This window comes from Ochotona princeps, chromosome 9 (genome assembly GCF_030435755.1).
Source record: "Ochotona princeps isolate mOchPri1 chromosome 9, mOchPri1.hap1, whole genome shotgun sequence".
Classification (NCBI taxonomy): Eukaryota; Metazoa; Chordata; class Mammalia; order Lagomorpha; family Ochotonidae; genus Ochotona; species Ochotona princeps.
The window spans coordinates 59,418,758-59,490,846 of NC_080840.1; the positions used below are offsets into that span (position 1 = coordinate 59,418,758).

The 72,089-nt window shown below is 36.5% G+C and overlaps 1 non-coding gene and 1 pseudogene across 1 annotated transcript; both read left to right on the forward strand.

Moving 5' to 3' along the window:
• Positions 1-17,194: 17,194 nt before the first annotated feature.
• Positions 17,195-18,374, forward strand: LOC101518799 (THAP domain-containing protein 5-like; annotated as a pseudogene).
• Positions 18,375-27,039: 8,665 nt separating this feature from the next.
• LOC118757554 (U6 spliceosomal RNA) lies at positions 27,040-27,144 on the forward strand. Its single transcript, XR_004995260.1, has one exon. It is a non-coding gene; the product is annotated as a U6 spliceosomal RNA (small nuclear RNA).
• Positions 27,145-72,089: the final 44,945 nt, after the last annotated feature.

A 72,089-nucleotide genomic window follows, 5' to 3' on the forward strand; every position in this document is an offset into this window, starting at 1 on the left:
ACAGTTAATGAAGAAGTCACACAATGTTCTGCTGGATCCTAGCCTTTAAGCTTCTCTTTGGAATTTTCAAGAGTTCAGATGCATGGTCTCAAAGCATCCTGACCATCTGTTTCCCTGCTTTGGTTCATGCTCTAAAATGTGGTGCTCATAAAACATGTTTCTTACGGATGTCATTATGTTTGAGAATGCTTCAAGCAGCCACTTAAGATAAAAGATACCAAGAGCAGAGATTGAGGTGGACATACTTAATTGAAATGGTGGTGTGAGGTCATTATCATTTATTCAGGACCAATCATGGAACTGAGTACTGACCTAAGCACCTACTTCATTCCAACCCCAACTGTATGTGTATGGTAATTTATTTGTGGAGTCAGTCACATAGAACAGGTGCAGAATTTACAAGATTGTGGCTATTTCCCAACAAGGCTATTCTTATTTCAGATACCAATGACACCATGAGAGTTCCCATGCCAGCTGCACTTTGCATAACTGATTATAAATGTCAGTTTTGCCAGAATCAGTCAAGCTCAATAATTTACTGGAATGACTCACAGAAACCATGAAAAGGCTGTCCTTATAAGTTCAGATTCATTAAAAAGAATACAAATCAGAAATAATGGCTAACCAGATACACAATGAACACTGGGATGGAGAGCAAAGTCTTGTGTTGTCTCAGGGAATCAAGGCACATTTTGCTAGCACACTAATGTGCTAATCAATCAGGAAGTCCCATTAAAATCCTCTGTTCTGAATTTTTATTGGGGTTTCATTACATAGGCATGATCTATGCTAACACTGGCTACATTATTAAGCTCAATCTCCAGTCCTGTTTTTATCTGGGAGTAAGATAGCTACTGTTGCAGGGTGTGTGCGAGAAAATGTGGAGTGGGAGTGAGATCATGCCAGACAAGTCTAGGTTTTATTAAGGAGTCTTTATAACCAAACTTGGTGATAGCATGGCCCACCAGAAATCATGAGTCTACCTTTCTGAGGAATCTGTCAAAAGTTCAATTTGATATAGCATCCACACCGTAGTAACACAAAGAATAAATTAGATGCTGGAAGTTGTGGTTTAAGTATCTATTCCTCTATTGTCAGAGCCTGTTGACTTAGTTAAAACCCAACAATGCAGAAAAGCCTTACTCTGGTTTCATTTTTTCAGCATGGTGAAGTAGCCAGAGCTCATGAAACCAACTTTACTCAGTAAGATCCAATAAAGTGTAATTCTGCCTCTACCCTTTTCATCTGTGCAATGCTCTGAAACATTTGTAAAAGTTTTTTTCTAGTATGAAGATTTCCAATACCTTAAAATTTCACTAATTTTCTTGCTTAAAAATGCTTACTACTGATTATCCTGATGCATTTCATGAATCCAGGGTAACACAGAAAAAGAAAAGATCAAGACCACAATTAAAATTTCCTTGTGTCTTCTTCAATTAGTTTCTCTAGATCTACATAGATTCGTGTGAATATGTATCACATGTTGAAACATGCATGAAATCTGATTGAGATTTTGATAAATCTAAAGTTATACATATCAGAAAAAGCTGCACAGATTTGAAGATTTTCTGAGCTAAAAAATTCAATTTTCTTTCATTTCCATGAGTATGCTTACACATACATTACACTTATTTAAATATTTTACTTTTAAAAAATCTGTCTTTTCCATTTCCTCTCTAAAAACATCATTTCAGATGTGTTGCTTTGACAGCAATTCAGCACCAGTACTCTTTTTGTCTAAAGTCATTTTACAATGCGGTTTTCTGGCATTGTAAGTCTGGCCATGAGCGACCAGGATTCCTTGCGAATACCATATAGGGAAAGCTGTGTTAGGAGGGAAGTTAATGGTAGTAAAGTTCCTGTAAACCTGCTCTCATTATACCAATCTCACTGGGAGACCCCACTCCTGGTATCCTGCTCTTCTCATCTTTGACTTACCATCCACATCTCTGGGACCAACAGGAGTATGGCTTTCCTCATTTGGCTATTTGGTAGCATCCTGTGGCTTTTTTTTTTCAATTGGAAAGGCAGATATACAGAGAGGAGGAGAGACAGAGAGGAAGATCTTCCATCCAATGGTTCACTGCCGAAGCGACTGCAATGGCTGTAGCTGAGCCAATCCAAAGCCAGGAGCCAGGAGTCACTTCCAGGTCTCCCACATGGGTGCAGGATCCCAAAGCTTTGGGCCGTCCTCCACTGCATTCCCAGGCCACAGGCAGGGAGCTGGATGGGAAGCGGGCTGCCGGGAATAGAACTGGTGCCTGTATGGGATCCTGGGCGCGCTCAAGGCGAGGACTTTAACTGCTACATAATCGCGCCGGGCCCTGTTATGTTTTGATTCAACAACTGGAGGTGTGTAAGTGGCATCTAAAAGGTGGGGACTAAATGCTGAACATTCTGTAACAGCCACCTTGGGAAACTGATGAACAAGCATGTTCATTATCCCAGGCTAGAAACTCATCTTATTAATCTTAGATCTTATGAATGATTACAATAATTTTAATAATTTATGCAATACATGTACTAAATTTTATATACATTCTGTAATCAAATTCATTCTCTTCATTATCCTTAGAAACGTCATGAGGGACAGACTCCTATTTTGTCCATCTGGTGAATAAGGCAAACCTACAGCTCAGGCATGTTAAGTAATTTGTCCAAAATGATATAGCTAGGATACTTAAACACCAGAATTCAAAACCAGAGATTGTGTTCATAATTACTGCATTTTATGTCACTTTACTCTTTATCCTTCAGCCACTTCCCAACCTCAGACATTCACAATCACTCTTTATATCACACTACCTACTAACTGTTTCACCTGACTCAAATTTTGAAGGGCAATTCCATTTCTGCCATCTAATAGATACCTACAGGAATATACAGGTCCAAGCTCTCTTTGATCTTAGGTCTCACTACATCAATGCAAAATCAAGATCTTGTGAGATACTTAGGGCGCCAAGGCCTTCACTCTGATTCCTCATTAACATTTTATTCTTTATCTGTTTTCTCTGTGAACACAGATTTTTTTTTCCAGATCTCTTCTGGAGTCAGCTTTAGACTCAATGCTACTCTATTCCTAACTAATTTGAGATCTATCACCTAACCACAGCACAATAAGTGGGAACAACTGAACTGCTGGACTCAAAACTCATTTCATAATGTTTTCTCTCAGATTTTCTTTACTCCTTAGGAAGCACATAATCTAGTACTTCACTTCATAGCCAGAAAAAAATCTGCCTAGGACTTAATTTCCTGTGGGTAGTTAAGACAACCTAAGCTATATGAGTGAATAAATGACTTAGAGAATAAACTGGTAACTCCCTACAATCTAGGGAACAACCAAAAGCATCAAAACCATTAAAGTAGAAAAAAAACTCATTTGGTAAATGTATCTTCTAAGTTTTATTTCATCCCCATTTCTGAAATTATGGCCAAAAACATGATTTAACCGTTGTAGGCTTAAGGCATTTTAAAGTGACTAAGGTATTCAATTATAAACATATTTTAGCATGTAAGTATATTGTAAATAATTACCATTTGAAAAATTCAGTGTTGTTGGGTTAGCTGAGAGTACTATTAATCTATCACCAATATCAAAATCTAAAAATCCATTATATAAATGGCATGAAAATCAGATGATTCATGAACATTTTAATGGAATTTTAATGGCCTCTAACTAGCTTTGTAGAATGGCTTCTTTCTTGGTCCTGGAAAAAATGTTCAGAATGTGTAACTGAACAGTGTCTCATGCTCAGATGGTATTCATTCTTTGATGGATAAATCAAAAGAAAAAGCTGTTCTTTTGGTACACAATGCAATTCTATTATTCTTATTTGTACAGACTGCTGAAAAGAGCAAGAAAAGATCACTTGGGTTTGCTTTAAGAATTAGACATGTGAGTCTGACACAATGGCTCAGTTGGCTAAGTTCTACCCTCACAAGCCCTGGGATCCCAAATGGGCATTGGTTCAAGTCCTGGCCATTCTACTTCGCATCCAGCTTCCTGTTCATAGCCTGAGAAAGCAGTAGAGGATGGTCCAAAGCTTTGAGACCCTGAACCATTGTGGGAGACCTGGAAGAAGCTCCTGGCTACTGTCTTTGGATTGCTCAACTCTGGCTGTTGCGATCATCTGCGGGGATGGACTAGTGGATGAAAGACTTTCCTGTTTCCTTCTCTCCATAAATCTGATCTGCCTTTCCAATAAAAATGAATACATCTTTTATTCTACCAGCTCTAACTTCAGACCAGAAATGGTCTCCCCAAGAAACTGTTCAACCCATCTGGACAATAAGTAGCTGGACTCTATGCTTGGTATACGTTTGCAAGGAAAGAATCTTGATTGAATTTGAACTGTAATACTGCATCAAGGTGGAGGAATCCACCAGGGGGGAGGGGGGTGGGGAGGGAAGGGGGGATTCCCAGAGCCTATGAAACTGTCACATAATGCAAAATAGCTAATAAAAAAAGAATACATCTTTAAGAATTAGCATGCACAAAGAAGATCACATCATTCTTTATCTTCCATGACAGGATAGCGTAAGTGTAGGGATTCTCCCCCGACTCCTCTTCTTCCCTTCCCAATCTCTACCCCTACATTGTTTTCCCCCATATTATTATAATTGTATAATACTTCAACAATACTCACAAGTATAATATTCTGATATTTAAGAGTATCATGGGATTTTTGGTATAGACAATGGTAGAAAATCTAGTATCATATTACCAATGTACATTTAACAGTTTCATTGGGAATTCTCCTTTTATTCATGAGTAAAGACACATACTGAAATTTATCTTCTAAAAACGTCCAGAACATGTACAACAGGACAGGGTCTAAAGATGGAGAAGCAAAAAAACAAATGTCTGTACAATGAAAGGTAAGTGAGAGTGCAAGGGTTTCTTGCGTGCAGGTAAGAATTTCAGAAATGCTTTGAGAACAGACTTGACTCTCTTTGATAACAGATCATCTCTTGCAAGACTCACCTTGCTCTTCACTGATAGGTATCTGGCTTTTCTAGGTCTGTGACTTTTCTATGCCATTAACATCAATATGATTGTCACCAAAATGATGTAAATATGCATAGCACAATTTATGCAGTTATTTGTAATCTGTGAGTGCCGTTTTGTCACTTTTTCCTAATATTAATACGACTTAAGAAGTATTTATGAAGCATTTATCATGATCCACAAATAGTACTATTTTCTATTAACTCATACTCTTTAGGGTGATTCAATAGATGGTTAATCTCAATTTCCTTATTTGATAGAGGAAGCAACTAAAAATGAAATAGGTTAATCAATTTTTCAGTGTTATATAACAATTGATTTGCAGAACAGAGAAGCAAACCAATTTTATTCTGCTTTATTACTTGTTTGCCAAATTGAATAAAATGTAAATTTTAATGTATTGCACTATTTATGTATAATTAGATGCATTCTGGGCAATAGTTTATTCAACTCAATACTGATTGAATATCACCATCTATTATGAAGGACTACACTCTGAGAAAGAAATGCAGAGATCAGCAATCTGTGTTTCGGAGAAAGAAATCTCTCTTCAATGACACTGCCCTCAACATGATGCAAAACGGAAAAATAAGTATGGAAAAGGCTTTCCATCAAACAATTTAAAGCAATTTAAGAGCAGGTTAAACCTTGGTGCCTAAAGTAAGTATTAGATGTCCAAGTTCTTATGGACAAAACACACGGAGAAAGAACATTTTGTTTAATTAAATGTATTTCATTTGAAAAGCAAAGACAGAAAAGCAGATGAAGATAGTTCCACCTACTAGTTCACTCCCCTAACACCTGTAAGAGCCAAAGGTGGATCAGACTGAAGGTATTATCCCTGAAATTTACCCTGGTTTCCTACATGGGTGCAGCGTCACAAGCACCTGACCCACTATATACTGTTTCACAGAGGGTTTGTTATCAGGAAACTGGATCAAAAGTAGAAGAGCCAGGCATCCTGATTTGCGATGAAGATGTTCCAAGCAGTATCTTTACTGCTGTGTCAAGTGCCCACCCCAAGAACACTGGAATTTATTAAGAGTTCTTACAGTTTCTACAAAAGTAAACTCAAAATAGATCCAGAGGGCCTGGCATGATGGCCTAGTGGCTAAAGTGCTTGCCTTGAACATGTTAGGATCCCACATGGGAGCCGGTTCTAATCCCAGCTGCTCCACTTCCCATCCAGCTCCCTGCTTGTGGCCTGGGAAAGTGGTCAATGACAGCCCACGGTCTTAGGATCCTGCACCCACATGGAAGACCTGGAGGAAGTTCCTGGTTCCTGGCTTCAGATTGGTACAGCACCAGCCGTTGCAGTCATTTAGTGAGTAAATCATCAAAAGGAAGATCTTCCTCTCTGTCTCTGCTCCTCTCTGCGTATCTGACTTTGCAATAAAAATAAATCTTAGAAAAAAATAATTCCATAGTGTAAATCTAGGATCTGGCACCATGAAATTATTAAAGGAAAATATTTTGGAAACTCTGAAAACTATTGGCATATACAAAGACTTCTCAAAAACATTCCAGAAACACAGGCAATAAAAGGAAAAATAGGCACATGGGTTTACATCCAGCGAAGAAGCATTTGCACAGCAAAGGAAACCTTTAATAAAGAGGCAGAGTAGGAGAAAATATTTGCAAGCCACGCATCTGACCAAAGAATGAGAAGGTCTTCTGTTTACAAATGGCTACAATAGCCAGGGTTCAGCTGATCTGAAGTGGGGAATCAGGCGGCTTCTCTGAGTCTCTCGCATGGTTGCAGCAACCCGAGGACTTGAGCCATCCTCCACTGCTTTCCCGGGGTATAGGGAGAGAGCTGCATCAGAAGTGGAGAAGCTAGGAAATTAACAAGTACCCGTATGAGATGCCAGCATCACAGGGTAGAGGATTAGCCTGTTAAGCCATGGCACCAGCCCTGATGAATTAATTCTAATGGCTGGTGGCTTAGATGCAGATGTGATCTAATTATGGTGGAAAACCAGTAGACCTACCAGGGAATCCTTAGACTCTTGGCAGTTTAGTCTTAAAGGAAAGTTCTCAAAAGAAAATTGATTATTTCAGCTTTCAGTCTAGCCTCCTCCACTACTTCCTAACTCACCATCATGTGATCTTTCCTCTGTACACACTCTGTGAAGGTCAGTCTTCATTAGATACCAAACTAATAGGGCCACCCTATTTTTTCCATTGTGAATCTACGAAATGTGAGCTAAAAGAGCCTTTTCCTTTCCAAAGAATCTTCTCCTGTGATTCTGGCTGATGGAAAAATTGGCTAACTTAACGCTTGATTTCAATTTCCCTAGTATCTATTTATTGCTCTTTTCCTATTTCAGAATGCTATCCAAAACCCTACATTATATCCAACTGTCGTAAGTTCTCTTGTCTGTGAAAATTTTCTGAGCAGTTTCTGGCCAGTTAGTTTTTAGAATGCCTTCCTATTGGATTTTGCATATCTCATGATTATACTGGAAGTAAGATGTATTACGTTGCAAGAGCATAGAGATAACATGCCATTTTCATCAGGTCATACCAAGAGCTCATTCTGGCAGCAGATGATGTGGTACAGTGAGTTAAGATGCTGCTTGGGGTGTCTGCAACTGATATCAGAGGGCCTGGCTTGAGTGCCAATCCAAATTTCTATTAATGCACTTTCTGAGACACAGCAGATAATAAGGAAAGTATTTGTGTCTCTGGATGGAGTTTCAAGTTCCTCACTTCAGCCTGACACAGGCATAGCTGTTGTGGGCATTTAGGGGATGAACCAGCAGAGAGAAAAATCTTTGTCACTTAAGAAGATGAAAATAAACTTCCTAAAAAATAATAGATGCTCAGAGTATCATCAGAACATCATTTTTGATGATTTTGATGCTGGTTGAAGAAGTATGTTAATTGTTTTGTTTGTTTGTTTTTACCATTGTATAGTAACTTACAAAAAAAAAATCCTTAGTTTGAAAGGCAGAGCAAGTGAGTAGGCAAGAGAGAGAAAGAAAGCTCCTAGATCTTCCATCTGCTGATTCACTCCTCAAAGAGCTCAGCAATTAAGGCTGGCTCAGGCCAATCAGAAGCCAGGAACTCCATCTGGGTCTCCAAAAGACTGTGAGGTATCCAAGTGCTTGGAACACCTTCCATTGCATTCACAGTGGAGCATACAAGGCTCAAACTGGTTCTCTGATTAGGGATGCCAGTGTTTCGGGCAGCAGCTCAATGTGCCATGTTACAAAGTTTGCCCTGTTTTATTCTTTTCTTCATCTGTCTAATTTTTGGAAGGAAATCATAATTGACTGGTGGAAGAGTTACATTCCCTCTTCTTGAAGGAAGAATATGCATGTAAATCATCTGGCATTCCATTATTATTAATAGATCTTTATTTATATCCAGATGGCCTAAAGGTATTTATTTAACATTTAGTTATAACCCAATTTATTTTAAAAATTGTGTTTAAATTGTTACAACTTGGGCCATTAAGTGATCTTTCAGTTGACTTTTCTTTCTGTTTGAGATATGCCTATTAATGTAAACAGAATTCTAAAAGTTCACAGAAAATAAATTAAAAGGTAAGTTTATGGGAGCTAATTCTTATCCTGGCTGCTCCACTTCTGATCCAGGTCTCTGTTTATAGTCTGAGGAAGCAGTAGAAGAAGGCCCAAGTCTTTGGGTCCCTGCACTAATGTGGAACACTTGAAAGAAGCTCCTGGTCTCAGTTTCAGAGCAGCTCAGTTCCGGTCATTTTGAGGACTGAACCAACGAATGAAGGACATCTCTATCTCTCCTTGCTCTGTAAAATCTGCCTTTCAAATAGAAACAAATAAACTTTTTTAAAATGGCAGCTTTACTTCACAGTAAAAATATAAATATTTATTATGCTTCTGAGATGCACGCTTTCCATGTACTTTTTGAAGATTCTTAGGGTTCTAACGACTAATTTGTAAAAAGTAAGTTAAAAAACCTTTTGACATTAAAAATGCTTCAGACTCATATTGTATACTTTTAGCCATTGTCCCAGAATCTGTCAATACTATAAGTACTCCTTATTCCTTCTTATTACAGAGGGATTTGGAAATCAAGCTCTGTGTGCTAGGAGCCAGATGTAGTGGTTCAATGGTTTAAGCTGCCATTTGAAACTATGGCATGTCATACAGGTTGTTTTATTTATCTCCCAGCTACTGATTCGGCTTCCTGATTAAGACATGGCCTTGAAGAAGCAGTGAAAAATGGTCAGCTTACTTCGGCCCTTGCTACTCTTACGAGAGACCCAGTTAAAGCTCCTGGATCCTGCCTTTAACTTGGCTCAACTTTGGCCATGTGGTCATCTAGGGAAAATAAACAGGCAAGTGGAAGATTCATCTCTCTGTCTCTCCACACACACACACCCCTCTCTGTAATTTTGACTTAACATAAATAAATCAGTCTTTATCAGATAAATCTAGGTTAACTTTATCAAATATATTCATTAAAACTAGCATCTGATCTAAATGCACAGAGCACAGAAAAGCAGCGCTATCTAAATAGAATGTAGGCAAATGATATAACATAAATGTCATGAATCTGTCTACTCTATTCTCCATGATTACATGTTAAGTGCTAGTAGGAGAACTCTGTGGACAGGGACTAGTGTTATTCTTACTGTGATTCAAGGATTTTAATTACAGGCCAAAGACTATATTTGGTGGAATTTCTTTTCTTTATTATTATTATTATTATTATTATTATTATTATTATTATTATTATTTTATGATGCAGTTCCATAGGCTCCTGGCATTTCCATAATCCTAGCCACAATTCCGACCCCCCCCCAGTTCCTGTATATCATTACAAAAGTATAGTTCTTCATACACAGGCATATGTCCATCACTGCAGGCATGGACAGTGGCAGAGAGTCCAGAATAGTTTCATTGTAAGTCCATCTTTGTCTGGGAGTAGAAACGCTTGTTACACTGCATCCTCACATCTGGATATGTTAGTCTCCACTTCACAGCTACTGTACATCCCCTCAAATGTAAAGTCATAATACAACATCAGCAATGGAAAAATTGAAATTTACAATGCCATGAAGTTAAATAACATGTTACTAGATATGCAGTCTCTATTACACAGCTACTATATATCCCCTTAAATGAAAAGCCACAAAACAAAATCGACATTAGGAAGAAAAAAGAAATTAACAACACCATGAATTTAAATAACATGCTACTAAACGACTAATGTGTAGTTGAAGAAATGAAAATCAAGAATCTTTTTGCTGAAAATTATGCTACTGTATGATCTATAAGTCATCGAATGATTTAATCAGAAGAAAGAGTTTTTGAAGAGATGAAACTAACAGAAAACATCACAACCCATGCAATATAGCTTCCACTGATTTTTGTTGGTGAAATTTGTCTCTTCTAGACAACAAATAGGTGGGTTTTGTTTTTTAGTCCAGTCTTCTAATCTATGATGTTTGATTGAACTTACGCCATTTACATTCAGGGTTAATATGTAAGGGTGGTAATTTAGTCCTGTCATTTTAGGAATGGGTTGTTCATTGGTTTAGTCTTCTGTTGGCATTTTACTGGGATGTTCTTCACATTTGTCTTTGGGTTTTTTGGGTGCTATTCCTCTTCTCTGTCAAGAGAACATCTTGAAGTATCATTTGTAGGGCAGGTTTGGAAGAGGTAAATTCTTTGATATTTTCTTGACTGTGGAAGAATTTTATTTCATTTTCAAAGACAAAAGAAAGCTTTGCTGGGTATGTTATCCTAGGCTGACAATTTTTTTTTCTTTTAGGATCTGGAATATGCCGCTTCATTCTCTTCTTGCCTGTAGAGTTTCCTGTGAGAGATCTGCTGTGAGTTTAACTGGCATTCCTTTATATGTCAATTAATTTTTTTTCACGTGCACATTTAAGGATTTTTTCCTTATGTTCAATTGAAGAGAGCTTGATGACCATGTGTCGTGGTGAAGATCACTTTTGACCAAGCCTGTTGGGAGTTCTGTGCACCTCCTGGATCTTGCTTCCCAATTATTTCTTTAGATTAGGGAAATTTTCCTTTATTATATCATTAAATATACTTGTAAAACCAGTTTCTCTTTCTGCACCTTCTGGGGCTTCCATAACTCTTATATTAGGCCTCTTAATAGTGTCTTCCAATTCTTGAATTATTTTTTTTTTTGGCCTGATCCAGCTCTGCTTCCAGCTTTTTGTTTGCTTCTCCTTGATGACAGAAAATATCTTCCAATTTTGAGATTCTTTCTTCTGCTTGCTTCATTCTATTTTGGAGACTCTCCATTGTACTTTTAATTTGCTCTACTGTGTTCTTAATTTCTGATATATCAGCCTTGATTTGCTTTATTGCTGCTATTGCTTGTGTAAAATAGTCCTTAAATTCTTTGAACTCTTGCATGTGCTTCTCATTGTTGTTCAGAAGTTTTAAAATTAGTTGTCTGAATTCTGTGTCCCCATTGTCTCGATGTCTTCCTCAGTGAACTCTGAGGTCAAATCAAACGGACCAGCAGGATGGACAGTTCTTTGTCTAGATTCACCTCCCAAGCCCAGTGAAAGTCCCTTCCCACCTGGTTGCTGGTGGAGTTCCGGATGCTGGTGGAGTTCAGATCGCTGTTAGCTGAATGCTGCTGGAGTATCCGTCACTGGCACACCACACCGTTGTGTCTGAGGCTTTCCTGTGTCTGTCAATCTCCAGGTACCCCTCTGCCGTTGTTCTGTCCTCTCCTATTTCATGTATCCTCTCTGCTTCATCCTGACTTAATGTTTTTCTGCCCATTTAAATGTGTTCTTACCCTATTCCACCATCTTGATTCACCCCCAAAGACTAAATTTGGTGGAATTTCCATGGATGTTTACCACAACATTAATACATGATGAGAAATATGACCTATGTAAGAAAAAGTTGTACAGAAAATCAAGGGCGCAATCCACAGAAGGTTGTTCACAAAAAGAATGAGTAAACTGATATTGCAAAATGAAATCTTAGGGTATGAAAATAAATACCAGAATTAAAAGTAAATACAATTGGCGAATGAGAGATTAGAAGAACAAATGAAAAATGAAGGGATCAGATGTTAGAATAAGTACAAAAGGGCACAATTGAAGACATGTTGAAAAATCTATAGGGGAGAGAGTCTAAAATTAGAAACAAACAAAATAATACACGATCTCCTGTATATTTAGGTTAACTTATTGATGTGAGATATGAATAAAGAAAATCAGGACTGCAGTTGGGGGTACGGAGAACCTATAATTCTCCTATCTGTGGGTAAGATTACTGCATTGTTTGTGGACAAATTATGCTTCTTGGACCTAATGATATTTGAAAAAAATCCTCAAAACTGAAGTTAACATTTTAATAGGAGTCTGTCTCCTTTGGATTTAGATAATAGCACTATAATTTCCTTTACTAAAATACATCTTATTCAATGCTTTATTGTACATATTCAGTATATATACACAGGATAATTACTGAGGCTTACCAAGCCTGCTGATTCTTTTTCATAATAAATAAACTCAGTTACAGAGATTATATTTCAAATCTAGCAACGTGGAAGGCTGGTCTTCAACACCGTGCTTTAAATCCTATGTTCTTAAGTGATGATATTTTGTTTGAAAAAAAAATTGTCATTGGCAGGTATATCACATGCTTTTGTTGAACTTTGGTTTCTGCTCATTATCAGGGTTTTTTGTTTTTCTGAATGGCAATATTTTATAAATGGCAGCTCTTACACTCAATTCATTTGAAAATTTTATACCATTTTTCAACTTTGAGAGCTATTTTGCAGATTTGTAATATTTCTCAATTTGAGGGAAATGGCTTACATGTAAGGATAGCATTCGTTGCCAACTAAGAACTAGGCTCAGGCTTTCATTTTTCTTTTAATATGGGCCATTAGATGTAAAGATGTTGGTTGACCAAGACTAGACAAATTACCTAGAGCTGTCAGGGCTGTATTCCTACATAGAGTTGAAGGTTCTGGACTATTCCACTTCTGGAGTCTTGCCTAGGGTTTGCTTGGTTTGCAGTTGGGTGTGTTTTCTCATATGTCCTATGGCAAAAGGCATTGCTCTGCAATGCCATAAAACTTAAGAGCTCCTCTAACTCCCAATTTATGGTCTTCCACAGCATATGACATCATAACCTATTTTTGACATGAAGGTTGTGTGCCAATTTTTCTCACATGACACATATTAAGTTTAGACTTAAAAGCATTTCAAGAAAAAAATGAAGTGACAAACAGTACCTTTCAGAAAGACGACTTAAAATTTAGTTACGTTTTACATAAAAAGGGTGAAAATAAATATTTACATGTCTGACATTCTTGATGATATGAGGAATTAGATACTTTGACTTAGGGGCTGGCATTGTGCCATTGTGGCATCATAAGTGCAAATCAGCACCTGAGATGCCAGCACCAATTTGGATCTCGGTGTCCATGTCCTGGCTATTCTGCTTCTGATCAGGTTCCCTGTTGACGGCCACAGCCACACTCATGGGAGACCTGGGGGGGAGCTGCCGGCTGCTAGTTTCATCCCAGCCCAGCACACTACTGAATCCATCTTGGAAGTGAATCAGTGGATAAGCTCTCTCTATCTCTGTCTCTTCCTCCCTGCCTATAATTCTGCTTACAAAATAAATAAGCACTTTTTAATAAAAGAAACTTTCGTTGAATAATTACAACAAAATAATTATTATTGCTTTGTTTGTGTTGTGACTGCTAGGCAGTAGGCTGGTAATAATAAAACAATTATACTATAGTACCCAGAAGGGTCATGAAAAAATGATATAGTTCATCTTTCTGAAAATGAATAAGACAACATGATGCCATTTTTATTTGTCTTCTTTTACTAGTAAGTGAAGCCTTAATGACAATGATAAAAAAAATAGCTAACATAGCAATAGACAACATTTACTTAAAATTTACTATGTTGACGCACTACACTGAGTTCTAAACCTAGATCACATTACTTAACCCTTTCAACATTTTTGGTATATGCGATATTATGTTGGAAGTACAAGTTTCAGTATCCTGTCAAAGATTTTATAGCTAAATGCCTAATAGACTTTGTGATTCATGAAAATCTTTAACAGACTGAATTAAATATCATCGGTATTAATCTGCTTGTAATTACTTTAAATAAACTACCTGAGAAGAGTTTCTTTTGGAAAGAGTTTTATTCCTGTTAATAATTGGCGCTATCCTTGTCTGGCATGTGTGGATGCTGCACATGGTGGATACAGAGGTATGGAAAGATGACGATCTAGACACCAGAGAAAGAACCAAGATGGAGCTTGAACTCAAAATAACCAACTTTGAAGAGGACTCCTCTGTGGCTATGCCGCCAAAGAACTAAAGACCTTGTCTCCAGCCCACCTCTCCATCCCACCATTAGCCCAAGCCTTCAATCTTAATACATAAACCATTAGGATATCAGAGTTGAAATATCCATACCAGTTTTGAGGAGACAAATCCAATTCATTCCATAACATCTTCTAATTCAGTGTGAATGTAGTTTTTAAAATTATATGGATGATAGTAGAACTAGGGACCAGGATACTTATTTTTTTTTAAAGATTTATTATTATTGGAAAGCCAGATATACAGAGAGGAGGAGAGACAGAGAGGAAGATCTTCCATCCGATGTTTCACTCCCCAAGTGAGCTGCAACGGGCCGGTGCTGCGCCAATCCGATGCTGGGAACCTGAAACCTCCTCCAGGTCTCCCACGCGGGTGCAGGGTCCCAATGCATTGGGCCGTCCTCGACTGCTTTCCCAGGCCACGAGCAGGGAGCTGGATGGGAAGTGGAGCTGCCGGGATTAGAACCGGCGCCCATATGGGATCCCAGGGCGTTCAAAGCGAGGACTTTAGCCGCTAGGCCACGCCGCTGGGCCCCCAGGATACTTATTACATTAAATTTTTACATTTGAAGGAAGCATAAACAGAACTTTTCTGTTTTGTTTAAAGATTTAATACTGGATACTTCCTCATCTTTCATATGAGAAAGTTAAGGGGAAAACAAAACCACAGTAACAAAATTTCTTACCTTATATCCAGGTCAGAAAAATAAATTGCTGGATTATAGGACATAAAGTATGCCCAAATTAACCACTTTTCCCATGAGCATCACCAATACACACTATTTATGTTTAAACAAATGATTTGTTTATCTTAATAAAACCATACAGTTTACTTTAAGATTTGAACCTGGGCTTTTGTTATTGTTTATTCCCTTCACAAATCAGTTTTTCCTGTCCAGCCAAAGCTTCCTTAATTACTTATCGAAGGGCTAACAAGTGGAAACAAATAACAAATGTAGTACAGTTGTGTAAATTGCAATGCATACATCAGCAAACAGCTTTTAAGTGGAACTCTCCAAAGTAAATTTGATAGTTTTGCCAACTACTTATAAGTACTTCAAGTAATCCATTGTATAAAATGCCAAAATTCATTGAAGTGGATCACCAGGTAATCTGACCTTTCGTGCACGAGTAGACCTACCTACTCACTTGCCATCAAAAATAACTTTATGTCGCTTGAGAACAGAAACTGTATGATACTGGCACTTGATTTTGTTCATTATCCTATATAAGCAACTGAAGCAGTATTTGTATATTTGTTGAACGAATGAGTGAGATGAAGAAAATAAGCTGTGATCAATAACTTTCTTCTGTTCTCTATGTTGCTGTATAGTTGATTCAGTTATTCATTAATTTAGCAAATATTTGCTGAATTTCTTTTGTGAATAGGCTACACACACACACACACACACACACACACACACACACATAGCTAATGTCCTTTACCTCCTGCAGCTTGTATTGTGATCTTGTTTTTCACCTAAGAGAGCTCAATTTTTATTTCTGGCTCACATTATTATATTGAGTTTTAAGATGAATTTAAGGTCTTATTGAATATCTCAAGAGGAAAGTCTGCATCATGGAATTTCTTCAATTAAAAGTCCTGGTTATGCAGCAGAGGTTGAGGCAAGTTCCTGGCCCCTGCCACCTGTATGAGAAAGCAGTCTGGAGTTCCCGGCTCCTGCTGCAGCCAGTCTCAGCCCTAATTATTGCCAACACCTGAGGAGCAACCCAGCAGATGAAATCTCTCTTTCTCTCCCTGTCTCTACCTCTATCACTGCTTTCACATAAATAAATGATTTTTTTAAGTTACTAATTTTACAAATAGAGACTCTCTCAACAAAATTCCTGTTTAAAGAATGAAATATCTCTACTTTTGTTTTTTTAAGTAAGTAATACGGTTAGGATGGAGCAATTATAAATTACAGATGAACTAAAACAAAGCAATTTTATAAAAATAAAAAACACCTACAAAGCTATGCTCCTATTAATCATCAGGAGCAGCTTGGCCTAGAAAAAAACCAAAGCAGATGCAGATATACGGTAAATCCTGAATTTAATCCCTTCTCTTCTGTTTCTATGCTTTTGGCAGGATCCAGAAATCCTGGCTGGTTTTCATATTGGAAGGGTCATTCAAGATTTTAAAGCTGAAAGTGTTTCAGAATTTCAGCCAGAAAAAGGCATGTCTTCATGGCATACTTGTAGACCAATTACCATATTTGTTTTGTTTTGTTTTGTTTTTCATAGAATTCTACTTGGAGTTGCGTGCCATGATTTCAGGTGTGTCGCTTTTAAAGTAAAAATGTAACTCATTCTTTATACTGAGTCCTTTCAATATCATTATTTTTTTATTTTTCATTTTAAATTTTTTTTCATTTTAAAGTTGTAATGATACAATCCCATAGGCCCAGGATTTTCCCCGTCACCTCTTCCCCATTCTCACTTCCTCCACCCTCCCACTGATAGCCCCCATATTACTACAATAGTTAAATATATGTATATACATGCTTACCTATATATCTATTGATCTTGTATTTTGCATGAACATTGCCTTATATCAGAAAATTATTTTCATCTAATTTAGAACAAAAGCAGACATATGATAGGTTTGTTGAAAAGTAGAATTAGAAACTGGAGCTTCTGACTGCAAATCTTTCCCCCATTAAACTAAGATATCAAATATTATTTTCAATTAAGCCTTCTGGTATTACATATCTTCACAAAATATTGTTCATCTTTTAATATGCCTTCACCGATCATTTCCAACAAATTATACTAATATGTTAGGGAATAGAAGAAACATGAATTGCTAAAATTAATGTTGGTACTCAGCTAAGACATGCCCCACTACTGCACAGCGATTTTCTGCAAGAATCGCAAGGATGAAACCATAAAGACAGAAAGCTGAGTTTTTCCCCGTTTCCTTTATGTGACAAAAACAGACTTGAAAAGTGGTTAAAGAATATGGAATGAGATTAATGGGTATCCAGGACACACCAGTTCCTGTGTGGTGACCATTTTACCTCAGATTCTCTTGACATCAGAGGGGGAAGCTGATATGCGAAACAGACTGTAATTCCAATGATATTTTCACTGCCTGAAGACAACGAGGGATAAGATCTTTAAAACAAAGCAAAGCAAAACAAAACAAAACAAAACCTCAGAAGAAAAAAATTAGAAGAGCAGGAAGTTTGCCTGAAAGCCGGCTCAGAAGAATCATTTGCATCACAAGTGACAAAACAAGAACATGGACAAAAGTGTGCCACCTGAACACGCACAATCGCTGAATTCATTTGCCTTGGTCACACGACCAGCTCCAAAAACAGAAAGCATATAAAATAATGTATTAACAACTCATAATCTAGTTAAACAAGACACTGAAAAAACAGACTTAATCTCAGAAACATCTGTTAACCAAGATATTGATCTACGTAGTTTTCACATACCTTTTGAGAATCTGAATTTTGTAACTATTACTTTGACAAGTTCAGATTCTGAAGATATTCAGCAGTCTTTGGAAACTCAAGAGCTTCTTGAAATAACAACCAATCATCTTGCTAAACTAACCCTTACAAAATCCATGGAAATTAAATCACAGGAAAATCCGTTCTTGCTCAGTATAATTAACTGAACAGTTGAAGAATTAAACACACATAATTTGTTATTGTCAGTTTTGTACCTACAGACAATTCTAAACCGGCAGTTAATTATTTCACACCTGCCCCAAAAGAAATCACAGAAATGGAAGACACAAACATGGAAGACTCCTTATGCAAAGATACAGACTTTATGACAGAAGTTTTACAAATTGAACATTCTTACTACAGAAAAGGCCTTCGGCAGAAGTTCTGTAAGCTACTTTCAAAGGTAACTTTTCTTGAGCTACAAGGGCAACAAACTTTAGGAAGCTTTAACTTTTTAGAAGCTGTTACAAGGCAGCTAAAAGAAACTGGCTCTCTGAAGAAAATGTCAAGATTACAGAAAACCATTTCACAACATATGAAGTCACCATGATATAAAGAGACTTAAAAGCTTTGACTCATTACATATGCTCTTTCTAGCAAAATCAGAAATGATATGTAAAGTGAACTTTTTCCTGTATAAAGTTCTCATATTGTTAAAGTTATGAAAGTCCTATAATGTTGCAAATGGCATTCTTTTAATAATGCTTATTTTTTGAGAAAAAGAAAGTTGCTGAGCTGGACAAAAGTTTTGACTACTAGATGGTTAACTAAATTAAAGTTAAAATATAATGAATAAATATAATAGTCATAAAGTGAGAGAATAGTCCAAAATAGAAGTAGGGAAGAGAAATTAGTCCCAATTCTACATTAGTATATAATGTGAGTAAACTTCTTATCAAGCTTACACATCAGTCCCTAGACTATCTCCTAACAGTCTGTTGAAGAGTTTCTTCCCTCACTATCTTTAAAGACAGATAATGTTATCAGATAATACTATTTTAAAAGATAGTATGGAGAATTTCATAAGGTAAAAATATGTTTTGAAGGTAGGTGCTCAATAAATATTGTCTCTGAATAGCAAACACTATCCTAATTGTTTTCTAAATGTATGATTTTTTTTTGTCTACTAGATTTAACTTGATTTCTCCAAGCCAATAACATCAATTGGTATTATATGAAAGTTTATTAGATAATTTCAAAAAGATTAGAAATCTCTACTTCTAATGGGGAGAATAGAATTTTTAACATAAGTTATGTGTGGATAATTAATAGAATTAATACAGTGTTATTTGTTCAGTATTGCCTTCTCATTTTGCCAACTTAAATAATACAGATGAAAGTAGCCAGGACACAATAAAGTAGTGACATGTTATTTTAACAGTATGTATAATAATTTTCTGTTTGTTCATACATTCCATGGGAAGGTATCTCTGTATCTAGTGGTTCTTTAATCTTAATAAATTACAAGTATTTAAAAAATAAAAATAATAAAATAATTTTGGGACTGCTTTTGAAAATTTCATTAGCTGAGAGGATTATTATATAGAATTTAAGGATAAACTACAAAATTACTACTCAGAGCACTGAGAAATAGTATTCAACATATACAGTAATGATTTTTATTGCCCTGATATTCCATACCCTGTTGGTAAAACTGGTAATGATCATTTTTTCCTTAGTCATATATCAAAAATTCATTTTTATTAAGGAAGAAAAATTTTAGATATTTCTTAAATCTTTGTTGTGGCAATGAATTCATTCCAACATGCTTCCCCTCCTTTTGGTGGCATCTGCTCAAATCTTAACTTAGTTTCTTACTGTATTTGATCTAGTCATTGTCAAATGTATTTGCTCTGCCAATGCAAATAGGTCTGAGGCGAGTCTGTTGAGCACATAAGACATTTTTTGCCAATACATTTGACCAATTAAGTAGTAAAGTACACTAGTACTATTTTGTTTCCTAGGCAACCTTTGAATACATTGTGTGCTTCAGATGTTGCTCCACTGTCTTGAAATTCATTTGTACAATTACTGTGATTACTTCTAGCCTGGACTAAGAAAGAAAATATATCCCCACATGAGTTCATTTTCCAGGAGCTGATGAAATTTTGCAGACTATAGAAGCATCTATTTTATAGAAGCATCTATCTAGCTTTAAAGAAGCTACTCCTTTAAATTCATGGAAATAAATCCCACTAGAATCAGAATCTATGTCGTTAGGAACTAACATTGTATTTGATCTCCTCTTAATGGAAAATGTTTTTGAAATATAAATACACTTATACGGTTGTTGCCCCAGATCAGGAAAGAGCAGGTTAAAAAATCGCTTTTGTGTTAAATGAAGCTCATTTTTCTGCTATGCAAGTTACTACTAGTTGAATTTTTTTCTTTTAAACCTTTTTGTCTCTCCAAGAAATACCTCATATCAGACAAATTAAGATGAATATTTTTCCATTTAATTTCCCTCCATTGTTATATCTAAATTTTTATAGCGGGATGTGGATAGATTAGCTTTGACAGATTTTTTTCAGCAATTTAAATGCATATATATGTAAATATATATTCTGTATTCTATATATATTCTATATATTCCATGTAATAGAATATATATAATTGGTCTGCTTTAATAGAAGCTCTTAAGCAGAAATTAACCATTCCAATTCAATGAAACACTGTACTGGCAAATCCTAATTGACCTACCTAGCTGTTGACAACCCAGGAAAGCTAATGGAGCACAAGCAATTGTGTAGCCAAGCAACAATTACTCATAATTCTAAGGTTTTATTCTGAAAACTTTGTTTTAGTATGGAAGATAAGTATTGAAAAAGCATAGTACACTACAGTATTAAATTCCACATTTTAGTTGTTAAGAAATAATGCTTTTTTACACTTAGCAATGTTCAGAACTGCAAATTACTATATGTAAGTTTGGTACCACATTATAAAATTAAATGAAGGCTAGAATCAAAAAAGAAATGGGGGCAATGCTATGGCACAGTAGGTTAAACCACCATCTGAGATGTGAGCACTTCATACATACTTCAAGTCCCTCCTGGCTGTTCCACCTCTGATCCAGCTTTCATCTGATGTAACTGGTAAAACAGTGGATAGTGGCTCCTACACGAAGATGTGCATACTTGGATGCAATTCCTGCTTCCTGGCATCAACCTGGCCCAGCTCCAACTATAGTGGCCTCTTGGAGGAATGAACCAGCTGTTGAGGATTATTAATTGTGGATATTTGTCCCTGACCCAGACCATCAAATGTCCCAGGATCCCGAATCTCAGAGGTTCTCGGCAGACTGAGAATTACGCAGGAAGCAAACCTTCTGCTTGGATTGCAGATCACCTTGTTGACACAGTGTGCCTGGGGAGGTGTGAGGCATCTTCACTATCATTTCTTTAGCGATTATGGCCTGAATATATCTAAGTACAAAGTTCTTGCAGATTCTTTTCCTAGTTAGGTTGGTTTACTGGTATTGGTTCCTGTAACTCATATTTACTTATCCTGTTGCCTGAGACCTGGTGATTGTTCCCCAGATCTCTTGTGATCTATCACTGGAGTAGGTTGTATGCTATTGTTCAGTTAACTAGTAACTTTTATCGACCTGTTTAGCCTACAAGAAAATTGGTTTAAGTTGTCCCAGAAAATTTCAATAAAATGTGCACTGGTTCTTCTTGCCTTCGCATCCTGTGTGACCCAAATTTCTTCTCAGCGCAGACGTCACACCTCGAGTCCCGGTCCACATTAGAGAGACCCCTGACAACCAGCAGACACAGATTCATATTTTTTTGTTCTCTTGCTCTCTCTTTCCTTCCCTCTCCCTCTCTTTCTCCCTCATCCTCTCTGTGACACCAACTCTTAAATAAAATAAAAATCTGAAAAATGATGAACTGATGGATAAATCAACAAAGTAACAGATGAAAGTGGTGAGTTGCCAATTTGGAATGAGAGCTGTCACAACACAGTGACAACTTGTATGAGGTTTGGCAGGAGAAAGGCAGCAAAGGTAAAAAGCCCTAATGTGACACTGCTACTCAGCTTTTTCACTTCATAACTTTTCAAAATAAAAGGAAAGTTTTAACAAGAGAAAATTTATAATTATGAGATACATTTTTCTATAATGCAAGTACATTTTGAAGGATCACCATGGGATACATGCTAGTAATTATAAAACTTGAACAGCCTCCAAAAAGTTGGAGGAAACTGTGAATGAATTGTATGTTATTTAAAACTGCATGAATTTAAATAATTTTTACATGAAAAGAAACTTTTCATTCATTTTTTCCATGAATTTTTTGTAAGATCCTAGTTTTGTGAAAATCTTGGAGATCAAATATGTTAACTTGGCCATGGGGTGTGTGTTGTTCATAAATAATCCCTAGAGTCTTTCAATTGTATTTTTCAGATAACTGAATCAGAAACTCAAGTGCATTAAGCACTGGATAGATAGTAATATCAAATCATATTAATGATTTTTATATTCAAAACAAACCTGTTTATTATATGCCAAATGCTATGAAATAATGTGTATGTATTATTTCTTTTTAATTTTTCTTCACACAAAACTACGGTGTGATTTCTTGCAACATGACTAGTATGGAAGAGGCCCTAAGATATCAGCGTTGAGATTTGAATGAGATCCTATATTGTTTTCTCCGGATAACAGAAACAGACATAAGTGAGTCTAACTTACAAGTAAAGAATTCTGCCTTGACTTAGAATTCACCTCAACTTCCTAACAAACATGTGGCTTCTGATGTTACTGAATAAGAAGGTTGCATCTTCCCGCTTGCTGAGAAAAGTTAATAAAACTTTTATTGATATTTGGTGAATGCAATGCTGAAAGATTGTATTTCTAAACACAGAGAGTTTGAAAACTGATATCAAATAAGAGATCAAAGTAAGTCACTTAGCATTGTGAGAAAAATAAAATTCGTGATAACCTATTAGATAGTATACGAACCAACAGAAGAAAGAAGCCCTAAGCCTTCAATCACAAGATTATGTCAAAAAGGGAAAATATTGAGTACTATGTTTCCTCAGTACATACTGTATATACATAGTGAAACATCACTCTGGTGTCCAGACACAGATTCATATTATGACATATGATTCTTATTAGCAAAAAAATTAAAAAGATTATTCCTAAAATATTGTTGTCATTCCAAATGTATATTAGAATAACCTGTGTCTCAGTGAGGCTGAATACCATGGCATCAGGCAAAAGTTGTCATAGGGTGAATAATGGACCAGGAGCTGAACTATGCATGGGAACCAATCAGATGTCTTAGAGTGCAACAGAAATCTATGTCAGCATAGATAACTGGTTGTGCAATTATGAACTCATGAAATGGTCAAACCAAAACTCCTTGTTTCCTATCACTTCTATCCAGTGTGGCAAATGTCTTTTTTTGTTGCTGTTGTTCCTGTATGAAAGTTTCAGAACGTCTATGTCTTTCCTGCTGAAATTTAAGCAACAGATAGTTATTTGGACTTATAAAACCACAAACATTATCTTGATTCAGAAGTCAAAAGACCAGCTTCAAACAAAGAGTTAACCAAACCACAAACATCATAACAATTTCTCTTTCCTAGTGTCACCCTGATCAGTTTTGCAGAGGCTCATTGGGAGCAGAAGTCTTACCCATGTCCTACCCTGGCCTTCTTGACCTTCTGTTACTCTCTATTTTGTAGTCACATCCCCCCCCCCCACTATATTATAAGCAAAGAGAGAGAAAAAAAATAAAGAGATGGTGGTACAAAAAATGTGCTTCCTGCAACCTAGATTTGGGAAAGGGATGCCTTTCAGTTCTGCGATATTTTGGGCATGCCCAAGTTTCCCTGCTGAGCAGCTCAGCTTCAGTTTCTTTGTTGTGAGAGGTCATTTGCAGTTTTACTGGACAGACTCTAACCTGTAATCATCTATCCTCTTCTGATTGAGCTCTTTCCTCTCCAAAAGACTGAAGAGGCCCTCTCATGTGTGTTCATTACTTGCTCAGAGTTAAGCATTCATTTATTCTATTCTTTTACAAATGGCAATGGATGCCATTCCCCAAACACCTGAAATCATCATTTTTGTCACCAGCCCATTTTCTCTACCATCTTGGGGTTCACTGGGGCCCTGACTTCGGGATTCACATAGAACATTCTCAGTTGTGGCTGTGAAGACCATTCAGCAGTCTTAAACTGAGAAAACAACTTTTACTTCCATCACTCTTGGGCTATGATGAAGATACACATTGAGTTACTGGCTGCTCTCTCTAAATTCTCATTGTTCTCAGTGCTCATATTCTGTAACTCTGTCCAGAACACCAAATGAGTGAATATAGAACCATTGCTGTTCTGGGAAATACGGGGTTAGGTTCGTGAATCTCTCACTACAATATTTTCATTAATCCATCAAAACACAATTTTGTTTTATGCATGTTTGTATTTTGAAAGACACCTTAGGGAACAAATACGGTTTTGTTATCAGCAATGAATTTATGATCAATAGCACTGCAGCTTGTCCTGAATAAAGCTTATCTAATACATGTGACTTCTCTATAAGGCAAACCACAGTCTTCTTTTACTTAGCACAATAGATGTCATGATAGCATTATGCTTTGGAGTGTTTTAACAGTGAAATCACCAGCAAAAGACAGGAAACTAAGAAAATATGTCTCTAAACTTTGAAAATGGCCCTTGCTTACAATATGAACTAAAACAAGAAGGCAGGATGTCACCTTGTTCAATCCTAGCTGGCAAGATGCAAATAAGATGACTTTTTTCTTTTTATACTGTTCTGTGCATGTCCTATGTAAAGGTGCAGTAAAAATTGATTTGGGAGTTTGAGGTTACAAAAATTTTAGGGAATATCCAAATTTTAAAATTAATATTTTCAATCATATCTTAACAATAACCTATAACCTATTTTTTAAAAAGAGAATTTATTTGAAAGGAAGAGTTACCAAGAGAAAGAGAGGGACATACAGATATTCTGCCTGCAGGTTCTCTTCACAGATGTCCAGAAAAAAATATGGATGGACCAAGTTGAATCCAGGAGCCTGGAATCCCATGCAGGTTTCCCAAGTAGGTGACAGGGGCCCAAGTACTTGATTTCCCAAAATCATTAGCAGGAAGCATGCTTGAAAGTGGAGCACCTGGTATGTGGGTATGGATGAGCCATGGCTGGGCTGAAACATCCAACAGTAAGAACCAGATTGGGTTGAAGGCCAGTCAGGAAAAGCCACTGTTCCTGCTAGGACAGGAGGTGAACTGAGTAGGGCTGGCTCATGGACTCCCTGGTATGCACAAAATCTGGCACTGGGAGAGGTTCTGATGGAGGAGTCTGGCAACTCCTCTGGCAGGACAAAGACCCGGCAGGAGAGCACAAGAAGCATGATAGGAAACATCCCAGAACAGGTCACGGAAAGTTTCCCACTGGCATACATTTGGCATGGGTCGGGGGCAGACCAGGCTGAATCAGTTCATGTCATCCACTGGTGAATCTGAGCACCAGAACAGAGTGTGGGTTGAGCCGGGTTTGGTCGCAACAAAAACCAGTGCACATTACGGAATGCCATGGTAAGGTTACCTGTACCGGATGTGACCACAGAGCCCAACAGCACACATGAGAACAAGGGAGGGAGGGGTGGAGCCGGCAGGGGGAATATGAGGCGGTTTCCCTTCGCCGGACAGCTACTCCCACTGGAGAGTGCGAGCTGGGATGGGGACAGACCAGACTAGGCAGGGCTACAACACCAGTGGGCCTCATATAGACTAGATCAGGGAAAAGTTCCTATTGGTGCAAACTACAATTAGAGTGGATGAGGGTTGTTTGGACTTAGCCGCAGCATCAGCTGGCAGAAGCTGGCACTGGGGGCTAATTCTGTCAAGTTAAACCACAGAACCTCCTGGAGAGTGCATAATCTGGGAGTGGGAGAGGCCTGGGAAGGAAATAGTGGGCTCCTCCTTCTTGGGTTACCATTCCCATGGGAGGGCATGAAAACTAGGACGGGAGCTGGGGTGGCTAGACAGAAAGGCACCCAACAACATCTGTTTGGGCTGGATAGTCGGGCTGGTTGGGCTGAACTAGGCTTCAATGCCCATTGACATGTATGAGAGCTGAAAGGGATGTGGGACAGACTGGACTAGTCTGCCACACATACTGGCAAACCAGGGTAGAGGGCGGGCCTGGTGGGGGTTATTGCGGGTCGCTCCAACTAGGCTGCAGCTCCCACTGGTTTATATGAGGGTCGAGTATGTGCTGGGCAGAACCACCTGGATTGCAACATCCATTGGTTCCAGTGGAAGGCAGGGCTGGAAACAGAAGGAACCCAGCAATTGCAACCACCAGCTGATTGGGGCGATGGCCTATGCCAGGCCCTGAACTTGTTAGTACATACAAGATTCTGGTCTGGGAACACAGACAAAGTTTCTTTGGGGATCTCCCCAATCAAACTGCCAGACTCAGAACCCTAACCATGAAAAGACAGAGGACAGAACAAGTCAATCAACCACCTCAGCTATATGTTGGCAGTGAAAAACTGGGCAAACGGAGAATCTATGATGGACTATGTCAATCAGTGGATTCTTCAACGACCTCATCGTGCTTGGAGTGGCAAGACTGGCAGTAATTCATAACTGCTGAGCTATCAAAACCACTTGAGCGAGACCCTTGGAGCATACCCACATCTGGGACTTGGGGTGGGTGGGACTCTGGGTGGGGCTTCTCCCTTAAAATCCCCCTTTACCTCAGATATATGAAGGAAACAATATGGAAATAGTCTTACCAATTTTCCTGTAGCCCTTGAACCTTTTTACCCTAATTAACTATGTAAAGATTGTCAAAAATATAATAAAAAATGGAAAAAGTTTAAAAACCAAAAAAGAAAGCGGAACAGCTGAAAGTTGAACTGGAATTCATATGGGACAACAGTGTTGCAGGCAGTGGCTTAACTCATAGTACCACAATGTTATTCCCCTCCTTTCTTTGTTTTATTTACACATTCTTGATCTGGCCTTGTTATCCAGACCTGGGAATGAGGTATTGGGGCCATACACTTTACAAACTTGTCTGTGTTGTTTAGGAGCTGGAATTTGCCATCTGCTGTCTCTCAAACCCTCACTGATATGTGGATCTGAATATTGTTAGACACATACTTAAGAGTGTACCAGTCAGGGTTTATCTTTACAAGGAACAGAAACTAAAGATGAATTTATTAAAACCTTATTGGTGCTTGCTTGAGGCAGCACATGCACCAACACTGGAATAAGACAGAGAAGACTAATATGGACCCTGTGTAATAACACACATATTTGTGAAATATTCCATACTTTTCCAGTTTTATTTAAAAATAATTTTCCTGTGTCCTATACTAAATACCTGACAATAAATTCAATTCCACATTAAAAAATGAATACTGAATTTGTCTATGTGCCTGTCTATATAAAAATAGACCACAGAATGCTATCATGTTGTGTTTAGTATTTCATTTTCAAACATGATTTCTAGCAGTTCAACTGGTACCCATTGGAACTAATTACTGTATACTGAATGCCATTTTATATTCTGTTAATGATGTAATATCTAGGTAATATGCAGTAAGGATTTAAGAAAATAATAAATCACAAAAATTTTTAAAAGTTGAAAAATATAGAATTTAGGAGAAAATTGAACGACCTGGGTTACAAAACAGGCAGGAGCAAGGAAGTCTGGGCTACAGCCAGGAACAGAGAGTAAAAGGGACTACCAACAAACCAGTACTCCTGCTCATGGTTTATTATTTCTGGATCTAACAGAACCACTTGCTCCCAAAAGGGATTCTCCTTTTGCCTCAGTAGCTCACAAAACAATGTCCAGAACATGTACCTCTGACAAACTGATCTGAGATGATAAATTTTGTGTCTTCCATATACAAGTGGCTATAAAAACAAGAACTTGGCATTTACAGTTTCTGGAGAAGGAGGAAGGCTCTGTCTTCTTCCAAGACTCATAAAGTGAGACATTTATGATATGTAGGAATGTTTGCATGTTTGGTGTCCAGAAAAACAAAAGAACAAAATTCATGTTTATAGACTTTCATGACTGGCAGAATTTAAAAGAGGAAGAGTGTCAAACTCATCTTTTAACTAACAGACATGCCTATAGAGGATTCAGGAAGATTCTCTTACAGCCTCTGCTTGAATTTTCAAATGATGGATAAATAGCCAAACTTTTAGACTGCATGTATTAATCTTTTATAATTAATATCCATAAGATTTTTCTTAAAATTTCTGGTTTGTGGTAATGCTGAATTTTTAAATTCTTTTACTACATAGTTTTTATCTTGATGCACTGTGCTTTCCAAAAGTTCTAATTTGATGTGGTTCTCAGACTGAGTATACTATTCTCCACAGGGTTTGGCAAAGTTGGAAATCATTTGTTTTTATTATTATTATTCATGATGCAGTCCCATAGGAACAGGGAGGGATTCCCCTTCCATGCTCCTCAATTTCCCTCTCCCTCTTCAGCCCCCATATCATTCCAATAGTATAGTCCTTCAACAACAATCATAAGACCAATACTCTGCTATTTAGTATATCATGGTATTGTAGGTATAGACAATGATAGTTGACCTAGTATCCTATTGTCAAGGCGTATTTAACAGTGTCATTGGGAGTCCTCCTTTACTCGGGAATAGTGATACAATATATATTCACTTCCTGCTATGCTAGTCTCCATTATACAGTTCATCTATGAGAATATATATATAAACATGATATATAAATAAACATGTTTTGCATTCTGCATGAAGATTCCCTTATATCAGACAGAACACATCATATTCATCCTCTGGGATTGGCTTATTTCCCTGTGCATAATAGTTTCTAACTAGGATCATTTTGTTACAAATGGTAGACCTTTATTCTTTCAATTATTGAATAGTATTCCACAGAGTAGTGGTACACAGTTTCTTTAGTCATTCCTCTTCTGACAGGTATCTGGGTTGTTTCCATGTCTTCATTATTGTGGACTGTTATTTCTAAAAATACAGGGTTGCAAGTCAGTTTTCCCATATGCAGGTTTCTCTTCCTCTGGCTATATTCCAGGAGTGGTATAGCTGGGTCATATTGTAGATCCATTTTCAGTTGTCTTAGCACTCTAAATACTGATTCCTGTAGCAGTTGCTTTAGCCTACATTCCCCCCAACAATGGAGTAGGTACTTTTCTCCCCACATAAATGCCAGCACATTTTGTTACTTGATTTCTGAAAGTAGGCCAGTCTCACTAGAATTAGGTGGAACCCGAATGTGATTTTTATTTGTAGTTCCCCAATAATTAGAAAGCCTGGGCATTTTTTTCATATGCCTATCAGCCACCTGAATTTCTGTAATAATACCAGCCTGTTCTGACTACCAATGCCCTATACTGTATCTTGAGGTCTATCATCCTCCAGCTTTAATTTTATTCTTCAGGATAGCTTTGGCTATTTATAGCTTGTGTTTTCAGATGAATTTTTATATCAACTTTTATATTCCAAGAAGAATGCTGTTGGGATTTTGATTGGGATCACATCGAATCTGTGTTTTACTTTTGATAATATGGATATTTTGATTATGTTAATTTTACCTATCTAGGAGTTTGGCAATTTTCTCCATCTTTTAATGTCTTCTCCTATTTCTTCTTTTTAAAAAATATTTGTAACATTCATCGTAGAGTCACTCCACATCTTTGGTTAAGGTTATGCCAAGGTACTTAAGATTCTTCTCCTCTATTTTTAAGGGGACCATGCTATATTGTTATACTATAGGAGAAACAGGGGTGAGGGGCTGAGGAGGGAAGCACAGAGTGGAAGAGGAAATCTCTGAGCCTAAGAAACTGTATTACAAATTTTTTAAAAAGGGGGGGGAAGGAGGGGTTGAGGGACTGTGCTTGAAAGTCATTTCTTATCATAGAATTATTTGCATATACTAGGGCCACCAGTTCATGTTCATTTATTTTGTACCCTGCTACCTTGCCAGACTCTCATGAATTCCAATAGTCTCCTTACTGAGTCTTTTGGTTCTGCTTTGTATAGAATCATGTCTAAAAAACAGAGATAATTTTAATTCATTATTTCAAATTTGAATTCCTTTACTTTTTCTTGCCTAATAGCTCTAGTGAGGACTTAATATTATGTTGAATAGCAGTGGTAAATGTGGACATCCTTGTCTAGTTCAGATTTTAATGGAAAAGCTTGCAGTATTTTCCTCATTCAGTATGATGCTGGCAATACTTTTTATATTTGATTGTGTTGAAGAAATACTCCTCTAAGCCTACCTTGCTTATGGTTTTTAGAATGAAGTGTAATTGGATTTTTTAAAGGTTTATCTATTTTTATTGGAAAGTCAGATATACAGAGAGGAGGAGAGACAGAGAGGAAGATCTTCTGTCCGATGAATCACTCCCCACGCGGCCGCAATGGCTGGAGATGAGCCAATCTGAAGCCAGGAGTCAGGAGCTTTTGTTTTTCCAGCTCTCCCATGCAGGCGCAGGGTCCCAAAGCTTTGGGCCGTCCTCCACTGCTTTCCCAGGCCACAAGCAGGGAGCTGGATGGGAAGGGCAGTTGGGATTAGAACCAGTGCCCATATGGGATCCTGGGGATGCAAGGTGAGGACCTTACTATTGCGATGGGCCCTGGAACTGGATTTTATCAAATACCTTCTCTGCATCTATTTAGATGGTTATATGATTGTTATTCTTCAATTTGTTGATGTGGTGTATCTCATTTATTGATTTGTTATGTTAAACCATACCTGCACACAATGGATAAATCCCACCTAATGTAGGTGAATGAGATGTCTGATGTATTGCTGGATTTTGTTGGCTAGTACTTTGTTGAGTATTTTTTGCATCTATGTTCATCAGGGATATAGGTCTGTAGTTCTCTTTCTCTGTTGTCTCTAGCTGGCTTTGGTATTAAGGTGATGTTGGTCTCATAGAAAGAGTTTGGAAGGATTGCCTCTCTTTTTACTGTTTTGAATAGCATATGGAGGATTGGGTGAATTTTTGAAACGCTTGGTAAAATTCAGCAGTGAGGCCATTTGGCCCTGTGCTTTTCTTTGTTGAGAGGGATTTCATTACTAATTCAATCTCATCCTATTTATAGGTCTATTGATTTTTAATTACCGCATAATTCAATTTTGGCAAAATGAATGTGTCCAAAAGTTTATCCATTTGTCCTAGGTTTTCTGATTTGTTGGTGGCATATACATGCTTGTAGTTCCACAGGCTGCTTTCTATATGACTATGCTAGCTTACTGAATAACAAATGTAGTCTAATTTGCTTAAGTAAAAAAGAAATGCATATGAAGATTCAAGAAGCTGCAGAACCTAAATAATTCCTCATTATTCAATTGATAAGGATGTCAGTAGTGTCTACTTATAATTTATTACTACCCTTAATGTCTCATCATGCTGCAGTTCAACATCACGCTACTTCAACTTCACGGAAAATAATTTAATACTTCAGTGAAATTTAATGAGGTGATTTACTCAAATATTTATACTACATTAAAGAAGCCTTTTTCTCAGGATTTTAAAATAAACTCTGAGGTCTCTAAGTATTTGTTGTATGTAAAAATACAGATCACAGCCTATAGAATGTAACCTTACAATGGTCTCTTGTCAATAACACAACTGATAAAGGATTAATATTCAGGATTTATAAAGAGCTCAAGACATCAAAACAAACAATCCAGTTAAGAAATGGTCAAAGGACATTAACAAAAGCCATTTTCAAAGATGGAATACGAATAGCCAACAGACATAAGAAAAAATGTTTAGAATTATAAGCCAACAAGGAAATGCAAATAAAATATACAATAAAGTTTTACTTCACTCCAGGTAGAATGGCTATCATACAGAAATCAGATACCAACCAATAAATACTGGCAAGTATCTGTCAGAAAAGGTAATCTAAATATTGTTATTAAGCATGTAGAAGTATGCAAAAGAATTCTTCAGGGATCTAAAACCAGATCTCTCACATGATCTAGCCCATTACATTCCCGGTAATTTACCCAGAGGAAATGAAATCAGTAGATTACTGTACCTCAATTCATGATAGTAAAGATATGGAATCAATCCAGATGTTGACCACCAAATGACTGGGCAAAGAAAATGTGACAGTGTCCCATCACATATATTTATAAACTATGACATGTGTATAGCATTAATCATATGTATGTCACAAATATGTGCATATATACTTATTATATGTATAACATTTATATATATATCATAAAAATATATAGTGGAATACTAGTCAACAAATAAAGGAATAAAACCCTGTCTTTTGTAACAATATATGATTAGAGATAATTATGCTTAATAAAATAAGCCAGTCTCAAAGAGACAAATATGTTTTCTCTAATATGGGGCAGCTAATTTAGAGCACTCAAAAAACAACAGGAATGAAATAACTGCTTTGGGATTGGATTATTGCTTTTAGGGACTGGATGTTATGCTCCAGAGGAAATATGGCCCTTTGGTCTCTTCATTTGTTGAATATCATGATTAGTGGCAAAATAAGCCTGTAAATATGGAGTGAATTAAAATTATGACTGCTCAAATATTGTTTAAGAGACAGAGACATGGGAAAGGTATGGGAGTGGCAGGGGTAATAAGGAAGTGTATTTGTGTTCCTGGAGGAAGCCTATGGATAATCATTTGTTGTTGTTGTTGTTGTTTTGCCTATGGGAAATCTTTATTCTCTTTATGTTAACAGATAGTAAAATAAAATAATGGTCTCTGGTTTGTATGCTTTGTGCAGTAGGTAAGATGGCCGTTTGGATGCTCACATCCCATATTAGATTTCTTGGCTTAAGTTTTTGCTCTTCTTCTTTTTATTTATTTCTTTTTTAATTTTTCAGGGCCCACCAAGGCCTGGACCAGGTAGAATTCTTGCTCTTCTTTTAGTTCAACTTCCTGTTGATGCTTAGCTGGGAAGGCAGTAGATGACCACTCATGTCCCTCGGTTCCTACTGCCCCTGTGGGAGACATTAATTAACTTCTTGGCTACTGTCTTCACGTTGGCTCAGCCTTACATGCTGCAGCCACTGGGAAGTGCACCGAGTATAGAAAGTGGCCTCTCTATCTTTCTCCCTGAAACAAAATGAAACATCCAAAAATGGCCTCCAAGATCCTGCATTGACTTCTATCATTAAGAAACTAAATAGAGCTCCTTAAGTATAAGACTGTTACCTTTGAATAGACTGTTACCTTTTCTGGTTGTGGGAATGAAAAGATAATTTATATAGTATATGGAAAAATCATCATGCTAAAGAATATGCTACAGTTATTAAAATATCCTTTCTCTTCCTTTGTATTAGCCAAATTAATGCAGTTATGATAAAAATTATATCCCTGTCTATATTTGATATGGTTGGGATGCATCAGATTTTTAATTTTGAGATTTCCAGGCCTTCTTTGTTTTTCATAACTTGAGCATCAAGAAAATATTATCCTGAAAGTTTAGATGATTTGGGACATCTGTAATGATAAGTTAAGTTACCATAGAAAGTAAATAATGAATCTACTGCAGACAATAAGCAAAAAGTAGTACTAGAATATCCCAGCTGAGACAACTAACAACTAGTAGCCTTTAATTTTCTTCTTTCTGAAAGCATTTCTAAAGAGTAGTATTTTCTTACTGAAATAACAAGAGCAACAATGTTGGCACCATTACTTAATTATGTGTAATACAGTCAATAAGTTAATTCTTCCAAGAAAAATTTGGGAAGGCAGGAAGTTTAGTGCCACCATCAGAGCATATTCAATTATACTAAGAAAGAAAAAAATTGTTAGATTTTAAGCCTTAATCTTTGTGTTGATTGGCCACAGCCCATTAGAACAAACCATAGAAATGAAGGTGATTTCTAGGTAGCAATTTTCAATTGCTAGGCTAAATTTAAAACGGAACAACTAAAGAACAAAAACAGCCACCTTGAAAATAATAAGAATTTAAACTTCTAAAGATGAAATAGGAGTTATTAGAAAAATCGATAAAGCTTATTTCTCCAAGGCAAACTTGTAGAAATCTATTGTCCTTGCAAGTACATTATTTTGTTCTTGGGAAATTCTTATCAAACCATTCCATAAGTTTGGGAAAAAAGTATGCCAAAGTCTTTTTCCCAAACGTAAAAAGTTGAACAAACCTTTAACCTCTTGTTATTAAAATAAACTACCAGGAGCTTCCCCATGTCCTGGAACATGTGATGAGTTCTGCAGCAGAAAGCAGAGCAGCCAAGGCTGCTATTGAAAGGCTGCTCTCATCTGTGCTGCTACTGAGGGTAGTGGTGAGTTCATTACTTTTACCTATACTCACACATGAGTCATGCTATCATATTTTTCATTGTTTAAAATCAAGTCACTATTGTAGACATTTGAATCATCAATTTGTGTTAACTAGGAAACTAAAACACAAAAAATAGTTACTCATAGTTGTTAAAAGAATGCTGTGTTTTGACAGTAAATGACAGAGAAATAGACTATAATTGAGCCACACAGACTATATTATTAGTATAATTTATTTGATAGGTCCACTGGGAGAGAAAAAACACCAATTCCGTAAATCAACAGAATTGATGGTTTAAAAAATGGAATTGACTTGCTCATTAACTCTACTAACTAAATGAGCTCTTTTTCTTGTTATTTGAATGATTGTTAAACCAAATATTATAATTCAGGAACACATGAAGAAGAAATGAGTTTACTTAAGCAATAAAATGATACTTACTCCTCTTGTGTCCAGCTAAGCAAATATTAATGGTAGTGAAGTCACTGGTGGGGTTAGGAAAAGGATAAAAGTATTTACGTAAAACTTAACAGGAGATCTTGTATTTTTTGTGCAGTTCTAATTAAGATCATCTTTATACTTATCTTCTTGGAGCAGTCTGCAATATTTAAGATAAGCAACCACAATAATAACATTGAGCTACTATGAGCAAACTTTTCTGCCAGATTTATGTTTGTTAAAGTTTTGTAAAACTTTTTTTATGTTTGTCAAACCAGTGGTTAAGAATATTACACTACTGTGATTTAAATGATTTGTGATTACTTTGAAATTTGCAGTATGTGGTGAAAGGGTCATTTTACTATTAAATCATTTTTTTTTTACAGAATTTATCTTCATTGGCCATGCGGATCTACAGACAGAAGGAAAAACAGAGAAAATGAACTTCATCTGCTGGTTCATTCCCCAAATGACTGGAACAGCTGGAACTGAGCTGATCTGAAGCCAGGAATCAAGAGCTTCTTCCAGGTCTCCTATGTGGGTACAGGGTTTCAAGGCTATGGGCCATCTTCTGCTGCCCTCCCAGGCCAGAATCAGGGAGCTGAATGGGAAATGAACAGTTGGGACATGAACTGGCACCCATTTGGGAACCTGGTGCTTACAAGGCAAGGATTTAACCATTGAGCCATCATGCCAGGCCCTCAATTATTATTTATAACCATTTTGTATATTTTCACTAAAATGGATCTTTTAGATGTTTATGTTAAACTTCTCATTTGGTGAAGTATTAAGCCTTTTTTACTGTAATGTAAATTTAAAATATATTATTTCAAAAATCAACAGAATAAAATAAGCAAGGTGGATGAAGAGAGCAGGATGAAGAGAGGAAGGGAATGTCATTATGTTCTTAGCAGTGTATCAACAGTATTAATATTGAACTTAGTAAGAGCTATTTAAAAATTAGCACCAGTATAGCAAGCTAATGTTCTGAAGCACCAGCATCCCTTATGGGTGACATTTCTGATACTCACTACACCACTTTGGAACCAGCTTCCTGTTAATAGCCTGGGAAAACATTAGAGCATGGCCCAAGGCCTTGGGAGCCTACACTCATGTGGAAGACCCAGAAACAGCTCCTGGCTTTCAGTTTCAGACTGACCCAGCTCTAGTAATTGTGGCCATTTGGAGAGTGACACAGCCGATGGAACATCTCTCCACATCATCTGTAACTCTGATTTTCAAGTAAAAAACAAATATCAACTCTTTAAAAAATCCTAATTAAAACTTAAAAAGAAAAACACAAAAATAAAAGGTAAAGTATATGCCAACAATGGCATATGAACATTATCAATCAGACTTTTCATACAATGAAAGCGAAGGCCAAGAAGTTTAATAGCTTGCCCAAGAACTACAACTAGTAAGTAACAGAGCTGAGACAGTATCATATCCATCCCATGATACTAACCATACTTTCTCCACACAGTTCTGCTGGAATATCTATCTGGGTCAATAGTTACGTTTCTATACACATGTAGAGAGAGGTAAGTATGAAGATATAAAGTATTTCTAAAAATTCATAGAAAATGATATTAAAAGATGTTCATTTTATGCAATTAAAAATTTTAGCATGGATATTTTTATAATATACATTTTTCGTGGAGATTTTGGAAGCCCCTTGTAAACACATATTCACAAACTTATACATACAATGGCCTACATAAATATATTCACGTACATTTGTATATATTTATTATGATAGCTTTATGGCACAATGTACTCTGCACAGATGAGCACTGTAGTTCTAAAGTTAACTAGCTATACAATCTTTTTATATCTTTGTTTTGGTTTCTTCTAGTTTTCAGAACTGGAACAACTTGTCACCAAATAATGTTTAAAACTATTTCAGATGGTTGGCTTAGAGTAGCTGTCAAACTATAGGACAAGGCAAGGCCAAGGGAAAGCATGTCCTGGGATACAGCAGATTTCAATGGCTGAGCAAAGAGAGCTGGGAGGCTTGTGCATGCTTTTTCAGCCATGGCAAAAACTTCCAAACAGTGGGATAAGAGAAGGATAGGTGTCTGTCTCATTCACACTATCCAGCATAAGCAAAATGGCGTTTGATGATGAAGATCTTCCTTACTTTACCTCTCTTCCCTTTCCCAGCCAAATTTTGGGGAAACACCCAAGTCTGAGAAACTATTTGGCTAAACTGAAAGGACCGATTTGAAAACATGCAGGCATGGTCACTGCATCCGGGGGGGGCAGGAGCGCGAGGCAAGTTATATTTATTTACAAGAACGTTTTCTAAAGCATTAGAGATCCTATACCTTATTTTTTATCTCCTCTCCTCTGCTGAGATAAAAGCTAAACTTGGGATATTGAAAAAACATTATATGTGATTTGTTTTAATGCATTCTTTCCTGGAATTGTGTTGCCAGCCTGTAGGGCTGCCTCCTTTGCTCCCTCTTCAACTATGTCCTACCTCATGCATGCAGCCTGCTGCCCGACAGCCAAATACTATGAGTCAAATGTGTTTTGACTAGAAATACTAGGAAAACAGTATTTCTAATGGCATGCAATAAGCAAACAAAATGAAGGCCAACTTCATGGGACTCTTAAACCCAGACCTCTGAGGAAAGGATGAGAGAAGCAGAGGTGAGGACAGTAGGAAGAACGTTCCTTTCTCCAACAGAGTAACTTTAAGGTATTGTCTTTTGTCACATTTCATGGTTTTAATGAATATCCCCTGGTGAACTTATTAAAATTAGATTATCATGGATAAGTTTAAGAATATTTCAACTTCTTTGCGGGGCTGGACATTGGCTGGCTAACCCTCCCTCTTCAAGCACCAGGATCTCCTAATTTTTCAGTTCATGTTACAGCAGCTCCACTTCTCATCCAGCTCTGTTTGTGGCCTGGGAAAGAAACAGAGGATGGCTGAAAGCCTTGGGACCCTGCACCCGTGTGGGAGACCTGGAAGAAGCTCCTGGCTTCAGGTTGGCTTAGTTCCAGCTGTCCTGGTCATTTGAACCAGCAGATGGAAGAGCATTTTCTCCAACTCTCCTCTGAAAATCTGGCCAAATGAAAATAAATCTGTATCTTTTTGCTCAGTTTCTAATTGCTTCCATTATGTATGATGCACTTTCGCTTCACAGAATTCTCACATCACGTTGCCACTACCTGCACACACACATTCTTCTATAGAACAAGACCTTGCCTGGTGCTGGATGGGTCCCATTCCACATTTTCACCTTGTGATTAAACAAAGCAAGTCAGATTGTGTGTAAAGGCTCAGATTCCAGATATTTGCCATTATATAGGAGCACTACATGGCTGTGCTATTGGAGACAGAAGTGAAAATCCCAAAGCCCATGAAACTCTATTATAAAATAATAATAATAAAATTTCAAAAGATTTGTCTTTCCAATAAAAATAAATATTTTGTTTAAAGAATCCAAGTATTTATGAATTACTGAGCCATGTTGGTGGTGTGGAGACTTTGTAGTTTTACAGTTTAAAGATGACTAGTACTTGAGAATTGGGCAATTGGGAACTGTTGAAAAGGGAATGATGCCTACATTGGTCACTCAGACTCATGGAATTTGAATAGGTAGAGAAAACAAGTATTAAGGCATGAGATAGGTGAAGGTGCAGAATATGGAAAATCAATCCTGCTTTATGAGATAAACCTTCAGGAAGCTCAAATGTAAACACAGTTTATAAAATTATGTTAAACTACAAACACACAGTTTAGAAGTTGTACGAATTCTGTGCCTGCCATTGATTCATACACGCAGGCAGCTTCCTTCCATAACACTGTCTTAGTTTGGTAAAGCTGAGGTCTCCAACTAAAAAAGGACACTACAAGCACCATATGTTTGCTGTCCTGAACACTGCTTTACATAAAGAGGTTAACATAAAATTTTTGTAAGTGAATACTCTCCAAAGGAAGAAAAATTAAATGAAATAATATGCTGGTGCTAAGTTCATGGTATGCACTTAATAAATATTCGTATTAGTAACTTTCTCTATTAATAATTTAAAAACTTATTGCCTCTGTATTACATAATACAGCTACTCTGTCTTTACAAAAACATTCTGTCATTTTTCTATAAACAATGCACATTTCTATTAATTATAGTATTCAATGTTACCTATATATTATGTATAATCTGTTCCTTAAGTTACCCATTTCTTCTATATTCTTTTTGATTACCTTCCAATGTATAAATTCTGCCCATTCTTTAAGACCCAGCTCAGATACTAGCATCACAAGGCATCAATTGATTCCTGAGAATCAGAATTAGTCTTTCTCTTCATTGAAGTATCTTAGCAACATAACTGCATTTTCCTTTGTGGCATGGAAAATTATTTCATGTTACATGTACTCATGGGAATGCTTATTCCTTTAGTTGAAGTTTTTCTTTCTAATAGATTTATTTTATTAAAAACAAAGCAATAAGGAGACAGGAAGAGACACAGATTAAGATCATCCACCTGCAGGTTCACTGCCTAAAAGGCCACTGGTTCAGGCTTATGATAGAAGCCTGGAACTCCATCCTTGTCTCCCATGTGGATGGCATGAGCCCAAGCTTCTGGAGTCACCTTTTGCTGCTTTGACAAGGAGCTGGAGCAGAAGAAGTGAAGCTAGGAATTGAACCAGCAGTCTGATACAGAACGCTGGCATCACAATAAATGGTTTACCTGCTGTGCCACAACACTGGTTTCTATACTTTATTCTTCAAAAAGGCAGGACCCAATTCATAATCATTTTATATACTTCTGTAAGTCAAAAATCAGTGTTCTGTAGAGAGCAGACACTGCATATTATTTAAGGAGAAAACTTAAACTTCTGTTGAAATCTAACAAGCAGATGGAAATATTCTTGACACTTAAGAAATAAATTTGAAAATCTTTTTATTTCAAATGAGTAGTAATTATAAGGTAAGAGAATTAATGAGTTATGCAAGGGAGAATGTTGTTTGCAAAAAACGACTTAGGAAAAATATAACCAAGTTGAAATTTCATAGTATGAAAAACCACTATGGAATACAATTGTTCTTCATTAGCCCAGTCCCACTGAGATATCTAATGTGACATATAATTAAATATCTACGTTAGCACCAGTGCTCCAAAAATAAGGCTGCATGCTGATGCTTGTGAAAACTGAAAACATGGCTATTATAGAAGAACACTTACATACTTCATCTGTTATGATGGCATATTCCTGAGGAGTTTATGGAGAAAGAGAACTGAGAAATATTTAAGTGCATACACAAATATATATGCATTTTGTACATACATACTTGAATACATATCTTAGAGTTATAGACTTTAGACTTGCATATCTGAGAAGTATTGGACAGCTGATAGTCTGGAAACTGAGGTAGGAATTTATTGCAAGCAATCTTCACCATGACACATGCTAATCAAGCTCTCTTCAATCAAGCATAAGGAAAAGATCCTTAAATGTGCACATGAAAAAAATCAATTGACTAATTTAGGGATGGCAATCAGACTCACAGCTGACTCACAGGAAACTCTATAGGCCAGAAGAGATTGGAGTGACATATTCCAGATTCTAAGAGCAAAAAAAAAAAAAGTCGGCCCAGGATAACGTACCCAGCAAAGCTTTCCCTTGTCTTTGAAAATGAAATATAATTTTACCACAGTAAAGAAAAGTTCAAAGAATATGCCTCTTCCAAATATGACCTACAAATGATACTTAAAGATGTTCTCTTGACAGAGAAAAGGAATAGCGCTCACCAAAACCAAAGGCAAATGCAAAGAACATCCCAGTAAGATAACAACAGAAGACTAAATCACTGAACAACCCATTGCTAAAATGACAGGAACAAATTACCATCTATTTATATTAACCCTAAATATAAAAGGGTTAAACCCATTAGTCAAACGTTATCGATTAATAGACTGGATTAAAAAACAAAATCCACGTATTTATTGCCTACAGGAAACACATCTCACCAACAAAGATCAACAGAAACTGTATCTCATAGATTTTGATGGTTGTTTTTATTTTCATTTCTTTAACAGTTTTTTCTCATTCAATTCTGCACTGACTGATAGATCATACAGTAGCATCATTTCCTTCAAGAAGGTTCTTCACTTTCTGTTTCATTTCTTCAATGACACATTAGTCATTCAGTAGTGTAATAATATTGTTAATTTCTTTTTTTCCTTCCTGTTGTGGATTATGATTTGTGGCTTTTCATTTAAGGGGTTGTATAGTAACTGTGATGGAGACTATCATACCTAAGAGCATGTTACTTAATTCCACGGCATTGTACATTTCTTTTTACTTCCTGTTGTTGATTTTATTTTGTGGTTTTTCATTTAAGGGGATATATAGTAACTGCATAATGGAGATGATCATATCTAGATGTGATTATACAATACAATATGCCATCTCTACTTCCAGGCCAAAGAAGAACTCCCAATGAAACTATTGAATATACCTTGACAACAGGATACTGGACTCTGTGCCATTGTCCATGACCGCAATGATGGATTTAAGACTATTTATAAAGAACTATAACACTGTTATAGTATAAGGAAACTCAGTGATGGGGAGTGAGTTTGGGGAAGGGGTAAAAGAAATCTCAGCACCTATGAAACTGTATCATAACATGATAATAATAATAATAATAAAGTGAAAAAAGAATTAAAAACCACTTAGGGCATGGGTTAGTAGGTGTAGCATAGTGAATTAAGCTATTGTTTGAGGTTGAGTCCTACTTCTGCTTCTAATCCAAAGTCCTACTAATGCACTCTGGGAGGCAACAGATAATCAATCTTTCTCTCTCTCTAAACTAATTACTAGACCATAAAAAGTCCAGTATTTAGATCAGACCAGTAGATTGGAGACATGACATAGATTTCTATGGTAAAGGATGGCGTGAGAATTCTTTCTTAGCTAAACTGTCTTTGTTCCTTAGTCCTAAAACAAATTGGGAAAGATGTTCTAACATTCTAGGAAAAAAAAAAAAAAAACGTTTATCTCAACAAATTTTAGATGTTAATCACATCAAAAAATACTAATCACAACGTTTCATTATTGTTCTTACCACGCAACTGGTGCTGTAGAGCCTTGATAAAATCAACCAGCGCAGATAACCAGATTAATGAAAACAGGTATCTTGGAAGACTGATGCATGACTAGTGCACTTCTGAAAAAAGAAGGAGCTAAACTTTAAATGCCCTAAGCATTTACTTTATGGTAAGACGTCATTGAAGTCAGAGCAGAGACTCATTCCATGGAATCTGTTTATGCTGTATTGATTTGTAAAACCAGTATCTCCGAGCTATTTGCAACTATCTTAAAGTAGGCGACTAGCAAAACATGCCAACAATGAGCAGAGAACTGAGAGATACAAGAACCCATGTTGAAGGAGTTATATTTGTATTTGAAGCACATACTGATAAATTGATTTTATTTAGCCATATTTAGAAAAGGAACTGTATCTGTGATTCTTTAGCCTGTACTTCAAGGAAACTTCACAGGAAATATGTTGAGCTCAGTTAAGGATTGTTAAACAACTTAGCCAAAAGCATTCCAGGACGCACTTCCAGGTTCAGACCAAAAGAATAAACAATCTACCACCAGACTCCCCACTAGATACAGCATATAGCAGTGCAGTAGGGAAAGAGGTGGAATGTAATAATCACAGCCAAGGACTCAGCGATGTCCTTAAAGTATACAAAAGACTGAATGCTAATTTGAGGAAATACAACTGTTAGGAAGAGCTTTAGAAAACAAACAATAAAACAGCAGGACTCTCAGTAACAAGTTCAGTAGATTCAGATAATATGGAAAGCAGTGATCTGAACAAGATATATGAGAAATATTTTTAAATGACTTAAAACAGCAATGAGTGAAGTTAGACTCTGAAAATAATTGGTAGCAAGGAGACAAAGATACAAAAAGAAAAAGTGGTATGTGTACATATACATACACACAATGGGATATTATTAAACTGAAATTCTACCATTCATATCAAAATGGTTGCCACTGGAGAACATCATGTTGAGTGAAATAAGCTATACATAGAAAGACAAATACTGCATGTTATCCCTTATTTGTGAGAGCTAATATTAAAAAACACTTGGAAAAAACACAAAGTAAGCAAGAAATGAATGTATCAGTTTTGTTGCAAATATAGCATTTGGCCAAACTTTAAGTCCTTGTCAAACACATTATTAAGAATTACGTATTACTATAGTTTTAATGATCAGTGAATATTTTAAAACTGAGTGTATATGAATAAGGCTAAACCTCATTTAATTTGATTATTGCTTATACACCTTGCCCCTATTCATGCTGAACTATGTTCTTTTTATTTTTATTTGATGAGCTTTTTATTTAGTGAAGCATTAAATCTTCGGCTTTAATGTAAACGAAAAGTCATTAAAATGATCATTAAAATATTAGCTGATAAAATGAAACTGAAGAAGAGAAAAATCATGAAATAAAATGCACAATTATTCTGTTACACTAATTGAAGGGACCACCTGAGATCAAAGATCATGTTTGTATCTGTAGTCATTTTTATACAGCTTTCTCTAGTCCATTTTTTCTTCAGTAGTTTATTTCATTCATTCATAATATTATACTACAAGGCAACTCCATAGTGCATCTTTTTTATGCTGTAAACTTTAACCCAATCACCCTTACAAACTTGCTTTGGTTATATTATCAACCAATTCTTATATATGCAAGGTTGAAAGAAAAGCACTATTCTCACAAAGTTGACTTCTATATGTAGTCTATTATTAGAAACTTATGCAAAGAGTGCTAGCAGAAAATTATAATGCAACTGGCAATGTCTTGACTCTCTTAACACTTTGGAGCCTTAAGTTTAAAGGAAAATTATCAGCAATGTTTTAAAATAATTAGGAAATACTTAATATTGCTAAATACACACAATATTTTTATTGATATGGGATAAATTTCTTTAAAAAGAATCAACAATTGTGACCTTAAGCTTTTAATTTAGATCCTGGCACGGTAGCCTATTTACTAAAGTCCTTGCCTTGCATGCAACTGATCCCATGTGGCTGCCTGTTCATGTCCCGGTAGCTCTGCTTTCTGTCCAGCTCCCTGCTTGTGGCCTGGGAAGGCAGTCAAGGATGACCCAAAGCCTTAGGACCCTGCGTGCACATGGGAGACCCAGAGCAAGATTCTGGCCCCTGGCTTTGCATCAGCTCAGCTCTGACCGTTGCAACCATATGGGAAGTGAATCAGTGGATGGATCTTTCTCTCTGTCTCTCCTTCTTTCTGTAAACTTGATTTTCCACTAAGAATAAAAATCTTAAAAAATATGATTTTAATTTAGTGTGACTATTTTAAGATTATTTTTTTAATTAAATTTATTCATTGATTACATTGTGTTGTAATTACATAGAATCTGGGATTCTCCCCCCACCCTCCCCCCGTGGTGGGTTCCTCCACCCCGCTGCATAACCATAGTTCAAGTTCAGTTGAAATTCCCTCTTTGCAAGTATATGCCAAGCATAGAGTCCAACATCTTATAGTCCAGTCAAGTCCAACTACTTATTGGAGAGACCCTCTCTGGTCTGAGGGCAGAGACAGCAGAGTATCATCCCAGTCAAATAAAAGCATTAATATACCATCTGCAGCACTTAACATAGTTATGTAATTAATTGACATGGTATTGAGCAGTCAACATGTTAAAAGTAAATGCGAGTTCTTAACCACTTTCTGTGACCCCCCTATTCACAGTTCAATTTTAGTTTATATACTACATATGACATAATATTCATAACATAACATGTTATACATAACATCATATCATCTTAAATTAAGGCAAACATGTGGTATCTAACCTTTTGGGATTGGCTCATTTCCCTTAGCATTATGGTTTCCAGTTTGGCCCATTTGGCCACAAAGAACTGCATTTTGTTTTTTTTAATAGCTGAGTAGTATTCCATGGAGTAGTTGAACCATAGCTTTCTTATCCAATCCTCTGTTGATGGGCATTTTGGTTGCTTCCATGTTTTTGCAATTACTGATTGTGCTGCTATGAACATAGGAGTGCATGTTGGTTTCTTGTAAAACAAGTGTTCTGGATATATTCCTAGGAGTGCTATAGCTGGGTCATACGGTATGTTGAATTTGAGTTGTTTGAATATTCTCCATACTGATTTCCATAGAGGCTGTACCAGCCTGCAGCCCCACCAGCAGTGGAGTAGGGTTCCTTTTTCCCCGCAACCTCGCCAGCAAGTGTTGTTGGTGTTTTTCATGTGGGCCACCCTTACTGGTGTTAGGTGGTATTTCGTTGATGTTGTAATTTGGATTTCCCTTATTGCCAGGGAGCTTGAGCATTTTTTCATATGTTTATTTGCCATTTGGGATTGTTCCTTTGTGAAATGTCTGCCCATTTCCCATGCCTATTTCTTGAGTGGCTTGTTTATTTTGGTGTTTTGGCTGTTTTGTAATTCTTTGTATATTCTGGAGATTAGTCCTCTATCACCTACATAGTGCGCGAAGATCTTCTCCCATTCTGTGGACTGCTTTTTTACTTTGTTGATTGTTTCTTTTGCTGTGCAGAAGCTTCTTAGTTTGATGAGGTCCCAATTGTTTATTTTGGTCTTGATTTCTACTGCTTTTGGAGTCATTTTTAGGAAGTGAGGGCCTACCCCTAAGTGTTGCAGAGTATATCCAACATTTTCTTCCAAAAGTTTGAAGGTTTCTGGATGTAGGTTTAGATCTTTTATCCATTTAGATTTGATCTTAGTATATGGTGAGAGATGTGGGTCTATCTTTTGTTTCTACAGGCTATCAACCAGTTGTCCCAACAGCATTTATTGAAGAGACCTTCCCATTTGCCTGGATTATCGTTTGTCCTTTTGTCAAAGATTATTTGGCTGTATCTGTGTGGGTTCCCTTCTGGTGTTTCTGTTCTGCTCCATTGATCTTCCTCTCTATCTTTGTGTCAGTACCAGGCTGTTTTGATAACCACTGCCCTGTAGTATGTTATTTTAAGATTATTTAACTAGTTCTAGTAGCAAGTCCAACACAGCACTTAAGTTATTAATACAACTCTCATGTTTTTATGTTCATTTTTACTTTTCTTATTTTGTACTATAATCTCCACAAGTCATCTGAAGTATAAGGAAAACCTTAGAGAAACTAATTTTAGAGGAAGTATTAAAAAGTATTTTTAATCTACTTCTGCCTTAAATCCTAAAAGCAGATCTTTTGAGTTCACTTTGTTGAATAACAACTACATGAATGTTAACACAGACTTGAAAATATATATCTAATAGAGTTAATTAACAAATGGGTATAAAACTTTTCCTAACCATATGGGGAAAAATATGCTTTACATTGTTGATGGAACATTTACAAAAGGGTAACATAACAGAGTACAAAGAAAGTCACAGCAAAATACGTAGAGTGGTAATAGCTAAGGATGCTTCTTAGGCAGGCCACAAAGTGTTCAATCTAGAAATTTGAAATTGTGATTTATCCTTTCTCATACAATGCCATTTTGACAATAAATCACTTTAAACTTTTGGAAAACAAGTTTGACAGTATGCATTAAGAACATTAAATATGCTTTTAATCTATTTATAGAGTAATTCCACATTTAGGAATCCATTATAAAGAAAGATTTTAAAATATATATTCATATTTTTGCCAAGGTTTATCAGCATGTTCAATGACTGAGAAATTGTTGTTATGATATCTTCATAATGATGATGCATTGTAGAGAAATCAAAATATTTACAAAGCATTTTAATGATATGGGGAAATGAAAATGATGTAATGTTGTGTAGAAAAAGTAGGACTATGTTTAGGATCAGAGCAAAAGAGAGACTCATGGAAATATACCAAAATACTTGTCATTATATTTTTGATTACTATAATAACAGTGGATTTTAGCATATTTTTATAATTATCTGTATTTTGGCAATCAATTTCCAAACATCTCAACTAAAAATCAGAAATAATTAGCAGTAATAATTTTTGACAACACAAAATTTCGGTTGAAAGCTGGGTATTGTACAATTCTTGCCAACATTGTCCCTTATGCCATCTTTAACGGCTTCACATTTAAACTAATTATTCCTTGAAGTGTGAAGGGAAAAATCATTTCCTACTCATGGTGTCTGAACATTATCAAGGTGGTAGTGCAACCTTGAAACAATCATGTTGCTGGCAGTGGTAATTATTGAGAGATCAGCTGTGAGAGAAATTATGAAGACAGGTGAGATTACATTTTAGACTGATCTTTTCACTGTCTTGGAATGTAGATGAATGTGTGCACAATTAATCTAACTTTCTGTAATGAATTCTTCAGTATAATAAACTGAACAACTGTCTCAATTAGTCCTATATTGTGTCATCATACTTAAATTTTGTGGTGAAATTTTTCGTTAAAATGTAACAATTGTATTTGAGGGGCAAAGTTTGGTGTTTTGGCACCCTTTATACTTCATGTACTGATCATATCAGGGTAATTAGAATTTCTATTTACTCATCATTTCCTTACCTTTGAAGTATTTGAGCTTCTATTTCTTTATGAAATAGATAATAAGCTATTGTGATCAGTAGTCATCCCTCTGTGCCTTGCAACACCAAAACACAACCCCTGCATCCACGTTTTGGTTTCCATTATCCAATTTCCTTGTGCTCTGTTTTCACTCAATACTTCTTAGATTCTACTAATCAATAATCTGCCTTCAGGTTAATATTGTCTTAGCTTCCACAACTGGAAGAAAACATGCAACAAATATCTTTCTGTGCCTGACTTACTACACTTCAGTGTCTATCAGTTTAAAGGTTGGGGTTAGGCTCAGACTAGCACAAGTACTAAGGCTAGGTCCAAGGATATGACTAGGTTTAGTTTTAGAATTAGGGTCTAGGTTAGAGTTAGTTTTATATTTAGGTTTAGGTTTAGATTTAGGGTTAGAGAATGTTTAGGGTTAAGGTTAGGTTTAGGGTTAGGGTTAGGACTAGGTCTAGGTTTAGTGTTAAAACTAGTGCTAGAGTTAGTGCTAGGTTAAGGTTAAGGTTAGGGTTAGGGTTATTTTTAGAACTAGATTTGCATCTTGGTTAGGGTTATTGTTAGGATTAAAGTTTAGAGTTAGGGTTAGGTTTAAAGTTAGTGCTTGGTGTAGAGTTAGGGTTAGAATTTGGCCTGGGGGTTAGAGTTATTTTTAGGATTAAATTTATACTTATAAATTGGGGTTAAGGCTAGGATTAGAGCTAGACTTATGAAGAGGGCTAAGCTAGGTTTACAGTTAAGGCACGATAGGTTGGATTTAGGGTTACAGTTAAGGTTAGCTATGGCCCAGTGTTAGGACTAGCATTAGGGTTGGTTAGGGATGCAAATCCCAGAACTTTCTTTTATATGGTCAAATTATATATCACTGTATATATGAGAAGTCTTCAAAAAGTTAATGCAGGGCTCAGCACAGTAGCCTAGTGGCTAAAGTCCTCGTCTTGCACACACCAGGATCCCGTATGGATACCAGTTCTAATCCCAGTGACCCTGTTTTCTATCCAGCTCCCTGCTTGTGGCCTGGGAAAGCAGCTGAGGACAGCCCAAAGCCCTGGGATCCTGTACCCATGTGGGAGACCCAGAAGAGGATCCTGGCACCAGGCTTCGGATTAGCTAAGCTCCAGCTGTTGCAACCAATTGGGGAGTGAATCAGCAGTCAGAAGATCTTCCTCTCTGTCTCTCTTCCTCCCTGTATATCTGACTTGCCAATAAAAATATCTTTAAAAAATGTATTGAAAAAATATTATGAAAACCTATGCATAGCTTCAAAGGTTTTACATTGAAAAATGCATCTTTTTATTCCCCAGTCCCACCAATTTTTAAAAAGACCTTTATATACATTCTACATTTTTGTGTATTCATCAATTAACCCGGTATTTTGGTTACGCAAATAGTCCTCTAATGAACACAGGCATGCAGTTATCAGTTTCACATCTTTTTTAAAGTAGGATAGTTGCATCATTTTAAGAACCTTCATACTGTTTTCTTTATAATGTCTGCACGACTCTACGTTCATATCAATAGCATATGTGGGTGCTCTTCCCTTGCATTTTCCTCTGCCTTTGAAATTGTTTGTCTTTTTAATATAGCTTTCTAAATAAAGTAAAATAATAACTCATTTTATTTCTGTTTTACATTTCCTAAGAGCTAGTGATTTGAGCATATTTTCATATATTCCTCTCTCAGATCATTTGTCAATTTAAAATTGTATCATTTGGTTTATTTTATTGTTGTTACGTGTTTGATTTTTTTCCTTTTCCTTATCTCTTTCTTCTTCCCTCCCTCCCTTCTTTCTTTCCTTCCTTCCTTTTTTCTTTCTCTTTCTGTCTCTTTGTCTTCCTTCCTACCTTCTCTTTCCTATATTTTCTTTTCTATTCTTTTTTCTCTTTTTTGTCCTTCCTTCCATCCTCCCCTCCCTTCACATCCTTCCCTCCCCACTTTCCCGTTTCCTCCCCTCCTGTCCTCCCCTTCCCTTCCCTTCCTTTTCTCCTTTCCTGCTTTCTTACTTCCTTTATTATTTTTTCAATGAAGCAGTTTGGGGAGCATGTTAAGAAAATATGAAGATATTACACCTATAATTTTGAGAAATAAGTTTGAAGATAAAGGGCTTTTGCATTATCTCAATCCACCATCCTAGTGCATTGTGCTTTTCAGTTTCAACAGATGTCTTCAAAATGGTCCACCATTAACTTCAACAGATATATAGCATACACAATATACTATAGTTTACTCTTCTAGTTCCCTTGCCAGACATTTGTTAGATTCTTCCACCAGTGCAAACATTGTTTTATTCTCCCATAATCAGGCTTATTCATAAAACACATTCCAGAAGAACTGCTGTATTAAAAAGAATATGTATCTACCATTGACACATTACCAAGTTTCTTAGAAGACATTTTACCAATTCTTCCCTCTATCAATTTTTGTGCTGTAACTATCTTTCCATAAAACTTAATATTTCATATATAATCTTGATGCCATCCTTTGCCAAAAGTACAGTTTGCAAATGCTTTCCCTGATTTTCGATGTCTCTTTTCTGTGTAGTTTCTTTGTTGTAGGTAACCATCTTGGGTTGATTGAACACTGTTGCCTGTGTGTTTGGATCTTATCAAAAGCAGTATTCTGGCTTATCTAGTGTCTTAAAATAATGCTGTGAATTTATGGATATTATTTTTAAATACTTGCCCTTTTTAATTCATTTGTATAATCTGGTGAGAGATAAAGGTCAAATTTTATTCTCTTTTAACCTATTTGAAAAACAGGAAAAAAGAGAGAGGTCACCCATCCGCTGGTTCACCGCACAAATGCCTGCAGTAGGTTCGGTTGTGCCATGCTCAAGCCAAAAGTTGGGAATTAAATCCAGGTTTTCTACAAGTGCACAAATAACCAACTACTTCATACATTGCCTGCTGCTTGCTGTGGTGCACATTAGCAGGAATCTGGACTCAGTAATAAAACCAGTACTTGAATTCAGCATCTGAATGAGAAGGAAGATATCCCAAGTGGTATTTAATTACTACTTGGATATCTTTTTTTCTGCAGTTGTATTTTTCTGTATATAGAAATCAGTTTTAATCACTCTCACTTACTGAAGATGCTATCAAATGATACATGCATGCATGCTTTTAGTTCATTCATTGAGAATCAGAATCAGTTGGCTGCAAAAGTGGGGATTTATTTATGGAATCTCTATTTTATTCTTCCCGTTCATTTTTATGCCAACACCAGAATTTGGGTTACTATGACTCTACAGAGTTATACTTCTGACTTTTTTGTTTTGCTTTGTTTTTGCTTAAGTTTTTGTGACTAATAGAGATGTTTTAGCTTCCATATAAACAAAATTTGTGATTTTTTTCTAGCTCTATATGGAATCGTACTGATATTTTGGTATTACCTTGAGTCTCTAAACTGTTCTGGGTAGTATAGACAATTTGACGTTAATTATTTTAATAAATTAATAAGACAGGTTTTCTAATTTGTGCGAATGTCTTCTCCAATTGCTTTTATCAGCACTTTGTACTTTTCTTCATAGAGCATTTCACTTGTCTGATTAATGTATTTCTGGACTTTTGGGGGGGGCGAGGTGTTGAAATATATTCCAAAAAAAATTATTTCCATTACTCATTTCTTACCAATTTTGTTGCAGTATCAAAACATAATTGATTTTTATATGTTGATTTTGTATACTGTAACAATAATCAGTTTTATCAGTCTTTGGTAGAGTATTCAGGTTTTTACAAATACAGAATTCTATATTCAGTTAAGCAAGGAAAATTTGTCTTTCTCCCTTCTGATTTGTAAGATTTTTATTTCTTCATCTTTTGCAATTGTTTTAATTAAACCTATTTCAATATTGGGTAATGCCTAGAGTAGATATTTTACTTTGTTCCACAACTTAAAAAATCAAAATCAGCTTTTCTTTATTCATTATGTTGCTAGCTTTGTTCTATACAACCTTTGTCCTATACAGCCTTTATTTTGTTGAATCACATATTCCATACAGTTAATTTTTTGTCTGTCTTTCTGTCTGTCTACCTGTCTTTTCTGGTGATTTGGGTTTCTTTTTTTCAGGGTTTATTTATTTATTTAAAGTAAGAATTACAGGGTGGGAGGATGGCAAGAGGAAAATTTGTTGATTCACTTACCAAATGGCTGCAATGGTCAGGCCTGGGTCAGGCTAAATTCATGAGCCAAGAGCTCCATCTGGGTCTGCCTCAGAGTTCCCACAGGGTGACAGGGTTAAACTCTTACGCTGTCTTCCTCTAGTTTTCCAAGGCCACTAGCAAGGATGTGAATCACAAATGAAGCAGATAGGACACAAGCCAATGATTATATGGCATGCTGGTGTCATAGGTGGTAGCTTTATCCATTAGGTCTAAACTCTACCCCTAAAGTGAGTCTCTTTCAGGCAGTATATCATAGGTTATTGTTTTCATAATTTTTAAAATTTATTTTCCATGATACAGTTCCTTAGGCTCAGGGATTTCCTCTCACTCCCTCCACTACCTCCGCACTATTTTCCCCCATATTGTAACAAATAATTAATCCCCCTAGAGCAGTCAGAAGTTCATCATCCTGCTAGTTAAGTGTATCCTGACACTGTAGGTGCAGAAAAGTCCAGCATTCAAGTGTCAAGATACATTTAACAGTTTCATTGAGAGTTATCCTTTTTCTCTTTTTAGGGAAAAAAAAAAAAAAACAGCTTAGCTAATTTGTTTTTATCTCTCAAAAGAATTGATTTATTTACCATTTATTTGATACCATATGAGAGGAAGTGAGAGGGCAAGGAAAAAGGAATAAGGAGGGAAGGAAGAAGACACAGAAAGAGAAAGGGAGAGGCAGTGATCTTCCATTCACTTGTTTACTCCCCAAATATCCACAGAAGCCAATGTTGGACCAGACTGAAATCAGGAATCTAGAACTCCATCTGGGTTTCACCTGTGGGTGGCATGAACCAGAGTATTTTGGCCATTATTCACTGCTTTCCCATATGTATTATCACCAAACTAGATCAGAAGAGGGGCACCCAGATTGGAAATGAGGACTCTGATATAGGATGCATATACCTTAAGCAGCAGCTTAGCATGCTGTGTACCATAATTTCCAACTCAGGTTTTATTTCTTAATTGAAGCATTTATTCTTTCCCATTTGAGGTTACTACTGGTAAGTACATATTTGCTTCTGTTTTTTAATATTTTTTGTTCTTTTCTTTTGTGGTTCATCTTTGAAGTCATATAGTTTGCACTCTTGGTAACATTTGATTCTTTTCTATTTCACTTTTCTGTGCTTCCTCTTATTGGGAGCTTTATATCTCCTTGATGCATTTTATTTTGTGGGTCAGTAAGATTTTCACTGAGAAATCTGATATTAGGTTAATGAATTTTATCTTAGATGTGACTGGGCATCTTTCTCTGTTTTAAAATTCTGTTTGTTTTGAACCCTTCACAGTCCTATTATAAGAGCACTTGGTGAGAATCTTTTCTGGATGTTTCAATTTGGGATTCTCTTGGCCTCTGGTATCTGTTTGGCCACAATTTCCTCCATATTAAGGACATTTTCAGCTATTATGTAATTGAATTGCTTTCTATTACTTTTCCCTTTTCTTTTACTTCTGGAACCATCAAAATTTGATTTTTAAAACAATGTACTATAAGTTTTGAAGGCTGTTTCACTTCATTCTTTTTTCTATTTTGATTTCACTTTGATATTCCAAAAGACTCCTCCTACACTTCTTGATAGCATTTTTAAAATCTAGTCTAATATTGAGGCTTTCAACTATAATCATAATTATTAGACTTTTGTATTCTTAATTTACAAATTTGTACTTTTCACTTTTCCATTATCTCTGTTTGATAAATTCCTCATTCATATTGATTTTCCCAGCTTATTTGAATTATCTGTCTATATTCTCTTGAGTCACAATGAAGTTCTTTAAAGTCATTCCTTTATAGTCTTTTTCAGGAATTTCAGAAATCTTCCTGTTTTACTCTGTTACTATGAAGGTGTCATGTTACCTTATATTTTTACATTTCCTATAAAACCTGCTAAAAGACTCTTGCTCCTACACAACGAAATACTAAGCAGTCATACAAAGAGGGAAATCCTATCTTTTGCAACAAAATGAGGCAATTGGAGATTATCACTGTGAATCAAGCCCATTCCCCAAAAAGACAAATATGTTTTCTCCGATACACAAGTCAATATAAAATAGAAAAAAAAATACAAGAATGAAATTCATATTTTGTGATGGGACTATTATATATATATATATATATATGCCATTTCTATATTCCCGTGAAATGGTGGTGTTTCTACATCTCATGTGTTGAACGTTATGGATAGTGCTTTTCACTTGTTGAACATTATGGTTAGCTGGATTCCAGACCTAGCCCAAGCTTCCATCAATACAGTCACCAGTGGTGGTTATAGAGTATAAAATTTACAATGCAGACTCCTGGAGACACTATGCTATGCTGAAAGTAACATTCACAATGATAATGATGGAAGTACACTTATTCATAGGAAAAGAAATATGCCTGGACTCACAAAAAGTTTTCATTCTTTAAGGAGAATGAGCTTGTCCACCAATTGTATGATGTTGAGTCTGTAATTTAAGGTCACAAATTTTGAGAACCAAAGATAGAGTTAATAACTAGTATTCATTGTCATGGGCATAAAAATTTAGCACTCATTGCATTCAGCATATGAGGTGTAAAGGGAAACAAATTAGAGGCTCCTTGTGAAGACAAAGGACGGAAGAGGGAACTGAGAAAACCTTAACATAAGGAAAAGTGTGTAACAGAAGCTTTCCATATCCTAAGACTAGTAATTGTATACTTCTTTGCCAAATTACATAAATAAAAATTCCTTTCTATGAAAGCAAAACTGAAAATCCTAGTCTTTTTTGAATTACTGTCACAATCCTTTGCAAGCACAATGTTAGGAGATAGTATAAAATAAACTCTTGACTTGAGCAGATGTTTCTTGCTTTTCTGCCTGGGAACAGCTGATATGTATGAGAGTTTGGTCTGAAACCATGTTCAAAAATAATATTTTAGTTGGATGAGATACTCCTGTGATTTACACCTAACACTGCCCTTTACTCTGACTAAAAGCCAAATTTTAACAACAAAAAGAAACCTAATGCAATTTCCTGGTTCTGTTCAGCATTGAAAAGCTAAAATCAGACTAACCCAGATCCAACAGAGTTTTCCCATCTCGTCATCAGATATCAGTGGGTTCTGCCTCTTAAAATTTGTAGTCAAATTTCCCATGTATATTACTATGATAAGCAACTCAGCTCAAAAAATGAATTACGTATCTCCCTTCATAAATCATTTATATATTTGAATGATACTTAGAAGTTAAGCAATTTGGATTTTGGAAATCTTTAACACTTAATGGCTTTTCCCATAAGTCTCTCCCTTTTTTGTTTCTTGAGATACTATGTATTCCCCTGAAATTCTACATTATATTTAACATTGTCATATTTTTAAGGTCAGTACTTGGTCTCTGAGAGCTTCTGCAAACATCACTTCCATCTCTAAACAAGTGATATAAGCTTGAGTATGTTTATGTTTTATTTTAAGTTTTCTGGATCTGAAATGGCGCACTCTTATTTCAAATAGGTACCCATATGGGATGTCAATGCCATAGAAGAAGGATTAGCCTGCATTGCCCTGTATTTGCCACTGCACTGGCCCTTTATTATTACATTGCCATTCAATCATTCCATGATCTTTTCAACAATTCTAGAATTTGGTGGTCAGGCCATTATATTTTACTTTAAAATACTTAGACTGGGATTGCATTTTCAGGTTAAGCCACTATTTGGTAGGCCCTTATATCACTTCAGAATCTCTGATGTCAGTATGGGCTGCTCTATTTCTAATCCAGTTTCCAATTAATGTGCCTGGAAGGGAGAAAATGATGATGACTTAAAGAGTTTCTGGCTCATGGATTTGGCCTGGTCTAGCACCGGCTATTGTGGGAATCTGGGCATAAAGTAGTCAACAAAATACATTTTTTTAAAATCTATGTCCCTCCTTCCCACCCTCCCTTCCTACCTGTTCTCTCCCACTCTCTCTCTCTCTCACTTGGTTTAATAAATAAGTACTAAAACTTAAATAAATAAATATCCACATTATTTCATCACTTCTATTGAATAAAATGCTCATTAATTATTTGAAAGAGCTAAGAAGATAATTCTTATTTCAGACAGGCAATATTATAGTTTCACATTTTTCTCTAAAGATATTCATGTTTTTCTTATACTTTATTTCGGAATCACAGCATAATTATTTTTGGTAGAAATTTCAGGTCTAGGGTAACTGTAAATGCTCCTAGTACTTGAAGATTTATTTGTAATTTTTGAAAGCTAACAGAATTATTTATAAAATTATTATCCTCTAACCAACATTTTTTTGTGGGGAGCAGCTAATACACTATGGTTCTTCTACAGTCTGTAAATATTATGGCTGGCAACTAACCTTGTTGGACAATGTAGCTTTTCAATTACTGAGCTTTTAGGATTAATAATGTGCAAAATTTTAGAGATGATATGGGATGAATTACCAGGCAAGGTTCTTAACCTTATCTAAAACAAACCAAAACAACATCTGTTTTTGGCCTCAAAAGAAAATCAGACATTTAAAATGTTTTCCAGTTATATCAAACTCTGTAAAATATAATCAGAGAAAAGGACTACATTTGAAATCCCCCAAAACTGGCTAGAACCCTAGTTTCAAATTTATTAGCTTACTTTATCTGTGACAGGTTAATTTATCTTTTGAAAACGTGGTACAAAGGAGTATAAATTTAGCATAACAACACCTTAAAGGGTGATTTTCACGCATGATTTTTAAATACATAACAGTTCACCACAGCTCACTGTTAAGTTGGCATAATATAATATCCAAATAGATTAAAAATAGGCAAACTTATTTTTTGTATTATTTTTATATAGGAATATCTGAAATTTTAAATATTATTAAGGAAAACATACCACAAACCATAAAGTTTTTAAAATTAAAATTATTCAGATTTGCATTAGAATACTGAAATTGTTACACTAGTATACTTATAACCATGGCTTTTAGGTAGAAGACTATTACTCTTCTTTAAAATCATCATTTTTTCTGTCAGTAATTTTTGTTTGTTTGTTTTACTTGTTTTTCTTGACAGGGTTACAAAGTGAGAGACAGGAGAGATGGAGAGATTTTCCATTGACAGGGTCACTTTCCAATTGGCCTCTGCAGCCTGAGCGGGGCTGGTCCAAAGCTAGGTGCCAAGAGTTTCTAATAGGTCCCCCATTTGGGTGCGGGGGCCCAATACCTTTAGCCATCCTCCTCTGCTTTCCCAGGCCATTAGCATGGAGCTGGATCCGAAATGGAGCACCCTTAGTTGAAATAGGTACCCATATGGTGTATCAGTGCTACAGAAGAAGGATTAGCCTACATTGTCACTGTACCGGTGCCTAATTATTACTTAGATATTCAATCATTCTATGACCTTTTCAAGAACTCTGGAAGCTTTTAACCAGCTTTTGTTTCTTGCATCTATGCTGTCAATAGCAAAAAAGAAAAAAAAAATCCTTATTGCTAACAAATTTTTGATATCATAAAATGAGAATCATAATTTATCATATTGTTAACATCAAATATAGCAAGATAATTCTATTTTTTAGGACTGTAAAACAGAATCATTTATTTAAAAAGAAGGCCTTAGATCCAGCTTTGTAGAGAAGCAAACTAGAAAATGTAACTAGCTTAAGGTCTGTCTAAATATATGAAGATACCTTTACTCATCCTGCTTTTTCTTATTCCATTTAAAAAAATTTACATATATCTCTATACTAAGAGAAAGGAATAATTATAAGGAGACAAAAAAGTCAATCCTTCCAAACTGTTCAACTGTCTTCTCTGGTTTTCTTCATTTTTTTTTTTCAATTAAACTCACACATGACCTTGCATATGACACTGACTTTAGAACATCTACTACTTTCACATTCTCCTATTTTCACCTAGGTTCATTCCTTTGGAGTCATTCAACCTTAGATCTTCATTTATTGTCTCATTTTTCAAACTAGCTTTACCATCTATTACTATTCTGTTAGGCAATGTCAGAGACAACAAGGGAAATGGGCAAACACTTCACAAAGGAAACCCAAATGGCAAATAAACATATGAAAAAATGCTCAAGTTCCCTGGCAATAAGGGAAATCCAAATTACAACATCAATGAGGTACCACCTAACGCCAGTAAGACTGGCCCACATGAATAAAAGCACCAACAACACTTGTTGGCGAGGTTGCAGGGAAAAGGGATCCCTACTCCACTGCTGGTGGGGCTGCAGGCTGGTACAGCCTCTATGGAAATCAGTATGGAGAATATTCAAACAACTCAAATTCAACATACCGTATGATCCAGCAATAGCACTCCTAGGAATATATCCAGAACAATTGTTTTATGAGAAACCAACAGACTCTTTTTTTAACAATCGTAATCCCACTATTACAAGTGCTACTGTACTAGCTAGTTTCTTTGTTATTATTACTACAGACTAGAGACAGACTACTGATAAAAACAAAAGATTTATTCTGGCTCATGGTGCCGGATATGCAAAGACAAAATATCTCAGATGGTGATGTCCATCTTGCTGGCAGAGTCCCAGGTGGCACAGATGATTACACAGAAAGAAATAGGGAATGTACATTTATGTATTTATATATTTAGCAATCTCTTATATGACCACCGGAATATAATCATGGGGCTACACCACAACGATCTTAACTAAACGCAATCACTTCCCAACTGTCCCACCTCTGCATACTATCACTTGATTGAATTGTCACCATCTGATTTTCTCAGATGAGAGTTAAATTTTGATATATAAAGCCTTGGGGAGTATTAAACCATATAAATTGTAGATACATTCAAAATTTATTAAATGTTACTATTTTAGTGTTTCTCTCCTTTCTCTTTCCTTTTCTTTCTTTCTTTCTTTCTTTCTTTCTTTCTTTCTTTCTTTCTTCCTTCCTTCCTTCCTTCCTTCCTTCCTTCCTTCCTTTCTTTCTTTCTTTCTTTCTTTCTTTCTTTCTTTCTTTCTTTTCCTTTATTTCAGAACTTAGTTCATACGGTTAAAAGAATGCCACAAACTGAAGGGACTACATTGTAAAATGAGCTCATTCAAAGATACCTTAAATAAAATTTTAACTACAATAGAAAATGCTGCAATAGCTTTGTTCTTTCGGCACAGATCCCTTAATCAGTAGTTAACAATTACCAAAAACAGTATATAAATTAGCTTACAGAAATAAGGAAAACACTGACTTCATTAAAAGATATACAAAAAAAGATATTAGCAAATATATTCCTGAGAGAGCCAAATTTAAACTTTTCCTGAAAATAAAATTCAATAGCATAGATGAGACCATCGAGGCCTGCTGAGGTCTTGGCCACACTTTCAGGTGGGGGACATAAGCACTGGCCACCCATTTCCTAACTGGTTTAGAGACCATGGGAGGGGTCAGAGAAGGCTTAAAAACCCATACTCTACCTCAAACTTTTGGTGTCTCTCCATCCCAATTTTGAGAGGCACCCCACATCCCGGCTTTCTCTTGGAAGGTGCTTTCCCCTTCCCTCTACTATCCCAGCTCACTTGGCCCCTTTGCAAGTAAACTTTTCTGTCTGCAACAGATTCCCGGCTTTTTATTTCTATAATAAGTTTAGGAGGACCCCCTCCCCCCAGGCTTTCCTGGTAACAATAGACAAAATATTTATATCCTTTATTTTTTTTTGCACAGATAACACATATCTAGAGAAAGAAAAGAGGAATAAATTTTTGAGGTTTTAGTTTTCTTAATGCCAGTGTGAATTTGTAGATTTTTTAGCAAATCAAATCACAGTAGCAACTTGCCACTTTCTTACACTTTAAAAGTTTGATTACTTTTTCTGAGTTAGCCATTTGTGTGTGCATGATTCCTTCCACCTGGAAATTTTTAAAGTTTACTCTTAAATGTCTTTTGGATTTATTCACTTATTCTCCTTTTTATAACACTTGGTCATAAATTTGCAATTCCTTATCTTGAAAACTGAAATAACATCCAGATTCAAACACATGCAGCACACTCCTCTTCCTGGCAATTCATATGGATTACAGATTAGTGTTCCTAAAATACAGTTTCTCTTCACTCACTAGGGTGACATATCATGTCTGATATTTTCCTTTTGTTTCTGTTAATTTCCCAAAATTCAGATCTTAGTTATTAATCCACACTTCTCTCCATATTTCCAAACTTAAGCCTTGTGATTTGGTTCTTCATAAATTCTTCTCCTAACTTTTTCTTCCACACCAACTAAGCAACTTTTCTTCCATTTTATTGTTCATACTACTTTCTGGATATGCTGCTAATCCTTAATCTCAATGCAAATTTTATCCACTTTTTAAGGCCAACTTTAGTTAAAGCCAATCTCTCCTTGATTCAATAAAAACTTTGACTATTAACATTACCAATCATCTCAAATTTTCATAGCTTTCATAATCTGTCACTCCTCACACTTAATCATCTACCTCTGGCTATTGATGCATTATTTCTTCATATTTATTTGTTCTACATCTCTTGGATGTAGCATTTTCAATGTGCTATACTAAGTTGTATACATAAATATTAAATAAAATATTGATTAACTGGTAATTATGCTCAATCTACTTTTTGATATAAAATATCACAGACTTTTCCAAAGATTATTTCACATGTTTGGACTTGTGGTTCTTGTGTTATTTTAAACCTTTTAGTATTCTGCTCCCAAAATATAATACTGAGCGGGAAATGACCTACAGTATCTGTGTATATAACTCATGAGTCAGGGAAGGCATGAGGTAATTTCCCAGTGGAAAGAAAGTAAGACTAAATACTCACATCTGTGATTTGCTTGGTAACTGAAGGCAGGAGAAGGTAGGAAAAACAGCTCTGCACCAATATGGGATCCCGATTCGTTCAAGATGAGGACTTTAGCTGCTATGCATATTCCATTTCCCTCTAGCTTGTGCAGACAAAATGGAATTGCATAATGATGTGTCTATTGTAGTCAATAGAACCCATTCGGATCATATCCATATGGTTTATCTTTTTCAAATATTCTAAATGAATAGTTCAATATAATCAACATAGAACTAGATTTTGGCTTTAGTGAAAATAAGTGGAAATACCACTCTCAGTATCCAGAACTCTGTAAATACATGGCACTCTACCATTCTTGGTTCTATTGTGTTTATTTCAGATAGCTAAGTTGTCCATGGTCTTTTCACATAGTTTCTTGGTAGTCATTCCAGTTAATCATATTACCCCCAAAGTCACAAAAGAAAGTGTCCTAAGGTCTTTGACGTCTGTGTTTGCATAAGGTATATTTCTTCCTGTGACCAATTTCTAGAAGCATATCATCATGCCTAGTGCTTTGTATGCTTCTGTATGGATCTGAGATTCCAGGTGGAATCAGTTCCCAATATCCCGAGATATTTTTAAATAATTTTACAGAAAAGTACTTTGACAGATTTTTTTGTAAATTTCTTTCTGAAAATATCTTCAGCTTCTTTGTAGTTTTGATTTTACCAGCTACAGATAAATAGTTCTGAATTGTTAAGGTATATTTTCTTCAGTAGTAGTTTATAAAGATGTCACTCAATTGTCTCCTGGTTTCCAATATTCTAATCATCACCAGCCACTATTATTGTCTTACTCTCTCCAATCCTCAGCTACTTTTGGAATTCTTCTGCTTTTTCTTCTTACCACTTTTTGTTATAACCGTGTGTGTGTGTGTGTGTGTGTGTGTGTGTGTGTGTGTGTGTGGTTTCATTATATTTGGTTCTTTAAGGTTAAGTTATATGATCATTCTTATCATTTTAGTCTTTTCTTCTGGACAATCACTACAACATTACTGGTAGAAAGTATACCCTACAACTATCTACAAAAGTATATCCTCAGCATTGCAAAAACAAGTATTAACAATAAAATGATAATAGTAATTTTAAGTTGTTGAATAGGCAGCAGTGTAATATTTCTTAATCCGCACATAGTGCTATTTGAAAAACAATTTAATATTGTGTTAGTCTTATTTTCCTAGTAATATTTTTACTTCATATATTTTGAGATTCCTATTTCAGTTGTTAGACAGAAATATTAAAGATTAACATTTCTGATGTACAGCAATTATTGTTGATGATAAGACATTCTGAATGACATATGTGGGAGAATGTGGAAGACAGTAAAAATCACAAGTCATAGAGTAAGCACAATAGATTATTATGATTAATTGCTTATGAAGATGACTGAGGTACCTAGATTGGTACCAGAAACTTGAATGAATACAAGTCTAGTAGCAGTTTTCAATGCCAAAAGATGAGTTTGTGACAAGGTTTTTAAAAAAATTAGTGAGGAAGCAGGAAGAAGCCAACAATTCCTTAGCTTTCTTTCTAAAATCAAATCCACTTATATCACTAATTAATTTATTATTAAGAATATGTATTGGCCCCTCTTTTCTGCTTCTTGTTCCTTCTCTAGACAATGAATTTCCTTTTACCTGTGATGATTTCCTTCACAGACTTCGATACTCAGCAGAGTTATCTTTCACATGAGTTCATACTATATAATATGTTCTGCTGAAACTTATAAGTAACTATCATATCCAAGTTCTGAATGAATAACCTACTTAAGAATGATGGACTTATTACTGTTGCTTAAGGACAATCATATTATAGTAATATAGGGCAGAAAATAGTGGTGGAGGGGTGGGAATGAGAAGGGTGGAAGGGGAAATCCCAGAGCAATGGAACCATTTCATAAAAAACAAAACTAACCAACTAACTAAATAAATAAATCACCTGCTTAGTAACTACCATAGAGCAAAGACTAACAATTTATTATTTACCATTATTGTTTCACATCTTTGTGTTACAGATGTGGTCTTTTATTTATAAAAGTTTCCCCTGATAATTTTCATCAAATCTTTCCAAATTCCTTAGTCTCCAATATCTGAAAATTGACATAATTCCCAACATATTCCTAGATTAAGCTCCAATTCATATATCAAACTATGGTCATTTTATCTATTCTAGTATTTTAGCACTTTGATCTATCATTGCCTCATGCTCTTTCTTTGGAGTGACAGTGTAGCACCTGATACTTGATTGAGGTATTTGGTTTTCTTCTATCCTATTCCCTTCTTGCCAATAATATTCTACATACAAATAAAAACAGAATAAATCTTCAGGGACTTCTTAGTCACTGATATTACTATTAATATTTACTTAACATGCACTGCATAGTTTTTAAAAAAGATTTATTTACTTATTTTTTTATGGGAAAGGCAGATTACACAGAGAGGAGGAGAGACAGAGAGGAAGATCTTCCATCCGATGGTTCACTCCCCAAGCGGCCGCAACCGCTGGAGCTGAGCCAATCTGAAGTCAGGAGCCAGGAGCTCTTCCGGGTCTCTCACACGGATGCAGGGTCCCAAGGCTTTGGGCCGTTCTCAACTGCTTTCCCAGGCCACAAGCAGGGAGCTGGGCCACCAGGATTAGAACTGGCGACCATACGGGATCCTGGGCGCATGTAAGGCAAGGACTTTAACTACACTATCGCACTGGGTCCTGCATAGTTTTTTTATGTTATGAACAGTAGCTAAAATTGATGCGTAGAGACACCTAGTTCCCTAATGTTTCTCAAGCCATACAACAAGGAGCAATTTCTAAGATAATTTCCAACTCCTACATACAATTTCTAAATAGATTTATTTTATTTTATTTAGAGTTACAGAGAAAGAGAGAGAGATCTTCCATCCACTGACATAGTTCCCAAGTGGCATCAAAGGCCAGCTCTGAGGCATGCTGAAGCCAGGAGTTACATTTGGATCTCCTATATAGGTTCAGAGGCCCAAATACATGAGCCATCTCCTGCTACTTTTCCCAGACCATCAATAGAGAACTTGATTGAAATTCAAGCTGCTGAGCAACAAGCAGCACCCATATTGGATGGAAGTAACAAAGACCATGGCTTTACCCACTGCAATTCCAGTCCTTACAAACTCCTTTGTAGAGGTGAATACGAAATGTCATCTTCTTCTCTGAGTGTGTGGTAATTTTCCTCTGGTAATAGCATACAAACAAAACCAGAATTAACCACAATAGTTTTTGCTCTACTGTTACTGTCTTCTTAACTTCACTACTGTTTATACTAATTTGTGTTTGTTTCCTTCTTTTTGTCATAACACTTCGACTTTTGTTAAAATTACTCTTTGTATACAAACAGTATCAGGGTTACTATGTGACACACTAGATGCAGCCCTCATTTCCGATGCTGGCATTCCATAAGAGAATACTGCGTCAAGTTCTGCCTGCTCTGCATCTGATCTAGCTCCCTGCTAATTAGTGTGCTTTAGAAAAGGTGGAAGATGGCCCCAGTATTTGGGCACCTGCTACCAGTGTGGAAGACCCAGATTCAATTTCAGGCTTCTGGCTTTGGAATGGCCCACCTCTGGTTGCTGTAATCATCTGGGGAGTGAACTGGTCTAGATGAGCGATCTCTCTCCCTGTCACTATCCTGCCTCTGTCATCCTACTTCTCAAATACATACATGTTACAATTCCAAGTCAAAATAATTATCTTTAACATAAAACAAGACAAAATAAACATAGATTTAACATGCAAGTCCAAGAACATATTACCAGCCAGGTTAGCCGCACACTCCTAAAAAGCCTGCATATACTGCCTGTACGTTGTCTTCTTTACTTGAAATCACTGAAATTTTGCTTTTGTATCATTTACTCATTGAAACTATTTCCAGAAATAAGCTTTCATTTCTGTTAGTCTCTTTCCAACTTTACGCAAAATAACCAAACTGAATACTCTTTTCATTCATACCTTGCTTGAAACTTTCCCTTGATTTATTTTCTTTACACAGATACCATTTCACTTAAACAAAGCGACCTTAAACTGAGTATTCTAGAGTTTTTCTACTAAGCAGTACCCTGCTAAGCTCCTGGTTCAAATGTTCATAGTCTGCCACCTGTACTGTGAAAATGATCCTTCAAACACCATTTTCGAATAATGTTCACCCTAGTGATTAAGACACAAGGTGTGAGACTCACATCCCACGGCAGAATGTTTGGATCTGAAACCCAGCTCTATTTCTGATTCCAGTATCCAACTAATACTTGGCTCTGAGAAACAGCAGTCATGGATTAGTTAATCGGATCTCTGCCCTCGGTTGAATTCCCTGCTCTTCCTTTGGCAGGTCCCAGCCACAGCTGTTGTATGCATTTGGATACTGAACTAGCAGATCGAACATTCTGTCTTTCCTTATCTCTCTCACTCTACCACTCTCTCTTCCTGTTTCTGTGTTTCTAACTTTCGAATGAACAATAGGAATAAATAAGATTTTTAAAAATGAATAGAATGCCTTCTTCCTTGTTCCCTTCTCTCCTAACCCATTGTATATGATGTGACAAGAGCTATCTTCCTTGAACCAAAGGGTCATCATTCTATCTACTTGCTCAAAACTTCTACCAATCTTCATTTAAAAGAAAATAAATCTCAAATTGATTTAAAAAAATCATATTAAAGGTTCTCGGTACTTTAAACCTGACATCACTTTTCAGCCTTAAAAGTTCACCTCTTTCTAATTTCTGTTCCCAAAACCTCTGGTCTTCATTTTTACTACACACACACACACACACACACACACACCCTCTTCCCTGTTGAACTGTAACATGATTCTTTCTGAAGAAGTTGTTGTTCCAAGATTTTGAGATCCCCAGAAAATCATCAGGAGTCTGAAGTTGATGCAAATGCATAAGGGCAGTTTACTCAGGCTGGCCTAGGCTCCCAGCCACCACCTCAGCCCAGCAGGGCTGGGGGAGGGGCAGCAGCCTCAGCGGAAGGGACAGAAAAAGAAAAAAAAAAAAAGGCTGAGGTTCAACAGCACAGAGTTTTTGTACATTTTAGGCCAATTCCACACAATTATATAATCATGATTGGTCAGTTTAAATGATAATTTTAAAGGGAGCAAGTTGGCAGGTTTCTATTGGTGGGTTTGAAGCAAGCAACTTTCAAATAGTACAAATTGGTAGGCTATAGGGTAGTGAGCAATTTATCTAACAAGCACACCAGGGGCCTCCTTCCTGAGGAGTGCTCTGCCTGTGTGACCTGCCAGGTGTCACATGGACTGTCAGGTCTGGAGTTCACACAGCTCCTCAGCCAAGCAAGCAACGCAGGAATCACAAAAGCAGAAAACACTTAGGTTCTTCAAAGTTGTCCCTATTAAATTAGTCATAAACTCTCAGGGAAACCTGCTAGCAGGCTCCAAGGCCAGCGAGGGTGAAGCAATGGCACAGAACCCCCGGAGATAATCTGGTGAAGAATGTGTTCCTACTGGGGGAACTTACAGGCTTAAATAAAATTAGAAAAGGGCGAAGATTGAAGGGTGGTCCTGAGGGTACTGCCACCAGGCAACAATGACATTGTATGTGACTAGTAAGCATGCCTATAACTCCAGACCCTCCAACCAAGTCACAGGTCATGTTCCTCCCAAACGACTGGAAGTTGAATTTCAGGTCACAGGTAGATAGGCCTTGACTCAGTGAACACAAAAGCTAGCACCTATGCTAAAAGCTACGCCTCAGATCATATTCTTCACATGTGAGTGGCAAACAGGATATGGGATGCATTTGACTTAGAGTTGCTTATCAGGGAAGCCTAGCACAGGTGCTCCAAGAACAGAGAAGAGAGACTGGGGTGTGGCCCATCACTCTCACTACATGCCCAGTGAACAGGCCAGGCTGGAGTTTTGGTCAGTCAAAACTACTGTCAGGGGCTTCCCCCAGGGACATGGTGTATCATGTACCTAGGCCTCCCACAAGGGCTAGGCAGACAGAGACCCAGGGGGCGATCACCCACAATAAATCAGGGCTCATATGCTTAACAATATCCTGATTGCATTTTTAATATTTTACTCACAAACCTCTGCTTGATCTGCAATAATTCTGCATTTGTGCAAGGTTCTCTTTCCTGGAACATGAGTCATACAATACGAAGAGGACTGGATTTATCCTTGAATGTGTCTTCAGCAGTCAACCTGTATTTCTGAATTGTAGATAATTCTCAGCATACATTTGCCAGACAATTGCTATTCCTTCTTAGATGACAATTTTCAAATATATCACATTTTCAATAAACATTTTGGCCAGTAGTATACAACAGAATATTGAGGGGTAGATAATGAACTTGAAATTGCCCAAAAGAATTTGCAAAGAACAGACCGAGATAAAACACTCACCTTACCGTAGGTAAGGCATCAGCCTTTGCATACATAGATGATTTTAATAAACTATATATAATACAAAATATGAAAGTTTGCACACTGTAAATTGCCATTTAACATTTAGAAAATAAATGAATTAGTGATATTTAGGAGTGGTTAGGGACCACTGCTTCTTGCATTGAAAAGAGGCTATAACTGTTATATATCCTTTTAATACAACAAGAGAAAAATGCCACTTCAACTCTCCTTTCCCACCTTTCTAATATAACTATGTTTTTATCTGAAAATAATGGATCCTGGTAATTCCTGGCTCCATAATGCATCCTAGATAGAAAATCACATACAAGCAAAAAAGAGTCAACTGCCCTTTTTAGTAATTGTTGCTGACAAATTTCATCTGGTTGCATTTCCAAATGTGCAAAGTCATTAACACCACTCCAGTTGGCTCAACTCTCAGTAGATACTTTTCCCAAGAGGGTCAACCTCAGCCAGAGAACTGATTTGGTATATTTCCAGGAATTATCTTGTCATTTCAATACTGAAGAAAGAGGTTGGGTGACTTGAGACTGGAACTCCTTCTCCTAGATCTCAGGATCTCTGAGTTTTTGGCTCTGAGTCTCTGCCAGAGTGAGGTTGTGGTTCTCTGAGAGATGGGGTCATTGTTATTATTCTTCTAGTCTCCAAGGCAAAATACATGTGTGACCAGCCATGGACACAGTGCCAAAAACCACCTGGAAAAGACCCACAATTGTCACAGGGCCACATTGAAATGCGAATCACTGAAACTGCTGACCACTACAAAACCATCACAATTTTATTTTGTACCTTCAGCCAGAGCATAGTTAAATAAAAGAACGAAAGTAAAGGCATTTAGAGGAAGACTTCAACTTGCTAAAAGTGACATTTATTTTCTTCTGACTTACTGTGTCCCACATGATGTTATTCTAACTGACCTATTTAGAAACATTTAAGAGTAATAGAAAAAGCGGTTGGTGGAGGAATTGGCAATTTTCTTAAGCTGGTTCATGCGTCACTCTCCCTTTGTTTGTCCAGCTGCCAGTATAAATTATGATCTGTTGAAGTGGATCTTGCTTGGCATCCTCTGAGGTTGGCTGGAACATTTGGACAGTCACATGTATCTCTTTCTGAACAAGTGCATCATTAGAGGGACTAATGCAGCTCAGATGAGACACAGATATGCTGTAAGCACAGAGGCAATCACCATTGGTGGGAAAAGGAAGCAGAGAGAGAAAGGCCAAAGGACATTTGCGTCTGTCTAGTTCTCAAGGTGACTCAGTGTGGTGGAACAGTGTGACACCAAGACCTCACTAATACGTCTAGCCATCTGGGGTTTCACAGATGTTTTGAGCAAAGCTCTTTATTGCTTGTTACTGTCTACCGACCCTACAAGTTCCTGCTTACTGTCTGTCAACTCTTTATTTCCTCTCCAAGTCTTAACCTTTCTCAAGATTAGGCATCCTTTCTCAGGATCAGGCATAGCCTGATCACCTCAGGTTGAGGCTGACAATGATGAGTAGTGGGAAACTGTCCAATGATTATAGGGTCATTTCCTTTTGACTCTTGTTTCTTCCTTCTTTCATTATACTATTTTATTCATACTTTTCAAAAATATAACTCAATTACTGCCTTTATGATTATCTTCCCAACATGTATCTTAATGTTTAAAATCTAAGAAGATCATGTTTTTTTTTTCCTTTCATCAAAAATGTGAACATTCTCTCACTTTAGCTTGTCTTTCCCTTTATGCTGTGGTTTCCTCCATAGATTCTTAGCACAGCAAGAAATACCCTAAATGGGTTATGGAGTGTGTGTGTGTGTGTGTGTGTGTGTGTGTGTGTGTGTGTAAGGGGGATATAACCATATATTTAGTACCTTCTGTAGTTCTAACTCTCACAACAGCTCCATGAGGCACATGACCATCCCTCCATTTAAGGGATAAAGAGCCAGAATTTCCCCCCAGATATAGGAGTAATTGTGATTGTTTCCAGAGGCCAAGCTCTCAACTTCTCACGTGTTACTTCTCACTTTCTTTCCTCAACATGCAGAGGGAATGTGGTAGAAGTGAAGTAGATAACTTGAACAAGCTTGAGGTATTTTAGAATTAGGAAAAGAGAAGGAAAGCTTATTGTATGCTGCAGGGCTTCCTATCATCATTCTCCGAGAAAGAAAAGTATATATACATTTGTTTTTCTGTTGCAGGATTTTTAAGCTTTGGGGTACCATTTATCTTCAGATTCTTGAAAAATTGGCCTGAAGACATGGTCTTTGGCCAAGTACAAAATCTTGGATGAGTTAAGGGATTATACTGCTGACGTCACATTGTAGTGGGACTATGTACACACACACTTAAAAAAAATTTGCTTAAGGGACAGCTGAAAATTACAAGAAAAGTGGGTTATTGTGGGATGATTTCCCCACCACAGTGTCGGGAAACTGTTTGTTCTGCTTTGATGTTAGTCAGAGATATTGCACACAGTAGTTTGTGTGGAACATTCTGTTTTCAAATGTTAAATGAGCAATCACATACAAAAAAAAAAAAAAACGTAGCATTAAGTTTTGAACGGCTTGAGTTAACCAAATGTGAAGCTTTTCAATAGAGTATTTTCCTACTTACAACTATTATTTCTCATTAAGTATGCTTTCTTTAGCCTTCAGATTTCTACATAACTCTATTATAAAGAACTATTTATGGATCACTTATTATATATAAATAACTTAATCCATAAACGGCTACAGAAGATTATAGTTTGTGCCAACATAAAAGGTAAAATTGCCTGACAATCATAAGATAAAACAGAGAAGCAATAATAATGTATTTACTCAAACATAAAAGAATATTGTCTGTTACAGAACAATGTAGAGAAGTGGGGTAAATGTTGGTTTGCACATTCTTATCAAACTCCTTTAAAAGATCTGAAACAAATAAAGCAGTGTAGCATGCTGAAGGGATTTGCAGAGCAGAGGAGCGAGGTAGTTAATAATGTTGGGAAGGACCCTGAATAAAGTGAGAGAGCTGAGAATGAGCCGCAGGCAACGTCTTACTCTGGGCAAGTGGCGTGCCAAGCCTGATGTTAGTAGGAATAGGAAAAGATAGTATGACAGAAAAAGAAAACTTTATATATATGGTGTAGAAGCCTTTGAAACTTTAAGTAGGTGAATAATCAGATGTGTAAGAGTGTTGAGGAAATTCTAGCAAATAGCTGGTTATGTAGATATTGGGAAAAACTGATATCAAATAGTTCAACAAACATTCCATTTTCAAACATTCCATATCATCATATGGATGGAGTGATCAAAGTTCAGGAGAAATATAAATTGGTATGTGGCCATTTCAGGTGGAAATTGGTATGTTTTGGCCATGTTACACACAAAGAACTAAGGAAATATTTGGGCCATAAATGCTGAAATAATTTTTCCTATTCTTTTTTGATAATTTTGAATTAGAAACTACTTATTAAAATCAATATGAAAAACAGACTGGGAGTGAGCAGTTCTGGCTGAAGACTACCTTGTTGGATAGATACTACTGAAAGAGAAAGAACCTGATTATTGAAACAATACAAAATTAAAACTGCAAGGTAAAAGTGGGGGCTGACTAAAGTAGTAGGAAAATAAAATACTCAAAAACTGTCATTAAATAACAAATGTACATATTGAAAGGGGGCAAAGAAAAATAATAAATATGCCAAATGGGAAAAGCATTGTTAGAGAAATGTTGTGTGCTCACTTCCACAATTAAGCTTTCCAGAGATGCAATGAGTCAGGATTGTAAGTTTAAAGATTCGTTTTTAAGATGAAATATCACTTCAAGAATAGGAAGAATGGGGAAACAAAATCAGAGGATAAGTACACTGAAACACAAAATGGTTTTGAGATAGAAATAACAGCAAAATCAATATTTCAGCCTATATTTATTATTATACTAGGAATAGCACCAGCAGGGCAGGAGTACATAAATGAACTTAACTACAGTGTCCTTATTATCTAATGAGGATGCACAAAATCAACTAGTGGTTATGATGATATAAATCTCTATAGGTCTCAGAAAAGATTTATTTTTATTGGAAAGGTGGATTTACAGAGACAAAGATCTCTCTGTTGGTTCACTCTCCAAGAGGCCACAAGAGCTTCAGCTGAGCTATCTGAAGCCAGAAGCCAGGAGCTTCTTCTGAGTCTCCCATGCAGGTACAGGGGCCTAAGGCTTTAGGCTGTCCTCTACCACTTTTCCAGGCCACAAGCAGATAGCTGGATGGAAAGTGGAGCAGCCGGGACATGAACCCAAGCCTATATGGGCTCCTGACACTTGCAAGGTGAGGATTTAGTCACCAAGCCATCATGTCAGGCCCTATAGGATTTTTTTTTAAATAGTCATTCTGTCAGCAGAGGAATGGATAAGAAAGCTATGGTTCATCTACTCCATGGAATACTACTCAGCTATTAAAAAAAACAAAATGCAGTTCTTTGTGGCCAAATGGGCCAAACTGGAAACCATAATGCTAAGGGAAATGAGCCAATCCCAAAAGGTTAAATACCACATGTTTGCCTTAATTTAAGATGATATGATCTTATGTATAACATGTTATGTATGTTATATGTTGTGTATAAATTAAAATTGAAATGTCAATGAGGTGGTCACAGATTAAGAACTCGCATTTACTTTTAACATATTGGTTACTCATTACTATGTCAATTAATTCCATAATGATGTAAATTTTTGCTGATGGTATGTTGGAGCTTTTAATTGATCGGGATGATACTCTGCTGGCTCTGTCTTCAGACCAGAGAGGGTATACCTAAGAAGCCGTTGAACTTGGCTGGACAATAAGATGCTGGACTCTATGTTTGGTATGTGCTTGCAATGGGGGAATCTCAACTGAACTTGAGCTGTGGTTATGCAACAAGGTGGAGGAATCCACCATTGTGGGAGGGTTTGGGGAGGGGTGGGGAGAACCCAAGTACCTATGAAACTGTGTCACATAATACAATGTAATTAATGAATTAAAAATAATAAATAAAGAAAATACTAAAAAAAAATATTAGTCATTCTGAGTTTTCAGACCAGTTGTATCACAAAGACCTGAGAGACAGATAAGCAAATATTGAATTTGCTCCATTTAATACTGACTTGGAAACTATGGACAAACTAAAACATTAGTTTGTTAATAGTGCTGATATATGTTAACGATTGAGAACCTTTGCATAACAGAAATGGGCATGTAAGCCCTGTTCCAAGTTAGGAGTAACTAACAGCTATACAATTTGTTAGAGGTCAGTAAACTTTGGCTTTGAAGGTGAAAATACTCAGAAAATCAGTGTACTGATGGCAAAATATGACATACAGTTGCATTTGAGTATCGTTTTTTTTATTGCAAAGTCAAATACACAGAAAGGAGAGACAGAGAGGAAGATCCTCCATCTGCTGATCCACTCCCCAAGTGAATGCATTAGCCGGTGCTGTGCTGATCCAAAGCCAGGAGCCAGGAGCCTCTTCTGGGTCTCCATGTGGGTGCAGGGCCCCAACGCTTTGGGCTGTCCTCGACTACTTTCCCAGGCCACAAGTAGGGAGCTTGATGGGAAGGGGGCTGTTGGGATTAGAACTGGCATCCATATGGGATCCTGGCAAGTTCAAGGTGAGGAGTTAAGCCG